The following is a 72,089-nucleotide window of genomic DNA, read 5'->3' on the forward strand; positions in this document are numbered from 1 at the left end:
TTCAGTTCACCACGAAGTACTTCTCCCGCTACTTGAGAAGGTCCGGCTTCCATCCCGACAGGATCCGTAGGGACGTTCGGGTGCAGTTGTGAATACAACACATGAACTTCTTCATGTAGTGTATTATAATAGACCTGCAAGTTATCCATGGCTGAGCTAAGCTCCTCCACGCGGGCTCGAGCTTTGGCTTCCTTACCCAGGCAAGTAGACGAGAGTTAATTGCCCAATCGAGCGCTAGATCTCGTTTCGCGAGTTGGTCTTGCAAGTAGCGAATGGCTGCTCTTAATTTGTTTATTCTTTCACCATCCGCGACCCATAGATCATTCCTGTGATGGAGTTCTGATTGAAGCTGTTCGACTTGTGCTTCAGATCCCTGATAGGATCGTTGCTACCACCGCTACTTTCTTCATGTCTTGGGGCAAGTTAATGGCGGGGTACGCCAATGGGTCTAGTAGATTTGCGCGCGGTCTTTCTGGTGCACGGCGGCATTTTTCTAAGGGGGAAAATTTTATTAGCATAATTCTTAGCATGATGCATGTGTAATTACATAATCATCCTTAGTTGATTCACACCTTCTATATGTTGCACTCTTACTACCTGGTCTTTAAAATAAACTCTTCAGAATGCTTAGGTAAGAAGGGAAGAGATTTTCTAGGTAAGTCTTTATAAAATCCTTTTGAAGATGCCTCATAATATCTGCAGAGAAGGGCTTCGCTCCGATACCAGCTGTGACGGAACCTCCCAAGTAATTAGGCCCACCTACAGTTGTCCTTGTCCAACAGACATCAGACAACCCTGTAGATGTTCCTGAATCACTTGACAAGTTCGGTATCTTCTTTCTTACCTTTCCAGGAACGTTTCACCCGTCTTGCAGACATTACAGAACATCGGAGATATAGAAATGCGGAAGCGATTACATAAACTTACATTTATTTAGAAAGTAAGATCAAGTTATTTATTCCAGACCAGAGTTATAAAACGAGTGCAGAGTAGTATTATTACAATACCAAGGGAGGCAAAAACTCCTCTCGATAGTTTTTACTTAAAAGTTTTATGGAGGACCATGTCCTCCCGCAGCTTCATTCTTGTTTGTCTTCATTTGTAACCACCTTGGAGCAAAAGCAACAAAAGTTTGTTGCTTCCTCACCTAAAAACAACGGGGAATAAAACCCTGAGTATGGAATTACTCAGCAAGTCTTACCCGACTAAAGAAAAGACTCTCAAGGGTATGCTGGTTATAAGGGAGTCAAGGTAAGGCTTCTCAATAATCAAAGACTCTGTTTTGCAGAAATGCTTACTAAAAGTGGATCCTTAAAAATCCAGTTTTATTTGTCAAGTTAAGTAAAATTACCTGTAACTAGAGTTCTTTCTACCCTAGTTCAATCACTTGACCTATACTAGCCAATTTCTTAACAAACCTTTCATCTTTACTGGAGTTCTACGTATAGGGCAGTGACCAAGTCTTCATAACCGCGAAGGTACGGCGATCCGAATCGATTATACTCAGCTGAGGATCTCCAATCACACGACATATGTAGCACTTAACCCTTGCATATGTCAACCCGCCACCGGGGTTCTTAAGACCAGATCTGGTTCACGCGAACCAAGAGCACAGATACACCACCGTCCAGCCTCTTGCCACGGAGGGTAGACACTACTCTCGCCACCGCTCCACGCCCATTCTGTGTTATCTTATTTTGGCCTTAGTCTGCCCGAGGCAAGGCTTACCCATGACGAGGCATGTGACCAGTTAAAGGGTCCTCGGTCATCAAGCCTACATCGACACGGTCCTTAATCGACTCAGACGGAGACACTACACCGAGACTCCTTTCTCGTGCAAGTCACCCGCCCGGTCTCAGCTTAATCATTTCAAACCCAAAGTTTGGTACCTGGCAGAGGTACATCTTTTCCGATGTTGAACCCATCACGGCCATGATGGATCCACCATCAAATTTTATTTTCGAAAACATCCCACCCACTTTTGCCACATCATCTTTTGTAAAACAAAACATTTTGTTTTTTCTAAAGCAAGGCTAAGCATCAAAAATCTTTTTGTAAAACGGGTGATCAAGGAAGGTAATCAAATTCAAGGAAGGTAATGCAGGAATTGTTTTAGCAATCAACTCCTATCACCTAATGCATCAAGCAAGTGAGAAAGATTTTAAAAACATCAAGGAAGGTGGCAAATGCACCGGGGCTGCCTTCGTTAGTAGGTGAGTCAGGCTTGTATCCGCAGATTTCAAAGTAGAAACAATTTCCTGCCTGAGATTCCGAAGGTGGTGGTGTCTTCTCTTCGGTCACTTCGACTTCTTCTTCGTTTTCTAAATATAACCATATAGGTATATATTAGAATGAATGCCATGTAATGCTCATGAGAGTGCAAAGATAATAAAGGATTTATTATCTAAGTCTTGAATACAACTTTCCTTCACGGAACTCCGAGAACTTAGGGTTTCCGGAGTCAGTAAAGGAGTTCAAAGGGCAAGGGGTAGGGGTTTTGGGTTCTAGTTATCAAACAAGGTCCAAATCAAACCAAACTCTACCCAAGGCTTCTAACTAATGTGTAGAGCTCATATAAAAAGTTTGGGCAATTTTGGGATTACCATTTATTTTCTAAAAATCCAGAATTAATGGTTTAAGCTAGTTTAAATACCTAAAATTCCTTCTTTAATCTAAAAATCATGAAATTATTTTTATTAAATACTATGGAAAATAAGAAGCCTAGTAAAATTGGTTTTACAATTTTAGGATTTTTCTACAATTTTATATAATTGTTGGAGTTCTGCTGGAAAAAGAAAAGGATAAAGAATGAACAGTCCTGGGCCGATTTCAGCCCAGGCAGCCTAACCCAGAGGGAAAGTGTGCGCGCGTCCGCAGCAGCGCTGGCGTCTTTGCAGAAAGGGCCTCAGAGTTTTTGCTAACTGAAAACAGGTTCTTACTGTTTCACAGAGTCGCTGACGGTTTGCAGAAAAATCCTCCGGTTTCTATTCCTTCGCAGAGGAAGGTCCTCGACGGCGTCGCGCGCAGCCGAGCTCCGACGAGCACGTAGACCGACCGGAGGAGGCCAAGACTGGTGCTCAGCTTCGGCCTAAACCAAATTCATAACCTAGCGAATGTTTCCCCTAGGTTAATTCGAAGAATGGTGCCCTACTTTGCCCTGACCACGGCGACTGTGAGCATTGCGGCTAGGCAGTCGCGTTCCCGGCGACCAGAGGATTCCTAATTCAATTGCATGGGTCGGCGAGTTTGAGGGAAGCTTAGGGATGCTAAAACAAGATTAGAGAGGGCATGATCAGACCTGTGGAGGGCTGGCCACGACGAGGTGCTTTCACGGCGGCGGAGAACTGTTTTGGGGGAAATTCGAAATTCAAGCTCACTGGTGCACGATTGCTAGCGATTCTCTATGGCTGGGTGACTGATGACCTTGCGGGACTGGTGGGGGGCTCAATTTATAGGAAGCAAGAGCGGCGGCCGGGAATTTTAACGGCGACGCGTGGCAGTCGGAAGGGCAGGGAATTACTGGCGCGCATGAACTCGTGTCCACCGTCGTGGCGACCTCACCGGCGACGATTGGACAGCCGTAGCGAGTCACGGCGTCGCAGTGGTGAAAGTTCCCTTTGACCCGGGAACAGGATCTGGATGTCGCCTAGAGGGGGGGGGTGAATAGGCGAATAAAACTTTTTACTTTAAAACTTAAATTCTTACTCTACTCGAAGACTTAGTACGCAGTGGAGTGAGAAGACTCTTCGAGTAGGTTGCAGCGGAATAGAAGATCCTGTCTCAAAATGTCCTGCACTTCAAATAAAGCTTATACCACAGATAAGTATTGAAGTGCAGATATAAAGACGAGTAAGACAGAGAGTCAGGATACAAAACAGAACAGAGCACACAGACGCAAGGATTTATCCCGAGGTTCGGCCAAGCCTGAAATGCTTGCCTAGTCCTCGTTGGAGTTAGCCACACCTGGGCTTGGAGTCTATTTCAACTCCTTCCTCCGTTTGCTCAGATCTGTCAGTATGACAGATAGAGCCTTTCACTATTGAGATGGGTTACAACAACACCGCGGCTGCTTACAAACTTCTCGGCAGCACCTCGGTAGAGTAACGATACACTCAAGACCTTGCTCTAGCTCTTAGCAGCTCTTCTCCACTCTCTAAAGGCTTATAGTTGTGCCTTCTACACAAACTATAGAGTTACACACAAGAGGGAGAGCGAGAATTGATTCGAATGAAGTCTATGCTTGTTGGCTGCACTTATCTATTGCTTGAGACGCCTAGGGGTCCCTTTTATAGGCACAAGGGACCTAGGAGCCATTGGAAGCAATCCAGGAAAGCAAATCTTGCCTTCTGTCGGGTGGCGCACCGGACAGTCCGGTGCACACCGGACAGTGTCCGGTGCCCGATTCCTTTCCTTAAATGGCGAAGCCGACCGTTGCCGACCGTTGCAGATCTGGCGCACCGGACAGTCCGGTGCTTCCTTCCGACCGTTGGCTCGGCCACGTGTCGCGCGCCGATCGCGCGGCCGACCGTTGGCCCGGCCGACCGTTGACTCACCGGACAGTCCGGTGCAAACCGGACAGTCCGGTGAATTTTAGTCAAAGTCGCCGGAGAAAAACCCGAGAGCGGCCTCTTCGTCTGGGGCAGCCTGGCGCACCGGACACTGTCCGGTGCACCACCGGACACTGTCCGGTGCACCACCGGACAGTCCGGTGCCCCAGACCGAACCAGCCTCTTGGCTGTACACAGCCAAGTCTTTTCTTCTCTTCTTCTTTCTGTTTCTAACACTTAGACAAGAATATTAGTACACAAAACCAATGTACTAAGGCTTAGAAACATACCTCAACTTGATTATTACATCCATAGCATTTCACATGCTTGAGCTTTGATGTTGGACTCAAAAATCATCAAGTCGGCTTGACTTGATCTGGATTGACATTTCTTAGCTCCAACATCCTGCAAAGGTCACATAGAACATTTCCAAATATAGGAACAACCCAACCTAAAGATCAAGATGAACTTAGCTCTTTTGGGCTGCTTCCAGTTCTGGTTCTGACACTTGTTCTCCTTCTAGTGACCTTGATCTCCTTCTTAGAACTTGGTCTTGAGCCTTATGACTTACACCACATAACTGTAGCTATAACCTCATTGGATGTAAGTCACGTCCTTATGTAGTGATCCTTGATGTGCCGTAGCTGTTCTCAACTCGATCACCCTTGACTTTGCAAGCCTTCTTCTTCACCCTTGGCTTTGGGTTCCTCAGCCTCCTTGACCTTCTCCCGTGCACTTGGTACCTCGAAGCTCTTCTTGCCTCCGTCCTTGGCTTGATCAGTTGTCTCCGAGCTACGCACCCGAGTATCACTTTTGCAATGTCCAACTTACTTGTGATGTCCATTATGTATCCATAATCCAGTTCTTGGACCATCACATTTGTTCACTTGTGTTGAACCCTGTAGACTTTACCTTAAGCACCTGTTCAACACTTAGTACACTTGTTAGTCCTTTAATTGAGTTGTCATCCAAACACCAAAACTCACAAGAGAGCTTTCAATCTCCCCCTTTTTGGTGATTGATGGCAACACAATTAAAGCTTACATACGAATAAGATTTGAAGCACAAATTTGAATTCTAAGATTATAGAATGCCCCCCCCTAAGTACGTGCTTACTTCAAAAACATAATTTTGTCCTCAGACTCCAATTTGCACATACTTAGGCAGTTCGAAACATTTCTACACCTTAGCACTTTTTAGGATGCATGTGTCAAGAATCAAACCATGATGCTATAACACACACATGCACATAATCAGAGTTAAACACCGTTCAAATTAGTGGATATATCACAGGAATATCAACCTACCACTATTCACCTTTAAGATACCAATTCAAACTAATACCAATTTAAACTAAGACACTAATTTAAGACAATCTTAAAGCACCATTAACCACATGACTATCTATTACACTATAGAAGCCAAATAATTCATCGCAGCGGAAACACTAGTCCATATGAGCAACATTGCAAGAAACATATGAACATCACACTTGGCAAAGTATGAACATCACACTTGGCAAAGCTCAAACTAACACATCACCCATTAGGATAAGCTTTCCTCTCAGGTTGAGATAAGCTTTAATACACAATTTCTCCCCCTTTGACATCAAACACCAAAAACCATACTCAATGCAAGAACATATGATGATGTCAAGGGACAGCAGGGTGTTAAGGAAGAAAACGACTATCAAAACTCCCCCTTACTTATTGAGCATATGCACTATCAACATTAAGGAGAGATACATATATGCGAAAAAATTAACACTTCCTTTTGTACCTTTACCATGTTGTAGTGTACTTCCCATCTTGAAAGTATTTAATCTCTCGAGAGCTTCTCCACACTTGTGTCTGATTCTTTATCCTAATTTTTTTGTTGCTAAGACACCAAACTTAGAACAAGTTATAGTATTGGGCACAAGAAGAAACTTCTATTCTAATGATTATCAAAAGATGTCAAATGAAGCAAACTATCACAGCTACCAATTGAAAGATACAAATTGCAAGTTCATTTATTATCATGGTTCCATGATATTTAAGAATAAGTGTCTATTATCACCAGATGAGCAATCTAAAGATATACAATTACTCATGACTTAAGATACCAATTACTTGACTTACAGAGGTACCCAAGTCCTGATTGCTCTTTTTCATGCTCATCTTCTCTTTTCCACCTTGAGACTGTACAAGATTGCTCAAGAAACAGTTAGTCTCAAAAGACACAAGTTATGTGTGCTCCCCCTCAAGTTGTGCATCAAATATTTGAATGACTTGCACTTTGCACATTCTAGCTTCCTTAGAACTAGAGGGAATCACAACATACCTTGGTTTAAGGCATACCCTATCATTTTCATCACAAAAGATACCAACCAAATAAAAAACCACTTAATACTAATTGAAGGCTAAATGAAAGGTTGACTAAATACAACAATGCATGCCTTAGTGGCACCTACGCCAATTGAATACTCACAGGAAGTATAACATTTACACGCAACTTAGACATGCTTCATAATTAGCTATCATTGCATCATATATACTAATTGAAAAACAACACGATCATGTCTAAGCACATCATAGTTAAGAAGGTTCTTTAGGTACACCAAAAGAAACAACATTTTAAGGCATAAGTCTTCTAAGACACGATGCTACCAATGAAATGCAAGAACACAGCTATGATTGCTATCAATGGAACTTCAAGATATTCAATAAAATTGCACAGTTCCATTTTCCATACCTTTGCCTTTTTGAGAGTATTTGTTGTTACCAATTCAGGGCTCCTTACGCATCTCATAGCTCAAAAGGGCACGACATGGATTTGAAATTCTCACAATACCAAACCAGGGCAATCATGGACTAAACAAGATGTCATGTTTGCACATAGCATGACTTACACACAGTTACATGTTTTATCCATATACACCAAGAGGGTTAATCGCTGTGGATATAACGAATGAAAGAGCTACCCATGAATGATTCAAAAGATATATCCTATAGTGCACTAGTCATGATTAAACAAACATCATTATGGTTCATTTAGCACAGGCAATCATAAAGCATCATTATTCCAAAGACAGGTAGCACAACAAGCTAACTTAAGAGCAATACTAAATTGCAGTTATGTACTTAAAATACACGAGTACCATCCTTTGGAGAGCACGTTGTAGATTCTCATCAAAGTCCTTTACTTGATTCACCAATAATGATTCAGGACCTATACACCTTATTTCACTTGAGATGAACATGGGATTAGTGTTTTACAATAAATCAACCTTGGGTCAATAAACACCAAAACAATTGACAGCTTAAGCATTTTTTTAGATAACTGTCTTAAGCTCTCCCATGGTCTCCAGTCCATCTCAAGGCACCTGCATGGTCTAGTTAGCACAGTTTGGTACCCACCTCGGGATGGGTCCATAACGATCAACTAAAAGTGCCTTTGGTATCCAAATAGTCTTTGTGCTAGTTCTAGGTGAGCTCGTTGTAGATCTAGCACAAGTATATGATTTGGGTCTCCTAAGCAAATGAGATTGAGACAACTTTACTCGTTTAGGAGCCTTACCTTTATTACATACCTTGGATAGATGACCCTGCTCGCCACACTTGTAGCAGAAGTGTCGCTCAACTTGACATGACACTTGCTGTTTGTTATTTTCCTTAGTGGGGGACATCTTGGAGAGTGCACGTGCTTGGTTCATCAATAGCGGGCAAGAAGTGATCATGTGGTCCTTATTGTTGCATCCAAAACAACTCCTTGTCCCTTCATCCTTGTCTTTGTATGGACAAGATGCGATAAGGTGGCCTAGCTTCTTGCACTTGAAACACCTCCTTTTTCCTCTTCTCTTTTTGCTCTTTGATGACATAGAGAAAAGGTCAGTGCAAACAACATGATTAAATAAATCTTTACCTTTTTCCAAGCTCATGTTGATTTCTTCATCTTTAGGAACAATCTTTTTATGAAGCTCAACACTTGCTGCAGTTTTTCCTTTCTCAAGCTTCTTCACCACGCGCCCGTGGATATCTTGAGAGAGTTGAGCAATGCGTCTTCTCCTTAGTTGTCTTTGCTTCTTGTTCCCACACAATTTCTTTTGTGACCCTGCATCTTGATGCTTATTCAAACATTGGCTTTCTTTTGAACAGCAGGGGTTAGCACATGGTGATATACAATTCAAATGCGCACTCGTGCGAGAGTGAGGTTCACATGAATTCAAGTTCGCAATTATAACCTCATGAGCAACATTAAGCATGATATGGTCATCAACTAATTCATTATGAGAATAAGATAGCATATCATATTTTTCACTTAGAGCAAGTTTTTCTAAATTTATCATTTCTACTTGACTCTTAAGCATAGAATTCTCAGTTTTAAGTTGAGCAACATCAGATAATACATCATGATTATTTCTTTGCTCAAATAAAATAGATTCATACCGTTGGACCAAATTATCATGAGAGCATTTTAGTTCCTCATGTTCTTTGGTCATTTTCTCCAGGCTGTCGTTGGTTTCGATGAGAGTCTCCTCTAGCCTGAGAAGCGTCTCGCCTTGTTCCTTGTTCCTACTCAACAACTTAACCAAGAGCACTTTGTCTTCTTTGTTGAGATGGGTGTAGAACCGGCGAATCTCCTCTTCTTCCACATCACCGGTCTTATTTTCCCTGTCATTATTATTAGTGGAAGCAGTACAGGAAAATGTACCTTGTGGTGATGAAGACTCATCCTCGCTATCATCCTCATATTCCTCCTCATCTTCACTTTCATCTCCACCATCATTGTTAGCAGTAAGACATTTATAACTAGTGGAAGACAAACCTGTCGACGAGGTGGATTCATCGTTGGGGGCCCATCGTTCTTGATCTTCTCCCTTTGAAAGGTTAGTATCACAAGCAATATAGGGAGTAGAAGCAGTACAATTTGCCACACAATATTTTACTTTAATTCTATTCCATAAATCATGAGCATCAACAATTAAATCATTACCACTACTCATGATGGCAAAATAAGCACATCTAGAAAGAGAATCAACTAAGATGCTGCAAGCACGGTGATTGAGAGAAAAATATCTTAGTTCATCATTAGAGGGATTTTTACTAATATCAGATGGAAAAATACTTCTCCTAAGGATCTGTCTCAAATCAGGATCAACACTCATGAAAGCATTATAAATAGAGACAGACCAAGATTTGTAATTAGAGCCATCGCCTAAAAGAAGTTCTACAGTTACCTCTTGTGACGACATCGTTATCTCCGGACGGCTAAGCCCACACTGGAGAGGCCTAGCTCTGATACCAACTGAAAGTTCCCTTTGACCCGGGAACAGGATCTGGATGTCGCCTAGAGGGGGGGGGGTGAATAGGCGAATAAAACTTTTTACTTTAAAACTTAAATTCTTACTCTACTCGAAGACTTAGTACGCAGTGGAGTGAGAAGACTCTTCGAGTAGGTTGCAGCGGAATAGAAGATCCTGTCTCAAAATGTCCTGCACTTCAAATAAAGCTTATACCACAGATAAGTATTGAAGTGCAGATATAAAGACGAGTAAGACAGAGAGTCAGGATACAAAACAGAACAGAGCACACAGACGCAAGGATTTATCCCGAGGTTCGGCCAAGCCTGAAATGCTTGCCTAGTCCTCGTTGGAGTTAGCCACACCTGGGCTTGGAGTCTATTTCAACTCCTTCCTCCGTTTGCTCAGATCTGTCAGTATGACAGATAGAGCCTTTCACTATTGAGATGGGTTACAACAACACCGCGGCTGCTTACAAACTTCTCGGCAGCACCTCGGTAGAGTAACGATACACTCAAGACCTTGCTCTAGCTCTTAGCAGCTCTTCTCCACTCTCTAAAGGCTTATAGTTGTGCCTTCTACACAAACTATAGAGTTACACACAAGAGGGAGAGCGAGAATTGATTCGAATGAAGTCTATGCTTGTTGGCTGCACTTATCTATTGCTTGAGACGCCTAGGGGTCCCTTTTATAGGCACAAGGGACCTAGGAGCCATTGGAAGCAATCCAGGAAAGCAAATCTTGCCTTCTGTCGGGTGGCGCACCGGACAGTCCGGTGCACACCGGACAGTGTCCGGTGCCCGATTCCTTTCCTTAAATGGCGAAGCCGACCGTTGCCGACCGTTGCAGATCTGGCGCACCGGACAGTCCGGTGCACACCGGACAGTCCGGTGCTTCCTTCCGACCGTTGGCTCGGCCACGTGTCGCGCGCCGATCGCGCGGCCGACCGTTGGCCCGGCCGACCGTTGACTCACCGGACAGTCCGGTGCACACCGGACAGTCCGGTGAATTTTAGTCAAAGTCGCCGGAGAAAAACCCGAGAGCGGCCTCTTCGTCTGGGGCAGCCTGGCGCACCGGACACTGTCCGGTGCACCACCGGACACTGTCCGGTGCACCACCGGACAGTCCGGTGCCCCAGACCGAACCAGCCTCTTGGCTGTACACAGCCAAGTCTTTTCTTCTCTTCTTCTTTCTGTTTCTAACACTTAGACAAGAATATTAGTACACAAAACCAATGTACTAAGGCTTAGAAACATACCTCAACTTGATTATTACATCCATAGCATTTCACATGCTTGAGCTTTGATGTTGGACTCAAAAATCATCAAGTCGGCTTGACTTGATCTGGATTGACATTTCTTAGCTCCAACATCCTGCAAAGGTCACATAGAACATTTCCAAATATAGGAACAACCCAACCTAAAGATCAAGATGAACTTAGCTCTTTTGGGCTGCTTCCAGTTCTGGTTCTGACACTTGTTCTCCTTCTAGTGACCTTGATCTCCTTCTTAGAACTTGGTCTTGAGCCTTATGACTTACACCACATAACTGTAGCTATTACCTCATTGGCTGTAAGTCACGTCCTTATGTAGTGATCCTTGATGTGCCGTAGCTGTTCTCAACTCGATCACCCTTGACTTTGCAAGCCTTCTTCTTCACCCTTGGCTTTGGGTTCCTCAGCCTCCTTGACCTTCTCCCGTGCACTTGGTACCTCGAAGCTCTTCTTGCCTCCGTCCTTGGCTTGATCAGTTGTCTCCGAGCTACGCACCCGAGTATCACTTTTGCAATGTCCAACTTACTTGTGATGTCCATTATGTATCCATAATCCAGTTCTTGGACCATCACATTTGTTCACTTGTGTTGAACCCTGTAGACTTTACCTTAAGCACCTGTTCAACACTTAGTACACTTGTTAGTCCTTTAATTGAGTTGTCATCCAAACACCAAAACTCACAAGAGAGCTTTCAAGTGGAAAGGCAAAGCCACACGGCACAAGGCCGAGAGGCGGCGGTTCATCGGTGAAGCTATCCGCACCAGCCGCAAAGCAGAAAGGGGAGATGACGGTGAGTCACCGGAGTGACCTCCAGCTCACCGGCGGCAGAGATCCTTTTCCCCACGACGTTATCCATCCACCACGAGCGTGAATCCTGACGATGGTGACACGAATCACGGCAGGGAGTCACCGGCGGTGAGATTTTTCTGCCGTGGCCGATCTGATCCATAATAGAGCACTATACCAAGGCGAATGGGGTTCAGTCAGTCTGACAGACCGTTTTTGAGCTTGATTTTCTCCCAAACTTATATGGCAACATGATCAACACTCTATAGCAAAATTGTAGAGCAACTTGATTGAAATAACAATACAACTTGATTGAAATTTTTACCTAGTGAATGCACTCTAGGTGTGTCAAACATATGCAATGCCAATATTTATGATGCCATGCTCAAGTTTTAGTTACAGTAACACCATGGGTGTTACAGTTATGGTAGGGTCGAGGTTGCGTGAACGGGGCTGAGACGACCAGACGGTGGAGAGGGAGATCCTCAACGGTCCGGGGCACTCTGACAAGCAATCGTGGGCAAGAAAGTGCACATCAGGGGAAAATAGGGGCGGGGGTAGGATGGTTACCTCAAGTGTAGACTCAGGGGCTCACGAATGAAGGCTGGGGCGTGGCGAGGACGTGGGTCGACGACGGCGGTTCTCCGGCTGCGCAAGAAATGCTCCGGGGAGCGCGGACCGGACAAACCAGAGGGGGAGAAGGCAAACCAAGGGGCATTCTAGGTGGCGGGTGATAGGGCGGATCTCACTGGGGCAACAGAGGGGGCGAGAGAGCTCGGTTGAGGGCGCAACTGAATAGGGGAAGTGGGCGAGCGGGCCGCGTGCTCTAAAGGGGTGAGAGCGTGCGGGGGTGGCCAGGGATTGAGCGGACGTGGGCACGTCCACGGCGGGGGCGTGGGTGGGAGGTTAGGGACGGGCTGACGGGTGGGGTCCGTGGGGCAGAGAGAGAGGATGAGCGCGTGCGAAAAGAAACGGCACCGACAGGCCGACCCCACAGAGCAGCGAGAGGGAGAGAAGGGGCGCGCGGGCTGGCGCCGACAGGCGGGGTCCGCCTGTCAGGGGCTGATGGCGCGCGACCGCGGGGCTAGGCCTGCTGGGCCGACTTGGGCTAAAATGGTTTTTCCCATTTTCTAGGAAATTTCTAATTCTTTTCTATTTATTTTCTCTAGGGGTTTCAATTCAAATTCAAATCAAGTTTCAAATTCAACCAAATCAAACATGTGCAACAATTCAAAGAATATTTGGAGCTCGGCATGATGCAACAATTCATGACTCATATTGTTTTGACAAAATAAAATAATAAATCCCTCACTAATTAAGCTAATTCTACCAAAAAGAAAAAGAGTGAGTGAAACTAGAGAGAGATAGAGAAGAGTAACACCTTAATTTGGTAGGTAATTAGAAAGAAATTTTATACCCCCAAATTCTGGGTGTTACAGACCTATCCCTCTTAAAAGAATCTCGCCCTCGAGATTCAAGGCTGGCTAGCAAAGAGTTCAAGGTACATGGCTTTCAAATCATCTTCTCTTTCCCAGGTTGCTTCTTCTTCTGAGTGATGGCCCCATTTGACTTTGCACATCCAGATAGTGCTCCTCCGAGTGACCTGATCTACCGTCTCCAGAATTTGAGTTGGCTTCTCAATATAAGTCAGATCTTCTTGAACTTCAAGGTCCTCTATTGGCAACTTCTCTTCTGGTACTTGCAAGCATTTCTTTAGTTGAGACATGTGAAACACATCGTGCACAACAGACAGATTTTCTGGTAAGCTGAGTTGATATGCCACTTCTCCACATCTTGCTTGAATTTGGTACGACCGATATATCGAGGTGCTAGCTTGCCTTTGACTCCGAACCTTTTGGTCCCTCTGATGGGTGAAACTTTCAAGTAGACACAATCTCCCACTTCAAAACTCAGTTCTCTTCTTTGGGTGTCAGCATAGCTTTGCTGTCTAGACTGCGCTATCTTCAGATTCTCTCAAACCATTCTGATATTATCTTCAGCTTCAAGCAAAATATCTGGGCTGAACACCTGCCTTTCACTGGGTTGGTCCCAATGCAACGGAGTTCTACAATTCCTCCCATAGAGTGCCTGGAATGGTGACATCTTTAGACTGGCTTGATAGCTGTTGTTGTAGGAGAATTCTGCATATGGTAGCCTCTTGTCTTAACCTAACTTGTCTTGCAAAGCACAAGCTCTCAACATGTCTTCAAGAATCTGGTTGGTTCTCTCTGTTTGACTATCTGTCTGCGGGTGATAAGCTGAACTGTACTTCAAGTGTGTGCCCAAAGCTTCATGTAGTTGCTGCAAAAAATGAGAAGTGAATTGGGTGCCTCTGTGTGATACTATCTTCTTTGGAACGCCATGCAAGCACAAAATCTAAGACATGTATAAGTCTGCTAACACTACATTGCTATATGTGGTCCTGACCGGTATGAAATGGGACGCCTTTGTTAAATGAAACACTACTACCCAGATGGAGTCGTAACCAGCTCGAGTGCGGGGCAGACCGACTATAAAGTCTATCCCAATCTCATCCCATTTCCACTAAGGAATCTGCAATGGCTGCAACAAACCTACATGCCTCTGATGTTCTGCCATGATCCTCTAACAACCGTCGCATCTGGCCACACACTCTGCTATCTCCCTTTTCCTATCGTACCACCAGAATCTTTTCTTCAGGTCTTGGTACATCTTCTCGCTACCAGGGTGTATAGAATATGCTGTCTCATGAGCTTCCCTGAGATTCAGTTCCCGGATCAATTTGATGTCGGGAACTCACAACCTATCCTTGAACCATACCACTCCTTCTGCGTCTTCATGGAAATCTAGACTTTTCCCATCTATGATCAGTTGCCGGATCTCGTGATCTTCTCATCGTCTTTCTGACCTTTCCTGATGTCTTGCTCCAAAGTGGGTTCTAGCTTGACTGTCACTCCTTGAGTGTTGTTCAGAAATCCGAGACTTAGCCTATCGAATTCCTTTGTTAGCTCGTATGGCATCGGGTGAGCAGCCAACATATTGACTTGACTCTATGTGCTCAAAGCATCTGCAACCACATTTGTTTTGCCTGAGTGATAATGTATTTCTAGCTCATAATCTTTGATCAACTCTAGCCACCTTTGCTGCCTCATGTTTAGCTCTGACTGAGTAAAAATGTACTTGAGGCTCTTATGGTCCGTATAGATATCACACTTCTGCCCATATAAATAGTATCTCCAGGTCTTCAGTGCATGAACCACTGCTGCTAGCTCCATATCATGAGTGGGGTAATTCTTCTCATGAACCTTCAACTGTCGGGACGAGTATGCCACTACTTTCTCTTCCTGCATTAACACATATCCTAGTCTGGTGTACGAAGCATCACAATATACTAAGAATGGCTTGTGAACATCTGGCAGAACTAATACCGGTGTTGTTGTCAACTTCTGCTTCAACATCTCAAATGATTCTTGGCATGCGGGGATCCACTTGAACTCAACCTCCTTTGCTAGCAAGACTGTCATTGGCCTAGCAACCTTGGAGAAACCTTCAATGAAACGCCGGTAGTAACCGGCCATTCTGATGAAACTCTTGATTCCTCGAACATCTTACGGTGCTTTCCAGTCTAGAATCACTGCTACCTTCTTTGGATCCACAACTAGTCCATCTCGGTTTATGATATGACCCAAGAATATAACTTCGCTGATCCAGAACTCGCACTTGCTAAGCTTGGCATACAGCTGACAATCTCGCAACCTCTGAAGTACTTTCCTCAAATGCTCTTCATGCTCTTGCTCACTCTAGGAATATACAAGAATATCATCAATGAACACCACTACGAACTGGTCGAGGTAGTCCATGAACACGCTGCTCATCAGGTACATGAAGGAAGCTAGTGCATTCGTCAAATCGAATGACATAACCATGAACTCATATAGTCCATACTTGGTGATGAATGTTGTCTTCGGTATATCTAAAGGTCAGATTCTAAGCTGATGGTAACCTGACCTCAAATCTATCTTTGAGAACACACTGGCTCCTCTCAACTGATCAAATAGGTCCTTGATTCGAGGCAGGGATACTTGTTCTTGATAGCGACTTCATTCAAAGATATGTAACCAATGCACATCCTCTTCGTACCGTCCTTCTTCTCCACAAATAGCACTGGGGCTGCCAAAGGTGAGGTAATTGGCCTGATGTAGCCTTTCTCCAACAACTCATCAATCTGCTTCCTGAGTTCCACCAGTTCTGGTCCGGACACTCGATAGGCTCTCTTGGAAATAGGGGCAGTGCGTGGGATAAGCTCTATGGCAAATTCAACTTTCCTTTCAGGTGGCATGCCTGGTAAATCTTCAGGGAATACATCGGGGAATTCCGACACAATTCTAATATCCTCAATTGGATTGGCCTCCTTGTCATCTACTGATAAATGGTGACAGGCTCCTTCTTCTAGTTCAGACAAGTACAATTTAGTTACTACTTCCTTTCCGGATGGGGACACCAACTTGACTGTTCTCTTGTCACAACTAACAGTGGCTTTGTTTCTGTGTAGCCAATTCATCCCTAGGATGACATTTAACCCTTGAGTACCCATTACTACTATGTCAGCGGGGAAGTCTATCCCCCTTATTTCAATCCTTAGATTCAGACAAATCCTATCGGACTAAACTTTTCCCCCAACTGAATTAACTCTTAAAGGCAGAATTATTGGTTCTATGGGAATGTTATGTGCTTGTACCCATGATGTAGAATCAAAAGAATGCGTGGCACCAGTGTCAAATAATACTTTTGCTGGATGGGATTCGACTGGAAACATACCTACTACCACATCCTGAGCATCCTGGATTGCTTTGGCCTACAGGTGGTTCACCTTTCCATGGTTGTTGGTCTGACCACGGCCTCCTGGTGCTTGTTGTGGTGCTCCTTGTCTTGCTGGGGTATTGACTGCTGGCGACTGCGGAGTTGCCTTCTTTGGACAGTGCTTTGCCCAGTGGTTTTGTTCCCCACAATAGAAGCATGTGCGGCCTCCTACTTGCACTAGAGCTGCTTGGTTGTTCTGGTTGGTTGCTGGGGCAGGAAGGTGAGCTGCCTGGTTGTTCTGACGCTGGTACTGATTCCCTTCTGGTTGGTTATTCTGACAATACTGCTGCTACTGCTGAGGAAACCGCCTCTGGTACTGCTACTAGTGCTGACGCTGATGCTGGTGCTGGTGACCTTGCTTGAATTGCTGAGGTGGGTTGCCTGAGTAGCGGGGACGACTGCTACTCTCGGCCTGAGATCCACCACTCTTGCGTTTCATGTCCTCCATTTCCCGATGCTTCTTTTCGGTCATGATTGCTCTGTCGATCAAGTGATGGAAGGTGGGGAAAGTGTGGTTCATCAGCTGATAGTGAAGGGGGTCAACCAAACCTCTCAGAAAACGGTACTGCCTCTTAGCATCCGTGTTGAAATCTTCTAGGGCGTAGCGTGACAGCTGTAGAAACTTGTCCCTGTACTCACTGACAGATAGGGGCGTTGCTTCAATACCAGAAACTCCCCCTTCCTTACTATCATCAGTCCTTCAGGCACATGGTAACGACGGAAGTTGTCCCTGAACTCCTCCTAGGTGATGGCTTCAGGGTCGGCATGGGTGGCGAGGTAAGACTCCCACAGGACTGTGCTGCTCGTCTTAGCAGACGGAGACCATACAGAACCTTCTCGCGATCGTTGCACTAAGCATTATGCAACTCACGCTCCACAGTACACAACCAATCTTCAACGTCCATGGGATCAGTAGAATGGGCAAAGACAGGGGATGGCCCCTCATGAATTATGCCCGCTTGTCTCTGGGCACTTGAGGCATCTAAACTTGCACTTGAGGTTGAGGTGGGGGTGGCTGCTGCTGCACCTACTGCATTGCTGCTAAGGTCTAACCAATCGCTTGGACTGCCTGAGTCTGCATCAAGAACATCTGCTCAACTGTCATCGAGGGTGGTGGTGCCAACTACTGTTGCTGAGCTGCCTCCTCCTGGGGTGCCAGCTGTTCCGGCTGAGCACGCCTTGCACCTCTGCGCCTTTTCTCATACATATGTAGAAAGCACACACAAATCAGATCTGACTCTGCAATCTTTCAGCTTAAGAAAAGATATATGGAAATTTTCATAGCACTAAACAATTGATCATCTTCACTAACAACTTCTCACATAAAGAGAAAAGTGGAAATAAAGGGATTACCCAACTAAATAACTGACTTTATTAATAACTACACCAAGTGGTAGGGGATACCCACACCTTGATGACAATCATTACAAAGATCCAACTTCATTACAGGTTCATTATGATAGCATCAAAAACAAATAAACAACCTAACTCTAACTAAGACCGACTAAGACTAAGACACTGAATTAAGCATTATTACAGACTCCGACTCCATCGATCTATGGATCCAAATCTATCTAGGTCCTACAGTCAGGAGTACCGTAATCGAAGCGACCACGGGGCAGTGAGCGGTAAGGGTGCTGAATCCCGACAGGGGCGGGAGAACCACCATCTAGATAGTGGCGTGCTGCGCACTCAGCACGCAATTCCACAACCTCCGCCCGAACCTTGTGAAAGGGAAATGTGCCATTGGACTATTTCCATAATGTTTTGGTGATTAAATGCCCAACACGTTTGATTAAGTTCTTATGTGCTAAATAAAGTGAGAAGTGCAAATCATATAACAAGGTATGTTTCTAGACTTAGTAAATTGGTTTTGAATACTAACATGTTTGTCTAAGTGCTAGAAACAGTGCCAAGACAAGAAGATTCAAATTGGAAAAAGGTTGGCTATGTACAGCCAACAACAGCTCGGGCCTGGCGCACCGGACTGTCTGGTGGTGCACCGGACAGTGTCCGGTGCCCTAGGCTGGTCAACGGTGAATCAACTATTCTCGGGAATCAACGGAGGTGTACAACTATAATTCACCGGACTGTCCGGTGAGCCATCCGCGACGAACTCGTCGCTCTCGGGAAATGGAAAAGGTGACGTGGCTAAAATTCACTGGGCTGTACGGTGGTGCACCGGACTGTCCGGTGAGCCAACAGCGCCAGTGGCCAATGGTCGTCCGTGCAATCAGCGCGCGACACGTGGCTCGCTCCAACGGTCGGCTGGGTTCACCGGACTGTCCGGTGCGCCAACCAGCCCCGAGGAGCAACGATCGGCTGCGCCCGATATGGAAGGAGATCGCGCACCGAACATGAATAGTGGTTGTCCGGTGGTGCACCGGACTGTTCGGTGCACCACTAGACAGAAGGCAAGAAATGCCTTCCAAGTTGGTCTCCAACGACTCCTAGCTGCCTTGGGCTATAAAAAGGACCCCTAGGCGCTTGGAGGAGAACACCAAGCCTGCAAGAAATATTCTAAGACTCCCAGACTCCGTCCCCACGCATTTGATTCGCTGTGTTAGTGATCTAAGCTCCGTTTGAGTTGCGAACTCCTTGTGCTATGTTTCGAGCTCAAGTCTTGACTTGTGTGCGTGGTTGTGCTGCAGATTTGAGTCTTGTGTGTGTTGCTCTCCCATCCTTACTCTTGTGCTTTCTTTGTGATCATAACTTTGTAAGGGCGAGAGGCTCCAACTTGTGGAGATTCCTCGCAAACGGGAAGAGTACTCAAAGATAAAACACCATGGTATTCAAGTTGATCATTGGATCACTTTAAAGGGGTTGAGTGCAACCCTCGTCCATTGGGACGCCACAACGTGGAAGTAGGAAAGTGTTACTTGGCCGAACCACGGGATAAATTGCGTGTCTCTTGTGATTGCTTTTCTTGGTGATTGTTGTGTTCACAAGAAGATCGCTTCATAAAAACTTGATTAACTCACACTAACATATCTATAATCAAGTTTGTGGCCATTTAGTCTTTGATTTTATAGGATCACCTATTCACCCCCTCTAGGTGCTCTCAATTGGTATCTTAGCCGTACTCTTCATCTAAGGGACTAACCGCCCAAAGAGATGGATCCTAAGGGAAGGGGTATGGTGGTCAACGACAAGGAAAATGAGTCCATCTTCAACGAGCCAAGAGACGACAAGCCCACTTGAGAGCACCTAGAGGGGGGTGAATAGGAGATCCTGTAAAAACTTAAAACTTAAAGCCACAAAACTTGATTAAGTGTTAGCACAATGAAATCAAGTGGCTAAGGACCGAGCTCTTGTGAAACACAATAGTCAAAGTGAGAACAAGCACAAGAGACACGATGATTTATCCCGTGGTTCGGCCAAGTATAACACTTGCCTACTCCACATTGTGGCGTCCCAATGGACGAGAGTTGCACTCAACTCCTCTCAAGTGATCCAATGATCAACTTGAATACCATGGTGTTTTTGTTTCTTTCACTATATCCCGTTCGCGAGGAATCTCCACAACTTGGAGCCTCTCGCCCTTACAATTGATGATCACAAAGAAGCACAAATGTAAGGGAGGGAAAAGCAACACACACAAGACTCAAAGCAAGAGCACAAACACACACACACTAGTCACAACTTGAGCTCTAAGTTCACACACGGAGTTCTCAACTCAAGAGGAGCTCAAATTGCTATCACAAAGAATCAAATGCGCTAGAATGAAGTCTTGGTGCTTAGAGATGATCAAAGAATGCTTGTGTGTCTCCTCCATGCGCCTAGGGGTCCCTTTTATAGCCCCAAGGCAGCTAGGAGCCGTTGGAGGCAATCAGGGAAGGCAATTCTTGCCTTCTGTCGGGTGGCGCACCGGACAGTCCGGTGTGCCACCGGACAGGCACTGTTCAGTGTCCGGTGCAGATTGCCTTCCTAAAATGGCGCAGCCGACCGTTGAAGATTTGGAGCCGTTGGCGCACCGGACACAGTTTGGTGTGCACCGGACAGTTCGGTACCCCTATTTGACCGTTGGCTCAGCCACGCGTAACGCGCGGATTGTGCGGCCGACCGTTGGCTCACCGGACAGTCCGGTGCACCACCGGACAGTCCGGTGAATTTTAGTCGTACGCCGCCGACGAATTCCCGAGGGCGACCAGTTGACCAGAAGCCAGCTTGGTGCGGACAGACCGGTGCACCCAGATTGCGCTGAGTCTTGGCTGCTTCAGCCAAGTCCTTTTACTTTTCTATTTTCACTGATTCTAGCACTTAGACAAATATGTTAGTACACAAAAAAACAATGTACTAAGTCTAGAATCATACCTTCTTGATGATTTGCACTTCATCCACCATATTGCACACAATTACTCACTTAGTTTGTGTTGGTCACTTTAATCACCAAAATACTTTAGAAATGGCCCAAGGGCACATTTCTCTTTCAATCTCCCCCTTTTTGGTGATTTATGCCAACGCAACAAAAAGCAACTAAAAGAAGTGCAACATCAATGCCATTTTGAACACGGATTGTTTTTTATTCAAATTTGGCATATTTGGATCATTCTTTGCCACCACTTGGTTTGTTTTTAATTCAAATTTGGCATATTTGGATCATTCTTTGCCACCACTTGGTTTTTTTTGCAAATCAACTTTAATTTCCTATCTCTAAGTCAAACACACTTGTTGAGGCATCAAGAGAGGTATTCCAAGAGAAATTGATCAAAGATTCAAAAACTCCCCTTTTTCCCATAATCAAACATTCTCCCCACAAGAGACCAACTTTTGACAAAAAGAGACAATAAGAGTATTTTGACAAAACAAAAGTTCTAACTCTACTATTTTCAAAATTCTCAAGTGGTAGTTGATCCATTTGCTTTAGCCTTAATTTCTCCCCCTTTGGCATCAAGCACCAAAACAGGATCATTGTTGGCCCTTTAACCCCATTGCCTCACCAAAATCTTCAATTAGGAGTAAAAAGGCAATAAGAGCATGGAGATGAACTTGGAGTAAATTACCCTCTCATCGGAGTGCAGTGGAAGTCTTTCATGGTCCAAGTCCACCTTTCCCTTTCAATCCACTTTTGAGACTAAGACAAGTAAACTCAAACACAAGGTTAGTCTCAAAGTGTCAAGTTGTAGCATGCCTCCCCCTAAATAAGTGCATTACTTGCAAATGGACTTGTGAGGTTCGGGGATCATGTGTACAACTTGAGCACCATAAATAGGCAACAATATGCATAAAGGAGCATGATCAAAGACATAAAACACATGTATGCTATAGATTAATCCAAGTTACGCGAATCTAAGACATTTAGCTCACTACGCAGCCTGCAAAAGGTCTTCTCATCTAAAGGCTTGGTAAAGATATCGGCTAGCTGGTTCTCGGTGCTAACATAAAACACTTCGATATCTCCCTTTTGCTGGTGATCTCTCAAAAAGTGATGCCGGATGTCTATGTGCTTAGTGTGGCTGTGTTCAACAGGATTATCTGCCATGCGGATAGCACTCTCATTATCACATAGGAGTGGGACTTTGCTCAGATTGTAGCCAAAGTCCCGGAGGGTTTGCCTCATCCAAAGTAGTTGCACGCAACACTGTCCTACGGCAACATACTCGGCCTCAGCGGTGGATAGGGCAACGAAAGTTTGTTTCTTAGAACTCCAAGACACCAGGGACCTTCCTAAGAATTTGCACATCCCTGATGTACTCTTCCTATCAACCTTGCATCCAGCATAATCGGAGTCTGAATATCCAATTAAGTTAAAGGTAGACCCCTTTGGATACCAGATCCCGAAGCAAGGCGTAGCAACTAAATATCTAAGTATTCGCTTAACGACCACAAGGTGGCACTCCCTTGGATCGGATTGAAATCTAGCACACATGCATCTGGTCTACTAGCACATAAGTAAAGCAAGGAACCTATCATAGACCGGTATGGCTTTTGATCAACGGACTTACCTCCTTGTTGAGGTCGACATGTCCGTCGGTTCCCATTGGAGTCTTTGCGGGCTTGGCGTCCTTCATCCCAAACCGCTTGATCAAGTCTTGTGTGTACTTCGTTTGGGAGATGAAGGTGTCGTCCTTGAGTTGCTTCACTTGGAACCCAAGGAAGTAGTTTAACTCGCTCATCATCGACATCTCAAACTTTGGAGTCATCACCCTACTAAACTCTTCACATGACTTTTGGTTAGTAGAACCAAATATTATGTCATCGACATAAATTTGGCATATAAATAAGTCACCATCACAAGTCTTAGTGAATAAAGTTGGATCGGCTTTCCCAACCTTGAAAGCATTAGCAATTAGAAAGTCTCTAAGGCATTCATACCATGCTCTTGGGGCTTGCTTAAGTCCATAGAGCGCCTTAGAGAGCTTACACACGTGGTCGAGGTACCATTCATCCTCAAAGCCAGGGGGTTGCTCTATGTACACCTCCTCCTTGATTGGCCCGTTGAGGAAAGCGCTCTTCACATCCATTTGGAACAACCTAAAAGAATGGTGAGCGGCATAGGCTAACAAAATGCGAATAGACTCTAGCCTAGCCACAGGAGCAAAAGTCTCCTCAAAGTCCAAATCTGCGACTTGGGCATAACCTTTTGCCACAAGTCTAGCCTTGTTCCTTGTCACCACCCCATGCTCGTCCTGTTTGTTGCGGAACACCCACTTGGTTCCCACAACGTTTTGCTTGGGACGTGGCACCAGTGTCCAAACTTCATTTCGCTTGAAGTTATTAAGCTCTTCCTGCATGGCCAACACCCAGTCCGGATCTAGCAAGGCCTCTTCTACCCTGAAAGGCTCAATAGAAGAGACAAAAGAGTAATGCTCACAAAAATTAGCTAATCTAGATCGAGTAGTTACTCCCTTGCTTATATCACCCAATATCTGGTCGATGGGATGATTCCTTTGAATCGTTGCTTGGACTTGAGTTGGAGGGGCCTGTGGTGCTTCTTCCTCCATAACATGATCATCTTGTGCTCCCCCTTGATCACACGCCTCTTCTTGATGAACCTGTTCATCATCTTGAGTTGGAGGGTGCACCATTGTTGATGAAGAAGGTTGATCTTGCTCTTTGTGTTCCTGTGGTCGCACATCTCCAATCGCCATGGTGCGTATTGCGGCCGTTGGAACATCTTCTTCATCTACATCATCAAGATCAACTTGCTCTCTTGGAGAGCCATTAGTCTCATCAAATACAACGTCGCTAGAGACTTCAACCAAACCCGATGATTTGTTGAAGATTCTATATGCCTTTGTATTTGAGTCATAACCTAACAAAAACCCTTCTACAGCTTTGGGAGCAAATTTGGAATTCCTACCTTTCTTCACTAGAATGTAGCATTTACTCCCAAATACACGAAAATATGTAACATTGGGTTTGTTACCGGTTAGGAGTTCGTACGACATCTTCTTGAGGCGGCGATGAAGGTAGACCCGGTTTATGGCGTGGCAAGCCGTGTTCATAGCTTCCGTCCAAAACCGTTTGGGCGTCTTGAATTCACCAAGCATCGTCCTCGCCATGTCTAAAAGTGTCCTGTTCTTCCTCTCTACCACACCATTTTGTTGTGGTGTGTAGGGAGAGGAGAACTCGTGCTTGACACCTTCCTCCTCGAGGTACTCTTCCACTTGAAGATTCTTGAATTCGAACCCGTTGTCGCTTCTTATCTTTTTCACCTTAAGCTCAAATTCGTTTTGAGCTCTTCTTAGGAAGCGCTTAAGGGTCCCTTGGGTTTTTGATTTATCCTGCAAAAAGAATACCCAAGTGAAGCGGGAAAAATCATCAACTATAACAAGACCATACTTACTTCCCCCGATGCTGAGGTAGGCGATGGGTCCGAAGAGGTCCATATGAAGTAACTCCAAAGGTCTTGATGTGGTCATCACATTTTTGCTATGATGAGTACTTCCCACCTGTTTACCTGCTTGACAAGCTGCACAAGGTCTATCTTTTTCGAAAGATACATTGGTTAGACCTAACACATGTTCTCCCTTTAGAAGTTTGTGAAGGTTCTTCATCCCCACATGTGCTAGACGGCGATGCCACAGCCAGCCCATGCTAGTCTTAGCGATTAAGCATGCATCTAGATCGGCCTCCTCCTTCGAAAAATCAACTAAATAGAGTTTGTCGTCTAGTACACCCTTAAAAGCTAATGAACCATCACTCCTTCTAAAGATAGACACATCTACATTTGTAAATAAGCAATTATAACCCATATTACATAATTGACTAACGGACAACAGGTTATACCCAAGCGATTCAACTAAAAACACATTGGATATGGAATGCTTGGATGAAATAGCTATCTTTCCTAGTCCTTTAACCTTGCCTTGATTCTCGTCACCAATTGTGATTGAATCTTGGGAATCTTTGTTCTTGACGTAGGAGGTGAACATCTTCTTCTCCCTCGTCATGTGGTTTGTGCATCCGCTGTCGATAATCCAGCTTGAGCCCCCGGATGCCTAAACCTGCAAGGCAAATTAGGCTTGGGTTTTAGGTACCCAACTCTTGTTGGGTCCTACAAGGTTAGTAACAATAGCCTTAGGGACCCAAATGCAAGTTTTATGTCCCTTGCATTTTGCCCCCAATTTCCTAGCAACCACTTTCTTATTTTTACATGAAAGTACAAAATTAGTGTTGCAGGCATGAAAGATAGTAGCAGATTCATTATGCATTTTCCTAGGCATATGAACACCATTTTTCCTAGGCATATCTCTACCATGCACAAAGGAAGAACTTGAAGCAATCATGGTATGTGAATCATAAGCATTACAACTCCTATTATGATAAGCATTTCTAGAAAATTTTTTGTCATAAATGAATGCATGATTCTTTTGACTACTACTAGCCATAGGAGCCTTCCCTTTTTCCTTGATGAAAATGGGAGCCCTTTGGCTTGTTAAGTTCTTGGCTTCCCTCTTAAAGCCAAGCCCATCCTTAATTGAGGGGTGTCTACCAATAGTGTAGACATCCCTTGCAAATTTTAGTTTATCAAAATCGCTTTTGCAAGTCTTAAGTTGAGCATTAAGACTTGCTACTTCATCATTTAATTTAGAAATATAAATTAAATGTTCATCACAAGCATCAACATTAAAATCCTTGCATCTATTGCAAACTACAACATGCTCTACACAAGGACTAGATTTATTTACTACTTCTAGCTTAGCACTTCAATCATCATTCAATGTCTTCAAGCTAGAAATAGATTCATTGCACTTAGATAACTCAGAAGAAAGTAATTCATTCTTTTTAATCTCTAAGGCAAGAGACTTTTGAGCACTAATGAATTTGTCATGTTCCTCATACAAAATTTCCTCTTGCCTTTCTAGCAATCTATCTTTCTCATTCAATGCATCAATCAACTCATTAATCTTTTCTATTTTACCTCTATCTAATCCTTTGAACAAGCTAGTGTAGTCTACTTCATCATCACTAGAAGTAGAGTACATAGGAGTTCCTCGAGCGTTTACCTTCTTTTCCTTTGCCGTTAGGCAAGTATGGCGCTCGTTGGGGAAGAGCGACGATTTGTTGAAGGCCAAGGCGGCGAGTCCTTCATTGTCGGAGTCGGATGAAGAACAATCCGAGTCCCACTCTTTGCCAAGGTGTGCCTCGCCCTTCGCCTTCTTGTAAACCTTCTTGTTCTCCCTCTTCCCATGTCTTTCGTCTCCCTGGTCATTTTCATTATTGGGACATTGAGCAATAAAATGACCTTGCTTACCGCACTTGAAGCAGGAGCGCTTTCCTTTTGCCTTGTTCTTGTTTGAGTACTCCTTGCGTCCCTTCAATGCGGTCTTGAAGCGCTTGATAATGAGGGCCATTTCATCTTCATTTAGCCCGGCCGCCTCAACTTGCGCCACCTTGCTAGGTAGTGCCTCCCTGCTACTTGTTGCTTTGAGAGCAACAGTTTCAGGCTCGTGGATCGGCATTGGGCCATTCAACGCCTCATCAACATATCTTACCTCCTTGATCATCATTTGCCCGCTTACAAACTTTCCGAGTATTTCCTCGGGCGTCATCTTGGTGTACCTAGGATTTTCACGGATAGAGTTTATAAGATGAGGATCAAGGACAGTGAAGGACCTTAGCATAAGCCAGACGACGTCGTGGTCCGTCCATCTCGTGCTTCCATAGCTCCTGATTTTGTTGACTAGGGTCTTGAGCCTGTTGTACGTTTGGGTTGGCTCCTCCCCCCTGATCATTGCGAACCTTCCTAGTTCGCCTTCCACCAACTCCATCTTGGTGATCATGGTGGCGTCGTTCCCCTCATGTGAGATCTTGAGGGTGTCCCAAATTTGTTTGGCATTATCCAAGCTGCTCACCTTATGATACTCTTCCCTGCACAAGGATGCTAAAAGAACAGTGGTAGCTTGTGCATTTTTGTGAATTTGTTCATTGATAAACATGGAATTATCTGTACTATCAAATTGCATTCCATTTTCTACTATCTCCCATATACTTGGATGAAGAGAGAACAAGTGGCTACGCATTTTGTGACTCCAAAATCCGTAGTCCTCTCGATCAAAGTGTGGAGGTTTACCAAGAGGAATGGAAAGAAAATGAGCATTGGAATTTTGTGGAATACAAGAATAATCAAAAGAAAAGTTTGAGTTAACCGTTTTCTTTTTCTCGTCGTCGTCATCTTTTTGGGAAGAAAAGGACTCGTCGCTGTCGTAGTAGTCTATCTTCTTGATGCACCTCTTCTTCTTCCCGTCCTTCTTCTTGTGACTCGAGCCAGAGTCAGTGGGCTTATCGTCTCTTGACTCATTGAAGATGGACTCCTTCTCCTTATCGTTGACCACCATCCCCTTTCCCTTAGGATCCATCTCTTCGGGCGATTAGTCCCTTTCGTGAAGAGAACGGCTCCGATACCAATTGAGAGCATCTAGAGGGGAGGGTGAATAGGTGATCCTGTAAAAACTTAAAACTTAAAGCCACAAAACTTGATTAAGTGTTAGCACAATGAAATCAAGTGGCTAAGGACCGAGCTCTTGTGAAACACAATAGTCACAGTGAGAACAAGCACAAGAGACAGGATGATTTATCACGTGGTTCGGCCAAGTATAACACTTGCCTACTCCACGTTGTGGCATCCCAATGGACGAGAGTTGCACTCAACTCCTCTCAAGTGATCCAATGATCAACTTGAATACCACGGTGTTTTTCTTTCTTTCACTATATCCCGTTCGCGAGGAATCTCCACAACTTGGAGCCTCTCGCCCTTACAATTGATGATCACAAAGAAGCACGGATGTAAGGGAGGGAAAAGCAACACACACAAGACTCAAAGCAAGAGCACAAACACACACACTAGTCACAACTTGAGCTCTAAGTTCACACACGGAGTTCTCAACTCAAGAGGAGCTCAAATTGCTATCATTAAGAATCAAATGCGCTAGAATGAAGTCTTGGTGCTTAGAGATGATCAAAGAATGCTTGTGTGTCTCCTCCATGCGCCTAGGGGTCCCTTTTATAGCCCCAAGGCAGCTAGGAGCCGTTGGAGGCAATCAGGGAAGGCAATTCTTGCCTTCTGTCGGGCGGCGCACCGGACAGTCCGGTGTGCCACCGGACAGACACTATTTAGTGTCCGGTGCAGATTGCTTTCCTAAAATGGCGCAGCCGACCGTTGAAGATTTGGAGCCGTTGGCGCACCGGACACTGTCCGGTGTGCACTGGACAGTCCGGTGCCCCTATTTGACCGTTGGCTCAGCCACGCGTCACGCGCGGATTGCACGGCCGACCGTTGGCTCACCGGATAGTCCGGTGCACCATCGGACAGTCCGGTAAATTTTAGTCGTACGCCGCCGACGAATTCCCGATGGCGGCCAGTTGACCAGAAGCCAGCCTGGCGCACCGGACACTGTCCGGTGCATCACCGGACAGTCCGGTGCACCCAGACTGCACTGAGTCTTGGCTGCTTCAGCCAAGTCCTTTTACTTTTCTATTTTCATTGATTCTAGCACTTAGACAAATATGTTAGTACACAAAAAAACAATGTACTAAGTCTAGAATCATACCTTCTTGATGATTTGCACTTCATCCACCATTTTGCACACAATTACTCACTTAGTTTGTGTTGGTCACTTTAATCACCAAAATACTTTAGAAATGGCCCAAGGGCACATTTCTCTTTCACCACTGACTCAGGCTCGAGTCACAAGAAGAGGGACGGGAAGAAGAAGAGGCGCATCAAGAAGATCATGTACTATGACAGCGATGCATCTTCCTCTTCACCAAGGGACGACGACGACGACTCTTCGTCAAAGAAAAAACGATCAATCAAAATTATTCGTTTGATTACTCTCGCATTCCCTACAATTCAAATGCGCATTTACTATCAACTCCCCTCAGAAAACCTCCACACTTTGATGGAAAGGACTATTCATTTTGGAGTCATAAAATGCGTAGTCATTTATTTTCTCTCCATCCTAGCATATGGGAAATTGTAGAAAATGGGATGCATTTTGATAGCACTGATAATCCTGCTGTTATAAACGAACAAATTCATAAAAATGCCCAAGCTACTACTGTTTTGCTAGCATCTCTTTGCAGGGATGAGTACAATAAAGTAAATGGCTTGGACAACGCCAAGCATATCTGGGACACTCTCAAGATATCTCATGAGGGAAACGACGCCACCATGATCACCAAGATGGAACTGGTGGAAGGCGAGTTAGGAAGGTTCGCGATGATCGGGGGAGAGGAGCCAACAGAAACCTACAACAGGCCCAAGACCCTGGTCAACAAGATCCGAAGCTACGGAAGCACAAGATAGATGGATCATGATGTCGTCCAACTCATGCTAAGGTCATTTACTGTAATTGACCCCCATCTTGTCAACCTCATTCGTGAAAATCCTAGGTACACCAATATGACGCCCGAAGAGATCCTTGGAAAATTCATGAGCGGGCGCATGATGGTGAAGGAGGCGCGATATGTGGACGATGCCTTAAACGGTCCACTGCCCGTCTACGAGCCACAACCCGTTGCTCTAAAAGCTACTAGCAGCAGGGAGGCGCTACCAAGCAAGGTGGCACAAGTAGAAGCGGTCGGGCTCAATGAAGATGAGATGGCACTCATCATCAAGCGTTTCAAGACCCTGCTAAAAGGATGCAATGAGTACCCCAACAAGAACAAAACAAGGGGAAAGCGCTCCTGCTTCAAATGCGGTAAGACTGATCATTTCATAGCTCAATGCCCTGATAATGATAATGACTAGGAACAAGAAAGACATGGGAAGAAAGAGAAGAAGAATTACAGGAAGGCGAAGGGCAAGGCGCATCTTGGAAAAGAATGGGATTCTGACTACTCTTCATCTGACTTCGACGATGAAGGACTAGCTGCCTCAGCCTTCGACAAGTCTTCACTCTTCCCCAACAAACGCCATACATGTCTTATGGCTAAGGAGAAGAAGGTACGTATTCGAGATACTCCTAAGTACTTTTCTTCTAGCGATGAGGAATCTTCCGATGATGAAGTAGATTACTGACTTGTTTAAAGGACTAGATAGAGCTAAGCAAGACAAAATTAATGAATTAATTGATGCTCTAAATGAAATGGATAGATTGTTAGAAAAGCAAGAGGATATTTTGTATGAGGAACATGACAAGTTTGTTAATGTTCAAAAATCTCTCGCTTTAGAAATTAAAAGAAATGAAATGCTATCCTCTGAGTTGTCTGCTTGTCATGAATCTGTCTCTAGTCTAAAAGATTTAAATGTTGAATTAAATGCTAAACTAGAGGAAGCAAATGCAACTATACCATGTGTAGAACATGTAGTTATTTGCAATAGATGTAAGGAATTTGATGTTAATGCCTGTGATGAACATCTTATTTCTATTGCTAAACTAAACAATGAGGTGGCAAGTCTTAACACTAAACTTAAGACTTGCAAAGTTGAATTTGATAAATTAAATTTTGCTAGGGATGCCTATACTGTTGGTAGACACCCCTCAATTAAGGATGGACTTGGTTTTCGAAAGGAAACCAAGAACTTAACAAGCCAAATGACTCCCGTTCTCAACAAGGAGAAAGGGAAGGCCCCTATGGCTAGTAGTCCTCAAAGGAACCATGCCTTTATTTATGATAGGAAAATTGCTAGTCGTTATCATTATAATAGGAGTTATGATCATGATGCTTATAATGATTCACATGTTATGATTGCCTCTAGTTCAACCTTTGTTCATGGTAGAAGTAGGCCTAGGAGAAATCATGTTGTGCCTCATGCGCCTAGGAGAATGTGATGGACCTTCTACTATTTATCATGCTTGCAATACTTCTTTTGTACTTTCATGTAAGAACACAAAAGTAGTTGCTAGGAAGTTGGGATCTAAATGCAAGGGAGTCAAGACTTGTATTTGGGTTCCAAAAGTTATTGTGACTAACCTTGTAGGACCCAACAAGAGTTGGGTACCTAAAACCCAAGCTTAAATTCCTTGCAGGTTTATGCATCCGGGGGCTCAAGCTGGATTATCGACAGCGGATGCACGAACCACTTGATGGGGGAGAAGAAGATGTTCACCTCCTACGTCAAGAACAAGGATTCCCAGGATATGATCATCTTTGGAGATGGGAACCAAGGCCAGGTGAAAGGCTTGGGCAAGATAGCCATCACTAACGAGCACTCAATATCAAATGTATTTTTAGTAGAGTCGCTCGGGTAAAATCTTCTGTCTGTAAGTCAATTGTGTCACATGGGGTACAATTGCTTGTTTACAAATGTTGATGTATCTGTCTTTAGAAGAAGTGATGGTTCATTAGCTTTTAAGGGTGTATTAGACGACAAGCTCTACTTAGTTGATTTTTCGAAAGAGAATGCCGACCTAGATGCATGCTTAATAGCTAAGACAAATATGGGCTGGCTATGGCATCGCCGTCTAGCACATGTTGGGATGAAGAACCTTCATAAGCTTCTAAAGGGAGATCATGTGTTAGGACTAACCGATGTCTGTTTTGAGAAAGACAGACCTTGTGCAGCATGTCAGGCAGGGAAACAGGTGGGAAGCACTCATCATGGCAAGAATGTGATGACAACATCAAGACCACTGGAGCTCCTTCACATGGATCTATTTGGACCCGTTGCCTATCTAACCATCGGGGGAAGTAAGTATGGTCTTGTAATTGTTGATGACTTTTCCCGCTTCACTTGGGTGTTCTTTTTACAGGATAAGTCAGAAACCCAAGGGACCCTAAAGCACTTCTTGAAGAGAGCTCAAAAATCAAAATGAGTTTGAGCTTAAGGTGAAGAAAATAAGAAGCGACAATGGGTCCGAGTTCAAGAATCTACAAGTTGAAGAATTTCTTGAGGAGGAAGGCATCAAGCACGAGTTCTCCGCTCCCTACACACCACAGCAAAACGGTGTGGTAGAGAGGAAGAATAGGACGCTAATCGATATGGCGAGAACGATGCTTGGAGAGTTCAAGACGCCCGAGCAGTTTTGGTCGGAAGCTGTGAACACAGCCTGCCACGCCATAAACCGGCTCTATCTGCATCGCCTCCTCAAGAAGACCTCCTACGAACTTCTTATCGGTAACAAACCCAATGTCTCGTACTTTCGTGTATTTGGGAGCAAATGCTACATTCTGGTGAAGAAAGGTAGACATTCTAAATTTGCTCCCAAGGCTGTAGAAGGGTTTTTACTAGGGTATGACTCAAATACAAAGGCGTATAGAGTCTTCAACAAATCATCAGGGTTAGTTGAAGTCTCTAGTGACGTTGTATTTGATGAGACTAATGGCTCTCCAAGAGAGCAAATTGATCTTGATGACATAGAAGAGGATGAAGTTCTGACGGTCGCAATGCGTACGATGGCGATAGGCGATGTGCGACCATAGGAACCACATGAAGAAAATCAACCATCTTCCTCAATAATGGTGCATCCCCCAATTCAAGACGATGTACATGTACCTCAAGAAGAAGGGCAGGATCGGGGGAGCATAGGAAGATCAAGTAATGGAGAAAGAAGCACCACGGGCCCCTCCAATTCAAGTCCGAGCGTCCATCCAAAGACATCACCCCGTCGATCAAATTCTGGGTGACATCAGCAAGGGAGTAACTACTCGCTCACGATTAGCTAATTTTTGTGAGCATTACTCGTTTGTCTCTTCTATTGAGCCTTTCAGGGTAGAAGAGGCCTTGTAGGATCTGGACTAGGTGTTGGCCATGCAGGAAGAGCTAAACAACTTCAAAAGAAACTAGTAGAATGCCCGTGCGTTGCGACAGCACATAATCACAGAGACGATGTTTTTTTGATGTACCTTCTTTGTTTTACATGCGTAATGGTGATTTCTGGATCACCTAGTCTCGTCATTTTCCTGCACGAGCAAAGACCCGTGGGAGGCCACGTTTGTAACGGACGCGGGTCCTCTGAATTTGTGCATTTGTACAGTTGTGTCACTGCACGTGGGACCCAGTCCTGCTCAGTCCCGCGTGTCAGTGACCCATCTACAAATTCAGAGGATCCCATTCCGTTTGTAACACCTTCGCTGCCAGGTGCGTGTCCCTGCAACCACCGTCGCAGGGGGCAAGTAATTTACCAATATTATTATGTAAAAAAATTATATGATATATACATAAATGTTTATTTGTATAGTAATTTTTATATATACTTTATCCCTTTTTTCTCTCTTTTACAATCACCTCATTTCTCCACTGATCATTTTTAATAAAAATAGAACAGGGGGACAAAGTATGGAGCAAGGGAAACTAAATACTGAACAGGTCAATTTCATCTTGACCACTGAAGGCATACCATGGTCTCTCTTGACAGCCGAATCAATACTCGAGAGTCTACAAATGCAAGTAGAGTAGCTAGAGAAAAGTATTAACAGAAGAGAAAAAAACAGAAGCAACAAAATTTCAGTCAGAAAGTAATCATTGGTCACTATTTTCTTTGATCCACTCTATAGTTGCTGAAAGCAGAACTTGCAAGAATGTCTTGTTCTAAATCTCGAAAATCTTGTGGATCAATCATAAACTGCAGTGATCCAAAGATTATATGAAAATGTAACGACCACAATAATGAGAAGAAGATTAATATGATATACTAAAGCAACATTACCTGCTTGCCATACATAGAAAACAGTTCAATTGTCATTATCTCCAGCTTGTAGAACATCAAATTAGTGCTAGTTTTAGCACCACTGAAGTCAAATATTGATTTATCACTGAAGTCAAATAACTTTTGGAGCAAAGTGGATAGCTGATGTGCAAGATTTCAACCAACTAAATTACTATTGGGGGTATGCTTCGTAGCCGAAGATCCTAAAGAAATGAACACCTTCGCAAATCCTCTCCAAAGCAGCGCCGAAGCTAGCGACTGTAAAGCTTCGACACAGTGATATGTCTCAAGACGAAGGAGTGAACCGACTTAAAGATGAAATGACTTAAAGACCCATAATATTCTGTGTCATTATTGTAGTTCATTGTAAAGGGTATAAATGTAGTTATATACAGGTTGTGAACTGTGCCTATAAATAGGTGAACAGTACCCCTGTACTGTTCACGTGCTTTTCTGTAATCACGCATTGGGCATTTGTTTTTGCTTCACGCTGGTATTTTTGCTTTCCTTCAAGCCGAAGGTACATTTGTAATTTGTTATCATTTTTACAATAATGAAATAGAAATAAGTTAATGATAATAATAATGTGTTTAAATTATTTTACATATTTTTTACCCTTCCTCATTATTTGTCGTGTTTATGAAGGTATAACCTTCATAACCTTCGTCCGGAATCCATTATATCCTGAGGGAGATAATGCTTCGAAGGATGAAGGACTATAACATTTAACAATTTCTATGTTGCCTTGTTCTTGATTCATAGTATTTGAGAACAAGTCCCCAACATTGGCGCCCACCTCCGGTGAACTCACTTCCACTTTTTTGAGCTGATGGCTTCAATCAAGAATCAAGCTGGAACTACTTCGGCTCCGAAGCTGGTTCTCCCGATAACAGGCGGTTCATGCTCAGAGCCGGCTAACAAGAAACAGAAGAAGGAGGCACAGAGAAGAGTACAACATGTAGGGGTACAAGGACCCTTCATCAAATCAAGATGGTCTCACATTCCAATTACTTTTTCTCAAGAGGATCTTCAGCTCAAGGATTACCCACACAATGATGCTATGGTTATCTCTTGTGTAATCAAAGGATTTCTGGTCCATAATGTTTTGGTTGATACAGGCAGTGCAGCTGATATCATATTTGCTAAGGCCTTCAGACAGATGCAAGAGCCCGAAGACAAGATCCATGATGCCACACATCCCCTTTGTGGCTTCGGAGGAAGACAGATTGTAGCACTCGGAAAAACCACAATGCCAGTAACCTTCGGATATATCAACAACACAAGGACTGAACAAGTTGTATTCGATATTGTTGACATGGAATACCCTTACAATGCAATCATTGGCCGTGGTACTCTCAATGCCTTCGAAGCAATTCTTCATCCAGCATATCTTTGCATGAAGATACCTTCAGACCAAGGACCCATTGCTATTCATGGAAGTTAGGAAGCTGCCAGAAGGGCCGAAGGAAATTGGACAGACTCAAAAGCAATCCATAACATAGATAGAGCTGAAGCTTGTGAGCAATACAAGTTCAGAAGGGAGAAAGCTGCTTCGGCCGATCAGCCAAAGCCCATGCTTTTATGCGAGGACATAGCAGAGCAGAAGGTGCTGTTGGGATCTCAACTGTCCGAGGAACAGGAGAAAACCTTGATAAGGTTTCTGTTCAACAACAAAGATGTTTTTGCATGGTCAGCCAATGATCTTTGCGGAGTTAACAGGGATGTTATTGAACACTCGCTCAATGTTGATCCATCCTTCAGACCCAGAAAGCAGAGGCTTCGAAAGATGTCTGATGACAAGGCCGAAGGTGCTCGGAATGAAGTGAAAAGACTCCTCAGTGCCGGAGTTATCAGAGAGGTAAAATACCCAGAATGGCTGGCTAACACTGTTATGGTAAAGAAGGCCAATGGTAAATGGAGGATGTGTATCGATTTTACTGATCTCAACAAGGCCTGTCCAAAGGACGAGTTTCCATTGCCAAGGATAGATTCCCTAGTTGATGCAGCAGCTTCATCAGAGCTTATGAGTCTGCTGGATTGTTATTCAGGCTATCATCAAATTTGGATGAAGAAGGAGGATGAGCCGAAGACCAGCTTCATAACCCCTAGTGGAACATATTGTTACCTTCGGATGCCTGAGGGGCTCAAGAATGCTGGAGGAAGCTTCAGTAGAATGACTGCGAAGGTTCTTCAATCTCAGATAGGCAGAAATGTGCTAACTTATGTTGATGATATCATTGTAAAAAGCACGAAGCAAGAGAATCACATTACTGATCTACAGGAGACCTTCGCTAATTTTAGACAGGCCGGTTTAAAGTTGAATCCAAAAAAATGTATCTTCGGAGTGAAGAAAGGGAAATTTCTTGGCTGTCTAGTTTCAACAAAAGGGATTGAAGCTAATCCAAATAAAATCGAAGCTATCTTTCGAATGGAACCACCAAGTACAAAGAAGGGGGCTCAAAGATTAACAGGAAGATTGGCATCTCTCAATAGATTCATATCTAGATCAGCAGAGAGAAATTTACCATTTTTTGAAGTGCTGAAGTCAGCCGAAGTTTTTCAATGGGGACCAGTTCAGCAGAGAGCCTTCGAAGAGCTGAAGCAATATTTGATAGACCTAACAACACTAACTCCACCAACGCCATGGACTCCTCTGTTGCTATATGTGGCAGCTTCGCACTCAGCGGTAAGTGCAGCACTTGTTCAGGAGAAGCTTGAAGGCCAAGTCAAAAAGCAGGCCCCAATATACTTTGTATCCGAAGTTCTTAGTTTATCAAAGAAAAATTATACAGAATTGGAGAAGGTGCTATATGCTGTTTTGATGGCCTCCAGGAAGCTTCAGCACTACTTTCAAGCATACAATATAGTTGTTCCTTCTTCACAACCGTTGAAGGATATTATGAGAAATAGAGCAGCTACTGAAAGGGTTGGAAAATGGGCTGCGGAGCTCAATGAATTTTGTATTGATTATGTGCATAGATCTTCGATTCAGTCCCAAGCGTTGGCAGACTTAATTGCTGACTGGATGCCAGGAGCTCAGGAAGAAGAAACGAGTAAAGATGCCGAAGTGTGGACAGTATTTTGCGATGGATCTTGGGGAACCTTCGGAGCAGGAGTAGCTGCTGTGTTGGTCACACCTTCCAAAGTTAAAACTTGTTACGCAACAAGACTTGATTTCAGTTGCACAAATAACATTGCTGAGTACGAAGCTTTGCTCTTGGGTCTTCGGAAGTTAAAGGCAATGGGAATCAGAAGGGCGGTTCTTAAAACTGATTCCCAGGTTATTTCTGGTCATATTGACAAAAGTTATAAAGCAAGAGATCCGAAGCTTGAAAAATATTTAGACACGGTCCAAAGGATTGAGGCTTCCTTTAAGGGGTTTTCTGTTAAAAATATTTCTCGTGGAGAAAATGAATATGCTGATTTATTAGCCAAGTCAGCAGCACAGGGGCTGCCCTTACCTTCGGAAGTATTTTTCGAAACAATAAAAGCACCTTTGGTTGAGCTTCTTGAAAGAGCAGTCCTCAACATATCCCCTATCTATAGTGAAGACTGGAGACCTGAGATCATCTCTTTCCTTCAGGGTAACTTTCTTTCAGATGACGAAGCTTATAACAGGAGGATAGAGGCAAGAGCTCGACCATATGTTATAATAGAAGGGGAGCTATATAAGCGTGGGGTCTGTTCTCCGTTACTCAAGTGTTTATCCAGAGCCAAAGGTATAGAACTGATGAAGGAAATACATGCAGGCTTGTGTGGATCTCACATTGGATCTAGGCCTTTGCTTGGAAAAGTTTTTCGTCAAGGATTTTATTGGCCAAAGGCAGCTTCAGATGCAGCGGAATTAGTCCAAAAGTGCGAAGGTTGTCAGAAATGTGCAAGAGATCAAAAACAACCTTCGTCTCTAACTCAGTTAATACAACCCACTTGGCCATTGCAAAGGTGGGGCCTTGATTTGTTAGGTCCGTTACCACCAGCACAAGGGAACTTAAGATATGTTGTATTGGCAGTGGAATATTGTTCTAAATGGATTGAGGCAAAGCCTTTAGCCACAATAACTTCGGTCACTATTCAAAAGTTTTCTAGCAAAATATTGTTTGTCGTTTCGGAGTACCGAAGGCTATTACTGTAGATAATGGGACACAGTTTGATTCCGAAGCTTTCAAAGAATTTTGTGATCAAATTGGCACGAAGATCCATTTCGCATCAGTTTGACATCCAGAGTCAAATGGGCTTGTTGAAAGAGCTAATGGCATCATAATAACAGGAATAATGAAGTTAATCTTCAATCAGCCTAGAGGAAAGTGGCCAGACGAATTAATCAAAGTCGTGTGGAGCCACAACACAACAATATCAAGATCAACGGGCTTTACGCCATTCAAACTATTGTTTGGTGACGAAGCAATAACTCCGGAAGAAGCCAAAGCAGGATCAATAAGAATAGTAGCTTCGGTAGAAGGCGAAGCTGAAGCTGATTACTCTATGGAAAAAGATGCTATAGAGGGGATCAGGCTTCAAGCTGTGGAAAACATCAACAAATACCAAGCTGAAACAATAAAATGGTGTGATATAAAGGTTAGGCTAAAGAACATCGAACCAGGGCATTTGGTGCTTCGAAGAGTAGCCAACCCAGAGACAGTAGGCAAATTACAGCTGAAGTGGGAAGGACCTTTTCTGGTAGTATCTTCGTCAAGACCCAGTTCCTATAGGTTGAAGGATATGGACGGCAACGACGTTCCTAGATCATGGAATGCGGACGAGCTTCGGCGATATTATGTTTAGCTTGATGTAATTTTTTCTATTCTTTCTTTTGGCACCCTTTTCCTTTCCAAAGGGGGAGAAAGGTTTTTAATGGGGCCACAACATGTAATTTTTCTTTTCCTTATTTCAATTTTATAAGAGTGATATCCCCCAAAGATGTAAATGTAAAAGCTGACAATGCACCATCGAGTGCAAAGGAAAAAGAAAAGAAAACAGGGAGAAGCTCAAAAGTCCTTCCTAAGGGAATGCAGAGTTTACAACGAAAAATAAACGCTGATTCCGCCGAAAGTAAAAGGCGAAGAAGCTCCTAAGGGAGGCTTACAGCGAAAAAAACGCTGATTCCGCCGAAAGTAAAAGGCGAAGAAGCTCCTAAGGGAGGCTTACAGCGAAAAATAAACGCTGATTCCGCCGAAAGTAAAAGGCGAAGAAGCTCCTAAGGGAGGCTTACAGCGAATAGTCAGCGCTGATACACCGAAAAATAAACGGTGAAGCCGAAAAATAAGCGGCAAAGAAGTTTTGAGTCATTCTCAAGGGAATATGGCTTCGAATATGTATTTGAACATTCATTTGCACAATACATTACATCATGTCATTTGCATTCATAAACATTCACTTAGACATGCATAAGATCATCATCAGCATAACGTACAAACAAGCTTCGGTCCCAAAAGGAAGGCAATTTATGCTTCGCTGTGTACGCAAAGAAGGGAAGGTGTTTTTCGCCTATGGCTCAAAAGTATTAATTTCATCCACACCAAAGCATTTCATACATGGACGAAAAAGTAAGATTATATTACAGAGTAAGACTCAGATTACATCATACTTTATACAAGTTACTACAGATGTTTTTTGAGCTACTTTTACAGATTATTCAAGCTTCGATACTATCTCTGGAGCTTCGTTCTTCTACTCTACAGCTTCAGCTTCATCTTGGTCAATCTGCACGAAGGTATTATAAGCTAAATTTAAAAATTCAAAGGAAAAGGTAAGCATAAGGTATGATTTTGTTACCAGCTTGAGGTGGCTCCGAGCTTCGTCACCAGGTTTGCTCCGACCACCCTTTGTCCATACTAACTTTATAAATCTGTTTGCAATACTTCGAGCCAGATTCGGAACATCATCTAAGTCTGCCGGTGACAGGCTAAAGTTGGGTCTATTAACAATCTTGCCGTGTTCACAGCCAGACTTCAAAAAAGCAACAGCTGTGCCTCGAGAAGCTGCCAGGGCACAAAAGTCGCTATGCCCAGCTATAACTTCGTCAAGATCATTAATTTCACCTTCAATGTGCTCGAAGGCACCAGGCAGGTCTTCGGCCGAAGGAGTAAACTCTTCACTACTGGCTCCGACAAAATGGAACACTTGCTTTAGCTGATGAATGCATCGAGTGCAGAATTCCAAACATTTATTTTGAATATTTTTCAAAGATTCTTTCAATTCCAAGTTTTTTTGAGTTTCAGCTTCAAGCTTTGCATCAAGCTTCAGTTTCTCTTGTTCAAAATTTTCTGACTGGGAAAGAAGCTTCGAATTTAATTCTGTTATTTTTGCTTCAGCATCCACTAATAAGCCTTCGACTGTTTGTAGCTCGATGTTTTTCTTCTCAATGGCAGCAGATTGCTCCTTTATTTTGTTTTCTAAATTTTCAATTATAACTTCTTGCCTTTTATCTTCTAAATCTTGTTGCATTTTTAATGCCTTGCTCAAAAGCATGCTCTGTGAATAAATAGCCTTCGTTAGAAAATATTTTCGTACCAAAAGTAATAAGAATTAGACACAAAATGTTTACCTTGAAATTAGAATAGAATAAACTGCCGACAATATGATGTCGACGGTAGCGGCTGATATCCGCTTCAAGCTTCGGGAAGCCGATACTCTTCGATAAAGTACCGACAATGTGACGGAACCTCCCAAGTAATTAGGCCCACCTACAGTTGTCCTTGTCTAACAGACATCAGACACCCTGTAGATGTTCCTAAATCACTTGACAAGTTCGGTATCTTTCCTTACCTTTCCAGGAACGTTTCACCCGTCTTGCAGACATTACAGATCATCGGAGATAAAGAAATGCGGAAGCGATTACATAATTTACATTTATTTAAAAAGTAAGATCAAGTTACTTATTACAGACCAGAGTTATCCTAGGAGTGGAGAGTAGTATTATTACATTACCAAGGGAGGTAAAAACTCCTCCCGATAACTATCAAACAAAAGTTCTATATGGAGGACCAAGTCCTCCCGCGGCTTCACTCTTGTTTTTCTTCCTTGGGAACCACCTTGGAGCAAAAGCAACAAAAATTTGTCGCTTCCTCACCTAAAAACAACGGAGGGATAAACCCTGAGTATGGAATTACTCAGCAAGACTTACCCGACTAAAGAAAAGACTCTCAAGGGTATGCTGGTTATATGGGAGTCAAGGTAAGGCTTTTCAATAATCAAAGACTCTGTTTTGCAGAAATGCTTACTAAAGTGGATCCTTAAAAATCCAATTTTATTTGTCAAGTTAAGTAGAATTACCTGTAACTAGAGTTCTTTCTACCCTAGTTCAATCACTGGTCCTGCACTAGCCAATTTCTTAACAAAAACCCATCATCTTTAGTGGAATGCTACGTGTAGGGCAGTGACCAAGTCTTCATAACCGCGAAGGTACGGCGATCCGAATCGATTATACTCAGCTGAGGATCTCCAATCACACGACATATGTAGCACTTAACCCTTGCATATGTCAACCCGCCACTGGGTTCTTAAGACCAGATCAGGTTCACGCAAACCAAGAGCACAGATACACCACCGTCCAGCCTCTTGCTACGGAGGGTACACGCTACTCTCGCCACCGCTCCACGCCCATTTCGTGTTATCTTATTCTGGCCTTAGTCTGCCCGAGGCAAGGCTTACCCATGACGAGGCATGTGACCAGTTAAAGGGTCCTCGATCATCAAGCCTACATTGACAAGGTCCTTAATCGACTCAGACGGAGACACTACACCGAGACTCCTTTCTCGTGCAAGTCACCCGCCCGGTCTTAGCTTAATCATTTCACCCAAATCTTGGTACCTGGCAGAGGTACATCTTTTCCGATGTTGGATCCATCAAGGCCTTTGACAGATCCACCATCAAGTTTTATTTTCGAAAACATCCCACCCACCTTTGCCACATCATATTTTGTAAAAACAAAACATTTTGTTATTCTAAAGCAAGGCTAAGCATCAAAATCTTTTGTAAAACGGGTGATCAAGGAAGGTAATCAAATTCAAGGAAGGTAATGCAGGAATTGTTTTATCAATCAACTCCTATCACCTAATGCAGCAATCAAGTGAGAAAGATTTTAAAAACATCAAGGAAGGTGACAAATGCACCGGGGCTTGCCTTCGTTGATAGGTGAGTCAGGCTCGGACTCGCAGTTGTCGAAGTAGAGCCAAGTCCTTGCCTGAGATTCCAAAGGTGGTGGTGTCTTCTCTTGAGTCACTTCACTCTCTTCTTCGTTTTCTAAATATAACCATATAGGTATATATATAAGAATGAATGCCATGTAATGCTCATGAGAGTGCAAAGATAATAAAGATTTATTATCTAAGTCTTGAATACAACTTTCCTTCACAGAACTCCGAGAACTTAGGGTTTCCGGAGTCAGTAAAGGAGTTCAAACGGCAGGGGGGGTTTGGGTTCTAGTTATCAAACATGGTCCAAATCAATTCAAACTCTACCCAAGGCTTCTAAATAATGTGGGGAGTTCATATAAAAATTTTGAACATTTTTGGCGTTACTATTAATTCTCTAAAATTCCAGAACTATTTCTTTAAGCTATTTTAAATGCCTTAAAATTCCTTATTTAACCTAAAAATCATGAAACTATTTTTATTAAATTCTAGGGAAAATATGAAGCCTAGGAAAATTGGTTTCACAATTTTAGGATTTTTCTGTAATTTTCTACATATTTCTAAAGCTTCACTGAAAAAGAAAAAGGAAAAAGGTTGAACAGGACTGGGCCAATTCCAGCCTAGTCGGCCCAATCTAGAGGGAAACGCGCCCGCACGCACGCTGTGGAATTCTTGTAGAAGGGCCCTTAGGGTTTTGACTAAATGGAAGTGAGTTCGGTCACTGTTGCTCTGGGTCGCTGACTGTTTGCAGAAAAGACCCTAGACTTCTATTTCTTCTCCAAAAACACCCCTGGCCACGGCGTGCTGTTCGTTCATCTCGGACGAGGTCTGTACCGGCCATGGCCGGCGATGACTGCCCGGGCTAACTATCGGGGAGGCTTCACTGACCTAAGATGGCCTCGGAACACGCATTAATTTGACCCGAACGCACTAAGATTGGCCTGTCCACATGCACAGCGAAAACCGTGACCATGGGCACGCGTTCCTGCTTAACCATGGCCAAATTGAGCTAACGGGTGCCACGATAAGCTTCACTAGCACATAGAGCAATAAAAACAACACATGAATTGGACAGAGTCTTACCCGAGTGGGCTGGCCACGATAGAGCTGTTCACGGTGGCGCGGCGGACTGATTTGGGGGAAAACGACGTCACGGCGTGCTCGGTTGAAATTGAGGTCGGAGCTTGGGGCTATACAGCGGCAAGAGATTCTAGTTTTACCGTGCTCAACCAATTTGGGAGGAGGGGACAGAGGCAGTGCGAATTTAGGCATCAATCAACTCACTGTGTGTGCGAAGTTCATACCTCGTCGTGGACCACCGTGCTATTTATAGCCACGGCGACCCGGCAGACGATCTCCGGCCCTGGATAGCTTTGCTAGCGCATGCTTACCACGTCGGTAGAAGACACAGTGAGGGAGATCACGGCATGGGTGACACCGCGGCAAAGTCACTGGGTCACGGTGGCCGCCGGTGAGGTCTCCGGCTGGACTCGGGAAATGGTGCCACGTATGCGTTATCTAACTCCGGCGTTATCCGTTCCTTACCGAGCCCAAATTGGAACGGCAGCGACACGAATCGCGGCGGCGAGTCACCGACGGTGAGATGCACGGCACCTCAGATCTTTTGTCACTGTACCATGGCGAAGATCATCAGCCGACCTGATAGAGCGATTTGCAGGGATGTTTACTCCCAATTTTGTGTAGTAACATGATCATCACGCTTTAGCAAAGTTATAGCCCTAGGATCCAGCTATAATCTTGGTATAGCAACCCTAAGCAAATTCTTGCTTGATCATGTATTAATTCATGCTCAAAGTGCTTGCAGTTGCACTGCTAGTCTCAAGTTCAGAATTTAAACAGCCTGACAGCCTATCTTTGGGTTTGATTATCTCCAATTTCTCCATAACAACCTTGCTTACACTCTTAAGCAAAATTGTTCTCCTTTCATAGAGCTACAAAATTGATGTGGCGACCTAGGGCAAAAACCCTAGAATTTGAAAGATACAAGGCTCCAAAGTTGAGCCAATATCACTCAAAATCAGACTTAGACTATTAAGGACTTAAGAGGTGAGTTTTGCAAATAAGCCCAAAACTTAGGGTTTAACTTGCAAATTCACATATTTGTGACCCAAATGACTTAAGATACTTATTTAACTTGGTTTTTGCACTTTAGTCCCAAAGTGGACTAATTTTGCACATATGCCCCTAGGGTTTGGATTTAGGATTTTCTAGGGTTCTAATTGAGATTTTTTGTATCCCAGGGGTATAAATGTGATTCAACTTTATTCTTGGGAATATTTTATGGCTATTCTCCTAAAGCTTTTAGGTTTTCTCAACTTGGGTTAAGTTTTACCCCTTTAATCTCTATTTAGGGTAAAGCTTCCTACCCAGGGTTCTATTTGCAAAGTGCTAAAACAATACAACTTGTTTGAAATTTTTACCTAGTGAATGCACTATAGGTGTGTCAAACATATGCAATGCCAATGCTTATGATGCCATGCTCAAGTTTTAGTTATAGTAACACCAGGGGTGTTACATCCTTCCCCCCATAAAATAATCTCGTCCCGAGATTAAAAATCCTAAGGTAAGTAATGGAAAAGGAAACGTGACATACTTTTATTTCCTTATTTCTGGTATAGGACAGGGGTGGTTTGGGAATCATTCCTTTATTACAATAGCTATACATGCTTTACAAACTACAAGAGGCTAAAAAGCCTGGGAAATTCTTATCTAAAAAGTCTTGAGTTTCCCACGTAGCCTCATCTTCGGAATGTTGGTTCCACTGTATCTTGTAAAACTTGAGAGTTTTTCTTCGGGTAACCCTGTCCTTTTGGTCCAAGACTCGAATAGGGTGCTCAGAATAATGTCAAGTTCGGCTCAAGGACAACGTCTGTCACTTCAACGGTTCGATCGGGAACCCGAAGACACTTCTTCAATTGTGACACGTGGAATACATTATGCACTGCAGACAAGGTTTCGGGTAATTGTAATCGGTATGCCACTGGTCCACATTGCTCAAGTATAGGGAATGGACCAATATACCGAGGTGCAAGCTTTCCCTTAATCCCGAAACGCGATACACCCTTCATTGGTGAAACTTTCAAGTAGACATAATCTCCTACGAGAAAGCATAAGGGTTGTCGTCGTCGGTCTGCATAACTCTTTTGACGAGTTTGGGCTTTCTTCATATTATGTATTATTTTCTGAACTTTGTCTTCAGTTTCTTTTACCAGGTCAGGCCTGAAGAAGTACCTTTCACCTGGTTCAGACCAATTTAGCGGAGTACGACATCGTCGTCCATATAAAACTTCAAAGGGTGCCATCTTGATGCTTTCTTGATAGCTATTATTATATGAAAATTCCGCTAACGGCAAACATTCATCCCATTTTGTGGAAATTCCAGAACCCATGCCCGCAGCATATCTTCAAGTATTTGGTTCACTCTCTCAGTCTGTCCACTGGTTTGAGGATGATAGGCCGAACTGTGGAGCAATTTGGTACCCAGGTATTTATGAAGTTCTTCCCACAATTTGGATACGAATTGAGGTCCACGATCCGACACTATAGTCTTCAGAATACCCTGCAAACTGAGAATACGGGCAATGTACAATTGGGCATAGACAGTAACTGGGTGATCTGTCTTGACTGGCAGAAAATGAGCAATTTTCGTAAGCCGATCAATTATAACCCAGATAGAATCATACCCTTTTGTAGTCCTGGGTAATCCCACAATAAAGTCCATACTGATGTCTTCCCATTTCCATGTTGGGATAGGTAAAGATTGTAATGGACCAGCAGTCTTTATGTGTATGGCCTTGACATGTTTACAAGTGTCACCTATAGCCACATGGCGTGCAACTTCAATTTTCATCTTTGCCCACCAATAGAGACGATGTCAGCCAGAAGAACACATAAGGTTCCATGTGTGCAGTTTGCTTTGTCTAATGACATTGTACTATCTGAGTCTGTTGAGCGAGCGGCAATTACGCGATCTTTTTCCCAAACAGAATCAGATGCACCATCTTGGGTAAAACACACAGAAAGAGGTTTACCGACAAGTGGTTACTGTAAGTTCATAGCACAATGGTCGGGTGTGAATGTCGAATACTGTCGCGGTTAACATGTGGCTAACCTGAGCATTCCAGTCCATTTTATCAACACCAGTCATGGCTCGACTTGATCACGCATGCTGGAAAAGCACACGCGAGGTGATCGAGGCATGACTAGAGCGATGACTAGGCGGTTTCTGGCTGACTTAATCTTGAGTCTTAAAAGTACTTCCTTCGAATGAGTTGAACCAAAGTGAGTTTAGATAGCTCGATAAAACGATCTCTAAACTCAGCCTTCGTTCATTGGGCAGTTACAAGTTAGTCAAAAACCAACTTGTTGAACTACTTTTGACATTGAGCAAGTTTACTCAGTACCATCGGTAAGCCAACGGTCGAGAGTTCACTCATGTTAACAGTTGATCCTGCACTTGGGTAGAAATCCATTTGGTCATGTTGTTCATCTGTTTCTTCATGCAAGATGAACCGACTTGGTTAGGAAATACACGGATTAAATAGGAAAGCGAATGAACAAACTCCTGCATCTCAACAGCAGGGAAAACCAGTCTCCATTTTGGGAGCTAATCAGTTGTTGTCCAACACTAAAAAGCTCCAAGGCTTCACCTTTACCCAAAGGATGTAAAGGGAACTTATATGAGTAGTCACTACCAAGATCAAAAGAAATAAGACCACACATGTAAGTGGTATGTCCTTTTGATCCGGCAAAGATGATAGATGTGGCTTGATAACTTGACAAACAACATAGAAATTGTTTCAAGGAAGGAGTCCACGGAAGGTCACACATTAGTGTAGTTCCACAATGGATCATGACCAGAGACCTCGATACCAACATGCGCCAAGCAGCAGAATCCTGTGTGTACATTCACAGGAGGCTCTCAGTTTCGCCGCGGTACCATAAGTCCTTAACCATGACACCATTACAAAACTAGCACCAATAATGGATCTCACGTGGTAAGAACAATTTGTGTAGAGATAACATATTGATATAATCTCATAATGGATTATGACTACTAACTGTGATACAAGCGTGCATCGAGCAGCACAACCTTGTGTGTATACCCACAAGAGGCCCTCGGTTTTGGCGCGACATCATCAATTTTAGTCATAACGCCAATACCAGACATAACCAATAAGGAATCTCACACAACACAAATAGAATGGTCAAGGATGACAAGGTACAAAAGAGACTCCACCTGTAAGAATGGTTACAAGTAGAGAGCCAAATAGATCATGTCCCGATGAAATGAATAAGGCATGGCCATAACCTAAACTGGGTGGTGAGGGAGTATGATGAAAGACTGTAACTTCAGTCCCAAGCATATTTCTATGCCCATCATAGGGATCACAAGGTCAAGGATTAAGTTGGTATGCCTTCGAAGAAACCAAAGGCATCAAATTCAAGAAAATGGTCGGACATGTCTTTCCTAGGTTGGGTTAATAAAGCAACATGGCGATTCGCAAGGAGAGGCCAACTATACTAGAGACCACAACCTGCATCAACTGAATAAGAGAATGGTTCTAAAAGGAGACACGACTTGAGATCCTTGTTTGAAGTCTAGGTACACTTTAGGTCCGACAAAGAAATTATCTAGACATTTATTTGTATGGGTGTGGTCATGGAGTGATAACGAAGAATTCAACTTTGGGTCGGGTCATGGTTCACTAAATACGAATATAGCCTAATCTTGGGTTTAGGCAATCAAGTCACCAACTCTTTATTGGCCATAACTCAACCTGATGGTTCTCAGATCAGGGTTGAGAATTGCTTGAGGCTAGGCTAACCAGTTCATGCCCAAAATGACATCTATGTCTTGGCCTTTCAGAACAATCATATTAGTAGGAAAGTCCTGTCCGGCCAATGTTACGGGCACCTGATAAGCCACTTCTTTTCACTTTTGGTAGCTTTACTGTCGGGCGTACGAGACCATTCGTCGACCAACTTTATAGAGGGAGGGGGCCTAAAAAGGTCTAGTTCACCATCAAGTGCTTCTCCAGCTATATGAGAAGGTCCGGCTTCCATCCTGACAGGATTCGCAGGGACGTTCGAGTGCAGTTGTGAATACAACACATGAACTTCTTCATGTAGTGTATTATAACAGACTTGCAAGTTATCCACGGCTGAGCTAAGCTCCTCCACACGGGCTCGAGCTTTGGCTTCCTTAGCCCAGGCGAGTAGACGAGAGTTAACCGCCCAATCGAGCGCTAGAACTCGTTTCGCGAGTTGGTCTTGCAAGTTGCGGATGGCTGCCGCGACCCATAGATCATTCTTGTGATGGAGTTCTGATTGAAGCAGTTTGACTTGTGCTTCCAGATCCCCGATATGATCGTTGCTACCACTGCTACTTTCTTCATGTCTTGGGGTAAGTTAATGGTGGGGTATGCCAATGGGTCTAGTAGATTTGCACGCGGTCTTTCTGGTGCGTGACAACATTTCACTAAGGGGGAAATTTTATTAGTATAGTGCTTAGCATGATGCATGTATAATTACAGAATCAACCATAGTTGATTCACACCTTCTATACATTGCACTCTTCCTATCTAGTCTTTAAGATAAACTCTTCAGAATACTTAGGTAAGAAGGGAAGAGAGTTTCTAGGTAAGTCTTTTAGAAAATCCTTTTGAAGATGCCTCATAATATCTGCAAAGAAGGGCTACGCTCCGATACCAGTTGTGACGAAACCTCCCAAGTAATTAGGCCCACCTACAGTTGTCCTTGTCTAACAGACATCAGACACCCTGTAGATGTTCCTAAATCACTTGACAAGTTCGGTATCTTTCCTTACCTTTCCAGGAACGTTTCACCCGTCTTGCAGACATTAAAGATCATCAGAGATAAAGAAATGCGGAAGCGATTACATAATTTACATTTATTTAAAAAGTAAGATCAAGTTACTTATTACAGACCAGAGTTATCCTAGGAGTGCAGAGTAGTATTATTACATTACCAAGGGAGGTAAAAACTCCTCCCGATAACTATCAAACAAAAGTTCTATATGGAGGACCAAGTCCTCCCGCGGCTTCACTCTTGTTTTTCTTCCTTGGGAACCACCTTGGAGCAAAAGCAACAAAAATTTGTCGCTTCCTCACCTAAAAACAACGGAGGGATAAACCCTGAGTATGGAATTACTCAGCAAGACTTACCCGACTAAAGAAAAGACTCTCAAGGCTATGTTGGTTTTATGGGAGTCAAGGTAAGGCTTTTCAATAATCAAAGACTCTGTTTTGCAGAAATGCTTACTAAAGTGGATCCTTAAAGATCCAATTTTATTTGTCAAGTTAAGTAGAATTACCTGTAACTAGAGTTCTTTCTACCCTAGTTCAATCACTGGTCCTGCACTAGCCAATTTCTTAACAAAAACCCATCATCTTTAGTGGAATGCTACGTGTAGGGCAGTGACCAAGTCTTCATAACCGCGAAGGTACGGCGATCCGAATCGATTATACTCAGCTGAGGATCTCCAATCACACGACATATGTAGCACTTAACCCTTGCATATGTCAACCCGCAACCGGGGTTCTTAAGACCAGATCAGGTTCACGCAAACCGAGAGCACAGGTACACCACCGTCCAGCCTCTTGCTACGGAGGGTACATGCTACTCTCGCCACCGCTCCACGCCCATTTCGTGTTATCTTATTCTGGCCTTAGTCTGCCCGAGGCAAGGCTTACCCATGACGAGGCATGTGACCAGTTAAAGGGTCCTCAATCATCAAGCCTACATCGACAAGGTCCTTAATCGACTCAGACGGAGACACTACACCGAGACTCCTTTCTCGTGCAAGTCACTCGCCCGGTCTCAGCTTAATCATTTCACCCAAATCTTGGTACCTGGCAGAGGTACATTTTTTCCGATGTTGGATCCATCAAGGCCTTTGACAGATCCACCATCAAGTTTTATTTTCGAAAACATCCCACCCACCTTTGCCACATCATATTTTGTAAAAACAAAACATTTTGTTTTTCTAAAGCAAGGCTAAGCATCAAAATCTTTTGTAAAACGGGTGATCAAGGAAGGTAATCAAATTCAAGGAAGGTAATGCAGGAATTGTTTTATCAATCAACTCCTATCACCTAATGCAGCAATCAAGTGAGAAAGATTTTAAAAACATCAAGGAAGGTGGCAAATGCACCGGGGCTTGCCTTCGTTGATAGGTGAGTCAGGCTCGGACTCGCAGTTGTCGAAGTAGAGCCAAGTCCTTGCCTGAGATTCCAAAGGTGGTGGTGTCTTCTCTTCAGTCACTTCACTCTCTTCTTCGTTTTCTAAATATAACCATATAGGTATATATATAAGAATGAATGCCATGTAATGCTCATGAGAGTGCAAAGATAATAAAGATTTATTATCTAAGTCTTGAATACAACTTTCCTTCACGGAACTCCGAGAACTTAGGGTTTCCGGAGTCAGTAAAGGAGTTCAAACGGCAGGGGGGGTTTGGGTTCTAGTTATCAAACATGGTCCAAATCAATTCAAACTCTACCCAAGGCTTCTAAATAATGTGGGGAGTTCATATAAAAATTTTGAACATTTTTGGCGTTACTATTAATTCTCTAAAATTCCAGAACTATTTCTTTAAGCTATTTTAAATGCCTTAAAATTCCTTATTTAACCTAAAAATCATGAAACTATTTTTATTAAATTCTAGGGAAAATATGAAGCCTAGGAAAATTGGTTTCACAATTTTAGGATTTTTCTGTAAATTTCTACATATTTCTAAAGCTTCACTGAAAAAGAAAAAGGAAAAAGGTTGAACAGGACTGGGCCAGTTCCAGCCCAGTCGGCCCAATCCAGAGGCAAACGCGCCCGCACGCACGCTGTGGAATTCTTGCAGAAGGGCCCTCAGGGTTTTGACTAAATGGAAGTGAGTTCGGTCACTGTTGCTCTGGGTCGCTGACTGTTTGCAGAAAAGACCCTAGACTTCTATTTCTTCTCCAAAAACACCCCTGGCCACGGCGTGTTGTCCGTTCATCTCGGACGAGGTCTGTACCGGATATGGCCGGCGATGACTGCCCGGGCTAACTATCGGTGAGGCTTCACTGACCTAAGATGGCCTCGGAACACGCATTAATTTGACCCGAACACACTAAGAATGGCCTGTCCACATGCACGACGAAAACCGTGACCATGGGCACGCGTTCCTGCTTAACCATGGCCAAATTGAGCTAACGGGTGCCACGGTAAGCTTCACTAGCACATAGAGCAATAAAAACAACACATGAATTGGACAGAGTCTTACCCGAGTGGGCTGGCCACGACAGAGCTGTTCACGGTGGCGCGACGGACTGATTTGGGGGAAACCAGCGTCACGGCGTGCTCGGTTGAAATTGAGGTCGGCTCTTGGGGCTATACGGCGGCAAGGGATTCTAGTTTTACCGTGCTCAACCAATTTGGGAGGAGGGGACAGAGGTAGTGCGAATTTAGGCATCAATCAACTCACTGTGTGTGCGAAGTTCATACCTCGCCGTGGACCACCGTGCTATTTATAGCCACGGCGACCCGGCAGACGATCTCCGGCCCCGGATAGCTTTGCTAGCGCATGCTTACCACGTCGGTAGAAGACACAGTGAGGGAGATCGCGGCATGGGTGACACCACGGCAAAGTCACTGGGTCACGGTGGCCGCCGGTGAGGTCTCCGGCTGGACTCGGGAAATGGTGCCACATATGCGTTATCTAACTATGGCGTTATCCGTTCCTTACCGAGCCCAAATTGGAACGGCAGCGACACGAATCGCGGCGGCGAGTCACCGACGGTGAGATGCACGGCACCTCAGATCTTTTGTCACTGTACCATGGCGAAGATCATCAGCCGACCTGATAGAGCGATTTGCAGGGATGTTTACTCCCAATTTTGTGTAGTAAAATGATCATCACGCTTTAGCAAAGTTATAGCCCTAGGATCCAGCTATAATCTTGGTATAGCAACCCTAAGCAAATTCTTGCTTGATCATGTATTAATTCATGCTCAAAGTGCTTGCAGTTGCACTGCTAGTCTCAAGTTCAGAATTTAAACAGCCTGACAGCCTATCTTTGGGTTTGATTATCTCCAATTTCTCCATAACAACCTTGCTTACACTCTTAAGTAAAATTGTTCTCCTTTCATAGAGCTACAAAATTGATGTGGCGACCTAGGGCAAAAACCCTAGAATTTGAAAGATACAAGGCTCCAAAGTTGAGCCAATATCACTGAAAATCAGACTTAGACTATTAAGGACTTAAGAGGTGAGTTTTGCAAATAAGCCCAAAACTTAGGGTTTAACTTGCAAATTCACATATTTGTGACCCAAATGACTTAAGATACTTATTTAACTTGGTTTTTGCACTTTAGTCCCAAAGTGGATTAATTTTGCACATATGCCCCTAGGGTTTGGATTTAGGATTTTCCAGGGTTCTAATTGAGATTTTTTGTATCCCAGGGGTATAAATGTGATTCAACTTTATTCTTGGGAATATTTTATGGCTATTATTCTAAAACTTTTAGGTTTTCTCAACTTGGGTTAAGTTTTACCCCTTTAATCTCTATTTAGGGTAAAGCTTCCTACCCAGGGTTCTATTTGCAAAGTGCTAAAACAATACAACTTGTTTGAAATTTTTACCTAGTGAATGCACTCTAGGTGTGTCAAACATATGCAATGCCAATGCTTATGATGCCATGCTCAAGTTTTAGTTATAGTAACACCAGGGGTGTTACAGACAACCTTCGCACTAGTTTGGTCTCGTATACAGCCTAACCCTTCATCATCAATACCACCAAATAGAAGCGCCCCCGGCCGATATCCACAAGATATAGCATACTCTTTCAATTCCTCTTTTTCTGCTTCAGTCAGCTCCTGGCCAACTAAGTTTCGAAAGTCAAAAGTTTTATCTTCCGAGGTATCTTCGGTTATTCCTCCTTTCTCGGGTTTGGCAGTCGTGGTCTCTTCGGTGGCTGCAGCAGTTTCTTCAGCGGCCATGTTTAGCAGCATTTTATCTATATCAACGGCTATGCTCTCTAAATTAATACCTTCGGAGTTAGCATCTTCGGCTCTGGCCTCTTTTGCGGCAGCCTCCGAAGGTATAGCTTTAGTAGTTGTCATGATTTCAATTGCCGGCATCTTCAGAGTTGGAGCCCTTGGTGGTGTTGTTTCAATCACTTCAGTCACGGTAACAATCCTTTGTCTTTTTGGCCTAGATGCCTTTGTCTTTGTGGGCTCCTTTTCATTATGAAAAAGCTTCGTCAGATGAAGCCCCAACGGACTTAGTTTGACAGGCAAAGTTTCAGTCATTACCTTTAGAATTTCCTCTATTTCAGCATCAGAAGATGTCGCAGAAGTCTTCTCTTCTTCATCAATTGATTTTTGTTCCGGGATTGATTCCTTTCTTTTCTTCGAAGTTAACACTTTCGATTCAAACTTTTTTTCTTCTTTTTTGATTGATCTTCGTCGTCTTTGATCAAAGCGCCAGCTACTCTTTTCCTTTTCTGCCCTTCGGCACCCTTGTCGAGTCGCTCATAATCAGGATATTCAAAGCCTATAGCATCAAGCACTCTGTTTAGCTTTCGTTTCGGCCGGGTGTCGAAGGCTGCTGTCATCAATTGATCCTCTTTTTTAGAATAATTCCCAAGAATTTCAGTGCTCATTACTTCGATTGTTTCGAGCCATTCTTGGCAGGGTGCTTTGAAATATTTCTTGAACTTATAGTGGTAGGGCAGTCGGACAAGCTCCCCCTCTTTCTTCTCTTTTTCAAGCTTCGGCATAGCCCATTCCTTCATAGTTGGAAATATTTTGAAAGCCAGAAATTCCTGCACTAAATCTCTAGTGCCAATGTGCTCTGCGATAATCCTGAATTCAGCCAACGCAGTTTGGGTTGGACCTTCTGGTGTCATATTGCATTAGGGTATGGTTTCTCCGAAGATCAGTTCAAGCGGACTATGTACCAGCTTCTCCTTGTCATCATCAACTTTAACGTAGAACCATTCCGATTTCCAGCCTGCCGGCCACTTGCTTCGGTAGCTGATCACAGGAAATTTTGTAGTTTTCCGATAGGCAAAATTGTAACAACCAAAATTTTCATGTAACCCATCCTTTCTAGCCTTGGTTTGGTAATGTAGCTCGTGCACCCGGCAGAAACCTTCGGTAAACGGTTCCACCCCCTGGCTTCGGAGAGCCCAAATATAAACACTAAGCCTAACAACAGCGTTAGGAGTTAGTTGATGAAAGTGGATCCCAAACTTCTTTAGCACATCGGCAATCATCCTATTCAAAGGAAATCTCAAACCAGCTTTGAGGAAACTCTTGAAAATCACTATTTCATCTTTCTGTGGCTTCGGAGTAGTTTCTTCTCCACCGAAGCGAATCAGCTCTTTCTTATCTTCGCTAAAGTAGCCCGACTTCACCATCTTAGGAAAATCAGCTTTGGAGATGGTCGACTTTCCGAAGTCCAGGTGGCTAGGCTTGCTCGGCACTGCGATGTTGTAATCATCTTCAGAATCGGTCTCTTCAATATCTTCTTGCTCTGCTTCAGCAGCAGGGACGTCTTCCGGTGCCACCAACCCAGATCGCTTCATTGCTTCCGAGATAGGGACAGTTTCCACAGCTTCGGTTTCGTCTCCCTCACGATCAACTCTTGCAGTAGAGCGAACTCTGGCCATTTAATTATGATTTACTTGAAATTTTTTGAATTGGCTTTTTTTGTCTTTTCCGAAGCTCTTCCACTTGCGCCGAAGCAGATTTTGTATGAGCGCAATGATCAAGCTTCGACTATGACTAAAAATTTGGCAGCAAAACAGTACAATAGCAATGAATGATGTGGTAACTTCACACCTACCCGTCTGTTTATATAGTGCTGCAGGTGGGAAGGTGAATCGGTAAGGTCTCCAACACCGAACAAACAGTCACCCGCACTCACTGAACGGTGGGCCACATAGCTCGAGAAGGTGAATCGCTGGCGAGCGTGTAATTGGTGCAAGATGGGTCGCGCGTCCGACGATTATTTTAATCGTTTCTCGCCAACAAGCTCAGGGAAGGTGTTTTTTGGATCTTCGGCATCCCGAAGCTTAGAAGATTTTTCACGGATCAAGCTCGTTACGAAAAATGATCTAGCGCCGCGAAGGGGCTACTGTTGGGGGTATGCTTCGTAGCCGAAGATGCTAAAGAAATGAACACCTTCGGCAAATCCTCTCCAAAGCAGCGCCGAAGCTAGCGACTGTAAAGCTTCGGCACAGTGATATGTCTCAAGACGAAGGGGTGAACCGACTTAAAGATGAAATGACTTAAAGACCCATAATATTCTGTGTCATTATTGTAGTTCATTGTAAAGGGTATAAATGTAATTATATACAGGCTGTGAACTGTGCCTATAAATAGGTGAACAGTACCCCTGTACTGTTCACGTGCTTTTCTGTAATCACGCATTGGGCATTTGTTTTTGCTTCACGCTGGTATTTTTGCTTTCCTTTAAGTCGAAGGTACATTTGTAATTTGTTATCATTTTTACAATAATGAAATAGAAATAAGTTAATGATAATAATCATGTGTTTAAATTATTTTATATATTTTTTACCCTTCCTCATTATTTGTCGTGTTTATGAAGGTATAACCTTCATAACCTTCGTCCAGAATCCATTATATCCTGAGGGAGATAATGCTTCGAAGGACGAAGGACTATAACATTTAACAATTTCTATGTTGCCTTGTTCTTGATTCATAGTATTTGAGAACAAGTCCCTAACAATTACCAATGAGGCTATTAGTTCCAGAAACTAGCCGAGTTTCTCTGTTGTATTCTTCTGTTTCACTTACTACATCCAAAAACGACATTGAAATGATGAATACGATTTGAGAGAAGGAAAGGAGCTTCTTCTTATTCAATTTTTGCTACGGGAGATAATCAAGAATTATATGATTCCTTGAATATTACAAACCATCTAAATTGACAATGTAAATATCTGACAAAAAATACTTTTCCCCACAAAACAAAATAATTCAATGGGTAAAACTCAAAGAATCCATCCATCAAATAGGACATACAATAAAAAAATCTCAACAATTGAGTAAACATTACCTACTTATGTGGCTCTGGTATTTGAAGTTGAGAACACTATGTGCTGAATAGGTTATTTTTAGAGTGCAGGCACCATCCAGTTCTGGTAGCAGAAAATTAATAATCAACAACAATACCTAAGAATGCGTCTACCATCCAGTGCAGCTTATGCAGACGTTATAGTTTCAGCATCAGAAAACTGAATTAACGCCTACAACAAGATTAAAAAAACATAACCTTGAATAAAAGCATGATCCTGGGCAAAGAAAAAAAAGAGAAATCATGACAGTGTTATCAATAAAATACATTACTGCTATGGATGACGGATGAGATATGTGATAGAATAAGTAAAACCATCACCTGATAACCAGATGCTTTCTCAAATGTAGCAAATGGAGGGAGATGCTTATCAAACCTGAATGTCTCCTACACTTTAAGCTCTTCTCACCCCAAACGTTGCCTCAAAGTCCACCCCTTGGAAGTCTAGAAAGTTTGGCCTGACAGGTCCATTCATCCAATTTGCTGAGTTGAGACATCTATAGAAGCCTAGGCACGATAGGCTGTCGTCGCGCTTGGAGCCAAATTGAGCCAAATTGTGGAAAACTCCGCTGACTCCCATAAACAATCAAGACTTTCTTATGCATTCAAGAAAACAAATATTTATTACTCACCATTATGTAATCTCCATTTCCTGCCCAAGATTCATTCATATATGTAGGATTAGCTTCCGAGAACTCTTAAAAAGGTTGTAAACTCCTGAAATAAAAAAGCAACATTAGCATAGTTTACATTCATCGGATTGTACTCACAAAGAAAGGGCACCTTCAGATTTCCAAGAACATTCTGAGTCTTTGGATCATCACATAGCGGTGTGACATTACTAAAGATTTTGCAGCTTCATAATCCAAATTAAAAGAAAGAACATATGACGGAACAATGAAAGGGTAAGGAACAAATGGACGGAAAAATAAATCATAGAAATTTATGGCAAAGCACTCCTAAAATTAACTGAGAGCACGCACTTCCACACCATGCTGGCTAGGTGTGTGGCCAGGCTAGCCGCGTCCGCGTGGGGCAGAGCTGGGCACCTGGCTGGGCGAGCTGCCACACCGCGTCCGCGTGAACCCTCAGCACGCCGCCGTCGACGATCGCCCAGAAAATCCGTAATCTTCGGTTCGGACCTCACGACAGCCATCAGATCTACTCGCCCTACCAGTCCAACACCGCAAACTCCGCCTTCCTCCGCCACCGCCTTCGAAGCTTTCTCCAGACAATCAGAACCAGGACGTCGACCAGATCTTCCCACCCAGCGTGGCCCCACTGCTGGTCCGACCGGAACCATATCAAACAAGGAAAAAACGAACCAGGGGAAGATTCACACGTACGAGCATCCAAAAAAATAGACATACACCAACCGCGACGGCAGCGATTCCTAAATCCCAAAGCCAGCGGCGAACTACACAACAAAACACCAGCGCGGCGAGGAGAGGGAGTGAGGCGCGAGAGATGATGTACCTTCGGCAGATTCGTTTCCAATCGGATACGACGCTCCTACATCTCTGCGTCTTCTCTGGGGACGGCGCGAAGGGAGGTGTTGGCGAGGACGAGGTGTGTGGAAGCGGACGTTTCCACCTCCGTTCGGCTGGGGCGGCTAAGGCTCAGGGCCAGGTGGGGCGGCGAGCGGGGGCAGGATGGTGTTGTCTCCAGGAGGGGGCTGGAGAAGAACGACGTGCGGCGGATCCCTAGGGTGAGGCTCCTGTACACGGAGCTGGTCCAGGGCATCCCGCCCGTGTTCCCCGCCTCATCAAGAAGATCCCGTCCGTGCACTCCATATCCATCAAGCACCTGCCCATCCCGCACGTGAGGGGGGTTGGCGCTCAGTCGGCGGCTGCCTCAGGGGCGGGGGCGACGGGCTGGGCGCGCGGAAGGGGGCCATGGCGCATCTCGCAGGCGGGATTTTCGGAGGCAATCGCGGGGGAGGGGAGCCAGGGAAGGGGAAACACCTTCCATCAACGGAGAGCGGGGCATGCGCGGCGTGTGGGTAGTCGATGGAAGGGCACGGTGGGGGAGGATGTCATGGTGCTCAACGATGGAATGGCGTGAGGTGGAGTCTATTAGGGGCGGGGGAATGAGCATGGGCGCGGGGCGATGATGACGGGGAGCCGATGATGGCGAGGCAGCAATGAATGTGTGACCGAGATCATGGGAGGGGAGGGGAGCAGAGTAATGAGAACGGGCGCTGAGCGATGATGGCGGTGCACGAGCCGATGATGGCGGGGCGACGACGAATGCACGACCGAGATCCTGGGATGGAAGCAAAGGGGAGGATGGGCAGAACAATGCCGCACATGTGGACGCCTACAATGAAGCCTTACAGAGTAGTAGGGATAAAGTCTAGAGCATGGTGCCACGTCCAAAGCAAAACATTGTGGGAACCAAGTGGGTGTTCCACAACAAGCAAGACGAGCACGGGGTGGTGACAAGGAATAAGGCCCGACTTGTGCCCAAAGGTTATGCCCAAGTCACAGGTTTGGATTTTGAGGAGACTTTTGCTCCTGTGGCTAGGCTAGAGTCAATTCGAATATTATTAGCCTATGTTGCTCACCACTCATTTAGGCTATTCCAAATGGACGTGAAGAGCGCTATCCTCAATGGGCCAATCAAGGAGGAGGTATACGTGGAACAACCCCCTGGCTTTGAGGATGACAGGTATCCCAACCATGTATATAAGCTCTCTAAGGCGCTCTATGGACTTAAGCAAGCCCCAAGAGCATGGTATGAATGCCTTAGAGATTTCCTTATTTCTAATGCTTTCAAGGTTGGGAAAGCCAATCCCACTCTTTTCACAAAGACATGCAATGGTGATCTATTTGTTTGCCAAATTTATGTCGATGACATAATATTTGGTTCTGCTAATCAAAAGTCTTGTGAGGAGTTCAGCAGGGTGATGATGCAAAAGTTTGAGATATTGATGATGGGCGAGTTGACCTACTTCCTTGGGTTCCAAGTGAAGAAACTCAAGGATGACACCTTCATCTCCCAAATGAAGTACACTCAGGATCTTCTCAAGAGGTTTGGGATGAAGGACGCCAAGCCCGCGAAGACACCGATGGGGACTGACGGGCATGTTGACCTCAACAAAGGAGGTAAGTCCGTTGATCAAAAGGCATACCGGTCAATGATAGGTTCATTACTTTATCTTTGTGCTAGTAGACCGGACATTATGCTTAGTGTATGCATGTGTGCTAGATATCAATCCGACCCCAAGGAATGTCACCTTGTGGCCGTTAAGCGAATTCTTAGGTATCTAGTTGCTACGGCTCGCTTCGGGATCTGGTATCCTAAGGGGTCTACCTTTGACTTAATTGGATACGCAGACTCCGACTATGCCGGGTGCAAGGTTGATAGGAAGAGTACATCAGGGACGTGTCAATTTCTAGGAAGGTCCATGGTGTCCTGGAGTTCCGAGAAACAAACATCCGCTGCCCTATCCACCGCTGAGGTCGAGTATGTTGCCGCAGGACAGTGTTGCGTGCAACTACTTTGGATGAGTCAAACCCTCCGGGACTTTGGCTACAATCTGAGCAAAGTCCCACTCCTATGTGACAATGAGAGTGCAATCTACTTCGCGGATAATCCTGTTGAACACAGCCGCACTAAGCACATAGACATCCGGCATCACTTCCTGAGAGACCACCAGCAAAAGGGAGATATCGATATTTATCATATCGGCACCGAGAACCAGCTAGCCGTTGAATGAGAAAACATTTTGCAGGTTGCGAAGTGAGATAAATGTCTTAGATTCACGTAACTTGGATTGATCTATAACATACATGTAGTATATGCCTTTGATCATATTACTTTGAGCATTTACATCATTTGTTGTAAATTTATGGTGCTCAAGTTGTACAAGTCATCCCCGGACCTCACAAGTCCGTATGCAGCTGTGCACCTATTGAGGGGAGATGTGTTACAACTTGATCCCTTTGAGACTAACCTGTTTGTTTGAGTACACTTGATGTAGTCTCGAAGGTACATTGCAAGGGAAAGGAACTTGGACGACGCAAAGACTTCCACTGCACTCCGGTATTAGTGTATTTAATTCCAAGTTCATACTTATGCTCTCATTGCATTTTTCTCTTAATTGACATTTTTGGTGAGGCAATGGGGTTAAGAGGGCCAAAAATGATCCCGTTTTGGTGTGTAATGCCAAAGGGGGAGAAATTACGGCCAAAGCAAATGGATCAGCCAACCGCTTGTGACTTTTAAAAATAGAAGAGCTAGAAATTTGTTTTTGTCAAAATACTCTTATTGCAAAATTTGGTCTCTTGTGGGAGGAGAATTTTGATTATGGGAAAAAGGGGGAGTTTCTGGCACTTGATCAATTTTATTCTTGGAATATCTCTCGATTTGCCCAAACAAGTGTGTTTGACTTAGAGATAGGAAAAAGAATTTGGCTTGCAAAAATAAACCAAGTGGTGGCAAAGAATGATCCAAATATGTCAAATCTTGAGTAAAAATAATTTAGTCTTCATTTGCATTGATGTTGCACTTCTTTTTGTTGCTTTTTGATGTGTTGGCATAAATTACCAAAAAGGGGGAGATCAAAAGAGAAATGTGCCCTTGGACTATTTACATAATGTTTTGGTGATTAAATGCCCAACACGTTTGATTAAGTTCTTATGTGCTAAATAAAGTGAGAAGTGCAAGTCATATAACAAGGTATGTCTCTAGACTTAGTAAATTGGTTTTGAATACTAACATGTTTGTCTAAGTGCTAGAAATAGTGCCAAGACAAGAAGATTCAAATTGGAAAACGATTGGATGTGTACAGCCAACAACAGCTCGGGCCTGGCGAATCGGATTGTCTGGTGCCCCAGGCTGGTCAACGGTGAATCAGCTGTTCTCGGGAATCAACGGAGTTGTACAACTATAATTCACCGGACCGTCCGGTGGTGCACCGGACTGTCCGGTGAGCCATCCGCGACGAACTCATCGCTCTCGGGAAATGGAAAAGGCGACGTGGCTAAAATTCATCGGACTGTCCGGTGGTGCACCGGACTGTCCGGCGAGCCAACGGCGCTAGTGGCCAACGGTCGTCCGCGCGATCAGCGCGCGACACGTGGCTCATCCAATGGTCGGCTGGGTGCACCGGACTGTCCGGTGCGCGAACCAGCCCCGAGGAGCAACGGTCGGCTGCACCCGATATGGAAGGAGATCGTGCACCAGACATGAACAGTGGTTGTCCAGTGGTGTACCGGACTGTCCGGTGCACCACTCGACAGAAGGAAAGAAATTCCTTTGAAGTTGGTCTCCAACGGCTCCTAGCTGCCTTGGGGCTATAAAAAGGACCCCTAGGCGCATGGAGGAGAACATCAAGCCTGCAAGAAACATTCTAAGACTCCCAGACTCCGTCTCCATGCATTTGATTCGCTGTGTTAGTGATCTGAGCTCCGTTTGAGTTGCGAACTCCCTATGCTGTGTTTTGAGCTCAAGTCTTGACTTGTGTGCGTGGTTGTGCTACAGATTTGAGTCTTGTGTGTGTTGCTCTCCCATCCTTACTCTTGTGCTTTCTTTGTGATCATAACTTTGTAAGGGCGAGAGGCTCCAACTTGTGGAGATTCCTCACAAACGGGAAGAGTACTCAAAGATAAAAACACCGTGGTATTCAAGTTGATCATTGGATCGCTTGAAATGGGTTAAGTGCAACCCTCGTCCATTGGGACGCCACAACGTGGAAGTAGGCAAGTGTTACTTGGCCGAACCACGAGATAAATCACGTGTCTCTTGTGATTGCTTTTCTTTGTGATTGTTGTGTTCACAAGAAGATCGCTTCATAGCAACTTTATTAACCCACACTAACATATCTATAATCAAGTCTGTGGCCATTTAGTCTTTGATTTTACAGGATCACCTATTCACCCCCCCTAGGTGCTCTCACCTTGCCCAACTCGTCAAGGGCGTGGTCCAGCTCGTTGTTGAGCACGGTGGCCTGGTTGACCATGCTGTTCAGCCTGGGATTTCTTTCACCAACAGGTGAGACAATCACACCTCCAGCACTGCTGGTCGAACGACGAGGGCAGTACTTCAGGTCAAGGCCATCAGCTACCCCGCTGAACAATGAGCAATACTGCGAAAGTGCATGTCGTGCTGCATCTTGCATGGCTGCCTCGATAGTATCCCTCTCAGTGATAGAATAGTGCTCTGAGATGGCCTCTACACCTCGGAGATCATTGTCCGGACGGCGCACCAAGCAAGTAGCCTCCCACTGGTCCGGGTATAACCCGCGATGATGCTGGTAGACTACACAACGGTACTCGATGGACCAAGTGTGTCGGTCGAATGCCTGACGCAGCAAGGTGTCGAGAGCGTCGTGAAAGTGACACCCACGAGCGGCGTCGTGAGTGATGGGTCTAGCGATCCATCCCTCCAGCTCCTGCTCCTCCAAGAGCTCCGTGTTGTGGCTCAAACTGCCACCGGCGTCGTCGGCGTCGTCTCCGTCTCCGTCAGGGTCTCCTCCAGCAGTCGGGATGCCCTGTGATGGTGCAGGGGGGCATCTCTGGCTGAGGTGCAGGGGAAGGCTGCCTCCCAGACTCCACCTCGTGCTTAGGCGAGGGGGAAGAGTCCTGGTGCTCCTGCTCCTGCTCCTGGCGTCGGCGCTCTTGCTCCTCGTGTAGGCGATGATGCAGTCTCTCCAGGTGGCTGGACTGACCTGGCACCGTGCGATGCAGTGGGCGCTCCACCAGGCGAGAAGGCAAAAAAGGGGATGACTGACTTACGTGCAGTGCATCTAATACGAGCCATCTACAAAAGACATCGCGAGCACAAGAGTGAGAGTAGAACTATAAGACCAGCAAGTAAACAAAAAGATAAGTGAGACAAAATTTTGTGAGATAAGTAATAACATAAAATTGGTCAAGATGACTAACTTTTGAAATGACACTAAGGTCAAGGTAAGAGTAGGGGTCTACAGTCGTTAGGGCGACCATTCTAGTCTAGTTTAGCGGTCCTACAGTCAGCAAGGCTTTGATACCACTTATGTCACACCCGGTTTTGGAAGGTAAACCGAATGCGAACCATGTATGTGCCAGGATCAGAAACTCACGTACACAACGATTACATAATTGGACATCATCACATAATGCTCAAAGTAAATAGTGGAAAAGTACTTTATTACAACAAGATGTCCAAGACATCCACTGAGTCTATAACATAGTCATTAACATCAAAGTGCGGAAATACGAAACGTAGAAGATAAGGCCTTCACAGGTAGCTGACTAGGGGTTTGCCACTAAAATAAACTAGAACTCATCGTAGTCCTGAAACTCCTTAAAGTCCTCCATGTTGCCAGCATGTCACACCCGGGTTTTGGGGCACCAAGACCCGGGCGCGAACATAATCACCAGGTGTGCTGGGACCAAGTCTCACACATATGATGAATCATGGCACAGGATCGAATGTCACATCTTTACTATATAATAGAAGTTCTAAAATAAATAAATAATTACATTATAAGGAGACAACGGTCCAGCAACCCAAAGTTGACTGGGAGACGATGATCTAGACCACTCATGAACTCATCACAGCATCCTCCATGCGCCTCATCTTGTGGTACCTGTTCTCGACCTATGGGGGGTGTGAGACAGCAAGAGTGAGCTCACATACGTTCATCGCTCAACAAGTTGTGGGGAATAATGTGCATGAACTCGCCAAAAGTGGGAGCTCAGGTGAAGTATACGACTTACCAAAGAGAATGGTTAGAGCTGAGCATTGCTTTTAAATTTGGTCAAAATTTTATTAGCAATTACTAAGTATAAGTAAATACCAACCCAATTAAGAAGTAGGACAAAAGTAATAACATCACCTGCGATGCAATGCATATGACAATTTGAATTTAGTTCCATAAATTAATCATGTGAGGGTCCGAGCTGCCCATGACCGTGAGCATGGCTAGTATACCAGTTTTACACTCTGCAGAGGTTGCGCATCTTTACCCACAAGTCATGTTACCCATCTGCCAAGGGATCGCGACTTCCCATACACCTCTACCGAGGAGGCGAGGCAGGGTAACACTACGAGGCCTTTACAAAGTTCCACTAGCTTCAAAAAACCCGCTACAGTTTATAGGAAGCTCTCATGCAGGGATCCCTTGCCTGACCGCCATCACAGCAAAATCAACCAAGGACCTCCCTACACTGACCACTCCCCTATTGCCCTTGCCCCTTTCGGGTAAGGTAGTCCTCCACTAGCTTTCCTAATTAATCAGCCAAGGGCGTCCATAAACCCTTGTGGTAGCACAGTTTTCCCGGGTGGTCGCTCCATGTTCCAATTAACATAATGATCTTATCATGAATAGTAAATAACAACGGATAACAAAAGTATAATCATGAATAATGTATCTTCATACCCAAAACCACATAAAGCACTAGCAAGTACTACCCAAAAAGTTCAGTGGTAAACAAGGTATAAAGATAATCAAACTAGGGTAACCTATTGGGTCCCATCAAAATTAACCTATGCAGATCATTATGATTAATTAGAACATGAGTGGGTAAAAAGAAGTGATCAAGGGCACAACTTGCCTGGGACTTGAGATTCCAGGTACCAACTTGCTTTTCGAGTGGCTCGTGACCTCGCGCTAGTCGTAGCAATACAAACAAACATGTATAGGCAAACTTAACATTACACCAAACCTAAGAATAAACTATGTAATAATAATCTACGCGTTGCTACAAGATCATAGAAACAAGAACCACTAAATTCGGAGCTACGGTTATTAAGTTATGAATTTCTGAAATCATTTAGCACCTAGAATAGATTAATTCAATTGAACAATTTTAATTCAAGTTTCATGGTTAAACAAAGGTACTAGGTGATAAACAATATTAAAACAAAATTAATGCAACTGAAATGAATCAATTTGGAGCTAAAATAAATTAAATATGAATTTCACAAATTTCTAGAATTATTTTCATGCTAAAAATCAATTTATGGTTTATTTTACTAATTCTGGCGTCATCTTTGGACTATGGGTAAAATAATAGGGAAGTCCAGGGGCTGTTTTATAAGAAACCAGGGCCCAACCGTAATTACTTTATACTAGGAGAGGACAGTGGGTTTATTTCTAAATTAGATAGGGACTCATATGAAACTTTGCTCAGCCGAAAGGGTGTGTTTTAATCTGGACCATCAAATCCATCCCAACGGCCAGGATTAAGTCCGCCAGAAACCGAACAGGTACGCGATCATATCCGTCCGATCCATGACCGACGACGCAGATTTAAAATACTTCAACCCGCCCCAGATTCGCCCGATCGAGATCAAACGGCCCAGAACTGCCTATGCCGTGATCTAATCTCATCCGCTTAACCACAATCCAACGGTCCACCCATTCTTCTTCCCCCCGACGCCAGAGCGTGACGGCGCCGCCCACACGCGCGGCGGAGCCATCGCCGGAGCACGCCAGATCGGGGCCACGATGCTCCTCACATGCATCAAGGCCATGATTCACAATGCGGAGGGTGATTCAAATACGATGGAGCTACTCACCGCAGCTGGAGGGCAATGGATGGAGCTGGCCACCGAGGACAGTGGGTTTGCGGTCTCTGGTGAAGAAATCCCGAGCTCGGGCGCCCCCGGCGCGAAATTCCGCCACACAGACCGCACCACCAGCCCGGTCGAGTAGTAGCCAACCACCAGAGGTCCCGTGCGCATCCGGGGTCCCCAAGTGCACTTCAATCGGCCCCGACGACGGAGATCCCTGGCGGCGGCAAACTCCCCCGAGGTCGGCAATGGCGGGACTGGGTGCATTGGGTTGGGGAGAACGAGGAGACTGCGACGCCCGATTTATACTCCGGTAGCGAAGTCCGAGCGAGGCACGAGGAGCGAGATCCCTGGCGGGGTAGTCAGCGCTCAGTTGCAACGGCATCGGAGAGACGGATCTGACAGGCGTGGCCCGCAAGTCAGTGGTGCAGATGCAGAGAAGGAAAGAAGAGGGGCTGACGAGATGGGCCCACTGGTAAGTGACTGAAAAAGGATGTGTGCTTGCCCTGTGAAGCCGACCAGTGGGACCCGTGCGGGAGAGCGGCTGGGCCAGGTGGGAGGCGAGTAAGTGGGCTGGGATAGAGAAGATTAGGCCCACGCGCAAGGAGATCCTTCTTTTTTTTGGTTTTCTATTTTCCATTTCCAAATCAACTCAAATGCAGTTTTAAATTGCAAATTTATTTAGAATGCACATTTCAAAAACTCCAGAATGAATATAAATTATTTTATTTTTATTTTTTTATTATACTATTTAATCAAATGTTTTCAAATATAAATTTCATACACACTATCATAGAGAATATGTATTTTAAGAAATATAATCTCTAATATAAAATTCTCTAGAGAATAGCTATAAATATTCATTTCAATCAAGGGTAACAAATTCATATAGAGATTATTTTATTTAAATCTTTATTAGGAACATGTTTTTTAGGTGATGTTGCTTTGAATGTAACAAAATTCTTATTGGAAGGCATTCTAATATCAAAATCCTTGGAGAACTTTTACTAAATTTTCACAATAAGATTTTTGGGTGTTACAAATCCTACTCCCCTTAACAAAATCTCGTCCTCGAGATTTGTGAGAAAAGGGACACAAAAGGATTGGTCAGCTGTTAGTCTATAATTGGTTCAAAAATTCAGAGTCTCATTTTGTTAGTCAACAGTGGGTGATTAGGAGAGCATATGTATCCAGCTACTTATTATGTGGAATAAGAGATGGATAGGTTAGGGCAGGACATAGTAGGGTAAGGAAGAACTCCATCCCGGATTATGGATCTTGACTCATCTTGGTGATCTAGCTTGATCTTTGAAGGCTTGAGTTGGGGCTGAAGACCATATTTGGCTTGACTCTTATCCTTCCTTAACGCGGTTGATCCTTTCTTCCTCGAGCTTTGGTCTCTTCATCCGGGTTTGTGACAAGATGGGTAGAGGGTTCAATAGCTATATGCTAGATGGAATTAGTTGTGTAACCTGTTTTGTAGGTCAAGTTGTTGGGTAGGGTCAAGTTGATCTAAGATCTCAAACTTGTTTAAAGGAGCAGGGTCTAATGTATTCCATCAGGATTGACTATCTTGTTAGGTAACTCATTTTAGATTGGATCATAGTAGATTAGATGGAGTCTAGATTAGATCGATATCACTAGTGTTGGGGGCCTTCGGCTTACGAAGGTCCTCAAAAACAGGATTTAACAGTATTTCTGGAGTTTAATGTGTGAACAGGTATCTTCGGACTCAAATCGGTATCACAGCAGACCAGAATAATACGAAGGTTGATACAGCGCCGAAGGTGTGAGCAGGAAAGCTTCGGCATGATAGCAACAAAATGAAACCGACTTAAAGATGAAAAGGCTATTCAGACCTCGATAGATTACAATAGAATTATTATCAAATGTAAAGGGCATGAATGTAATTTTGCATAGGCTGTGACCTGTGCCTATAAATAGGTGAACAGTACCCCCGTACTGGGGGGGGGGGCTGATTGGGCATTCACTTTTGCGTCACGCTTGTACTTTCATCTCCTTCAAGTTGAAGGTATATTTGTAATCCAATGATTATTCCTGTTTATACATGATAATAAGACATAATTGTTTATGTTGTTCATTATATTTCTTATAATTCATCCTTCGTTATTATATAATATATTTATGAAGGTACGCCCTTCATAACCTTCGTCCGAAAACCATTATATCCTGAAAGGAATAATGCTTCGAAGGACGAAGGACTTTACCGATTAACATTTTCTATGTTGCCTTGTTCTTGACTCATAGCATTTGAGAACAAGTCTCCAACATTGGCGCCCACCTCCGGTGAACTCACTTCCACTCTTTGAGTTTTTTGAACACCTTCGGCGATCATAAACCTTCGTTATGGCGCCGAAGAAAGCTTCAGCAACTGCGGCCGCAGCTCTGCAACCGCTAGACCACAATCAGGAGACAGTCTCCCTTCGGGAGGCCCGAAGCCAGAAAAGGAAGGTTGTTAGCCCGACACCACCAGAGGACGAGATAGATCAAGAAATCAGAAATATGGAGATACTTCATCAACAAGTACAGAGGAAGAAAGAAAAGATGGCCAGGCTAGCTGAACTGCAGAGGCAGATAGACGAAGCCTCTGAAGAAGTTCGTCATCTTGCTCAGGATGAGCAACACCGAAGGCCTCAGCACCAAGACCTTCATCAGGAGGGTTTTCCCAACGAAGATGACTGGTATGACAATTTCCATCATGGGAATTTTGTTTTTGACGATGCTTCTCCTCTGTCCGCTGAGCTGCAGGCTACACCTTGGCCTCCGTCCTACAAGCCGCCTCAGCTTCCCGTATTCGATGGCCACTCAGACCCGAAGCAGTTTTTGATGAGCTACGAAGCAACAGTATCTTCGTATGGTGGCAATGCTGCAGTCATGGCCAAATCTTTTGTTATGGCTGTCAGGAGTGTCGCTCAAACCTGGTATTCCTCCCTTCGACCAGGAACGATCACTTCATGGCAGAAGCTGAAGGACTTGTTGTTAACTAGCTTCCAAGGGTTTCAGACGAAGCCGGTTACTGCTCAAGCTCTGTTCCAGTGCACCCAGGATCACGAAGAATACCTTCAGGCGTATGTCCGAAGGTTCTTGCGTTTAAGGGCACAGGCACCAACAGTGCCCAATGAAATTGTCATTGAGGCCATGATCAAGGGGCTTCGACCAGGACCGTCAGCTCAGTACTTCGCTAGGAAGCCTCCTCAAACTTTGGAGAAGCTGCTCCAGAAGATGGACGAGTACATTCGGGCCGATAATGATTTTCGCCAAAGAAGGGAGGAGGCTTTCAGGTTTTCTGAAATGACCAGGGGCTTCGGAGGGAGGTTCTACCCGAGGCATGTTAGATCAATTCATAACTCTACACAAAATGATGATAGAGGGAGCCAACAGCAAAGGCCACAATGTTCCTCACAGGCTTCGGGGCAACAGCAAGGCTCCTTCCGACCACCAGCTCCAAGAGGCAGAGGCGCCATGGGCTTCGGAGGAAGATTTGGCGATCAACCGAGAAGAATCTTTTGCTTATTCTGTGGTGAGAACAAAGGTCATACCACCAGGATGTGCCATGTTACCATCCAGAAGCAAAAAGAAATAGCCGAAGCGGCAGCACAACAGGCTCAGCCGAAGCAGGTCATGCACACTGCTTCGTATCATTCGCCCTACATCCCAGAGTATGTAGGCAATCACCCTGCAGTTTCTGTTGCTTCGGCGAGTCAACCTCAGGCTTCCTGGCAACAACCTCCGCCTCCACCACCGCTGCAACAAGGTCAGCAGCCAGAAGGGAGCCAATATGCTCCACATCAAAGGGATTTCAGAGAACAGTCCGAAGCTCGCACAGTCAACAGCACTGTGCCAGAGTCAAAGCACATCTATTGACAAATATCCTACCTTAATAGCAATCTTTTTCATTCAGTTTTATTTTCTGTAATAAAGAACATTGTTCAGGTTTCATGTAAATAGTTTCGTTGATTCCCACAAGGAAAATATATTTTCTTCACAGGATTAAATTGTTGAAAGACTTGTGATAACAAAGAGGACCTTCGAACTATCGAAAATTCTTCGAAGCAACAAAAAGTCGTTCTAAAGAACGCAGAGTAAGTATGCCGAAGTCACAAAAAAGTCGTTCCAAAGGGAGCGCAGTGTAAGTTTTCTGCTCCAAAGTCGTTCCAAAGGGAATGCAGAGCATACAGCGAAAAGTCAACACTGATACCGCCTAAGTAAAAGGCGAAGCGCGAAAAGTCAACGCGAATACCGCTGAAAGTAAAAGGCGAAGAAGCTCCTAAGGGAGGCTTACAGCGAAAAATAAACGCTGATTCCGCCGAAGTAAAAGGCGAAGAAGCTCCTAAGGGAGGCTTATAGTAAAAAGACAATGCTGGTTCAAAAGATTGTGTTTTTCGCAGGAATGTGTGTATCTTCGGAATAAACACCATCTTACACAGCATAACATCATCGCATCATTTCGCATAGCATAAGCATCATACATCATGTTGCATATGGCACAAGAGGTGGTCATCATGTTAATCTACAGAAGAATGTTTTGAAAAAAAGGGAAGAATCATAATGTCACAAGGAGATACATTATTGATCTTCGGACGTATAGCTTCGGAAAGTATCTTCACGAAGCCTGGATATTATTTATTAGAACATTGGATATTGTTGTGACAAAGAAAAATTCCTCTTCACGAAGCATGAAAAGAAGGGAAGGTGTTTTTTCGTCAAAGACTCAAAAGCGGTATGTCTAAAGTTTCATGCATCGTAAAGAGTTGAGCAATAAAAACGGGTATACTACATTCAGGATTACAAAATATTACAATATATTACATTTCAGAGGTTTAATTTACAATAGTATTTAATCTTCTCTCAGAACAACTTCTGCAGCCTCATTTAGGAGCCGATTGACGACTTCGTCCATAATGGCTTCAGCCATCTTTTTAATTTCGTCGTCTCCTTTCGGCTGGGGGCCCGGAGACGCTTCAGCAGGATCTGAAGAAGGACAGGATACGGCTACATTGCTATTACAAATGGCAAACGAAGCTTAAAACCAAAAATTACAACATAATAAAAACTATTAGTTACTAACTAATTGACCTTCGGGCTCTGCGTTCTTTTCAGCAGCCTCAGCCACTTCTCTAGCATCGTGAATGCCCTTTTCACTTTTTTGAATAATTTCTCCGGCCATTTCTCGGCCACCATTATCCCAGATATCGGTGAAAAATTTTCCACCGACCATACTAGCTTCGGCCGAAGGATCTCTTGCATCTTCAAAGGACAAAGCAGCTTCGGATTGTGCTAAAATTTTTACATGTCCGCAACCCTTCTTCTCTAAAATGGTGGCAATTCCTCTGGCACCAGAGAAAGCACATATATCTCCACGGCTATTTAAAATTTCTTCGAAGGCCTCAGCTTCGTGGTCGATCCATTCAATGGGACCTTCGGGATTGCCTCTCGTAAAATTTTCTTCGCTTGAGAAGGCGCCGACCCTGGCGAAGCTAGCTTTTAACTTCTTAACACACTCTATAGATTTGTTGTAGCATCTTTTCTTGGACGAACGAAGCTCTTCAACGGTTACTTCTAAGTGATCTGCCCATTGGTCGCTGAGTTCTCGCCTTGTTTCTTCAAGTATGCGTTCTTCCTTGGCTCTGGCCAGTTGTTTCCGAAGATCTTCAATTTCACGCTTCTGAGCTTCAGCTTGACCCTTAAAAGAAGCTTCGTCTTCCTTTATTTTATTTATCAATGAGTGTAATATTTTATCTTTTTCGAGGCCTTCGTTCCTCAGTTCAATTACTTCGGAACGAAGGTTGCTCAGGGCTATAGCACACTCTTCGTCTTCAGCATCTTTCTGTGCCCTGAGGGCATTGCTAAGTATCAGACCCTGCAAAGCGAAATATGTGTGTGTCAATAAATTTAAACAAACGAAAAATTTTCGTCTCAACAGAAAATACAAGGATTCTATTTGTCGCACCTTTAAGCTATTATAGGCCAGGCTGTCGGCCAGATCGTTCTTCGACAACACCGAGAGCCCGTCTTCTAAAGTTGGGAATCCGAAGCTCTTGCTTATCTCCCGGCAGACAGAAATCTCCTTGCTGTCAGGGAGACAATACAAAAAGTCTTCTTCTCCACTACCATTGAATATTAACGCCCCCTTTGGATACTTCAGTTTTTGAGCGTAGCGCTGGGCCTCATGCTCTTCTTTTTCTGATAGTTTTTTCCCCGAAGCATGACGAACAATATAATCACGAATTTTGGAGGATGCTTCGGGGGCAACGACACCGACTTCTTCAACAAAATTTGGCTTTGTTATTTTTTCTTCCTCAGTTTCCAAGGATTTCATCTTTACGGGCTCTGAGGCCCCAGCTTCGGCTTTAGTTTCTTGCTCTGGAGCTTTTGTATCAGAAATTTCAGCTGTTGTTTCAGGAGTGGCAGCAGCATTCTTCGGAGGTGTGCTTGAAGATTTGATTGTTTCCAGTACATCTAGCACATTAGCCATTCTCTTTCTTTTCGGAGTCACTGCTGGCACTTTTTGATTTTTTACTGTCTCAACATTTGCTGCAGGACTC

Source organism: Zea mays, chromosome 7 (genome assembly GCF_902167145.1).
Source record: "Zea mays cultivar B73 chromosome 7, Zm-B73-REFERENCE-NAM-5.0, whole genome shotgun sequence".
NCBI lineage: Eukaryota > Viridiplantae > Streptophyta > Magnoliopsida > Poales > Poaceae > Zea > Zea mays.